Source organism: Arachis hypogaea, chromosome 12, assembly GCF_003086295.3.
Source record: "Arachis hypogaea cultivar Tifrunner chromosome 12, arahy.Tifrunner.gnm2.J5K5, whole genome shotgun sequence".
NCBI lineage: Eukaryota > Viridiplantae > Streptophyta > Magnoliopsida > Fabales > Fabaceae > Arachis > Arachis hypogaea.
Window position 1 is genome coordinate 535,167 of NC_092047.1, and position 72,089 is coordinate 607,255.

General features: G+C 38.1%; 1 protein-coding gene and 1 pseudogene across 1 annotated transcript; one reads left to right on the forward strand and one right to left on the reverse strand.

Moving 5' to 3' along the window:
• The first annotated feature begins 25,941 nt into the window (after positions 1-25,941).
• LOC140177170 (putative lactoylglutathione lyase) lies at positions 25,942-35,726 on the forward strand (annotated as a pseudogene).
• A 195-nt stretch (positions 35,727-35,921) lies between these two features.
• LOC112729025 (VAN3-binding protein-like) lies at positions 35,922-37,528 on the reverse strand. Its single transcript, XM_025779411.2, has 5 exons — positions 37,417-37,528; positions 36,551-36,580; positions 36,388-36,437; positions 36,203-36,260; positions 35,922-36,120 (listed from the first exon to the last, which is right to left on the reverse strand). Exons 1-5 carry the CDS (start codon positions 37,526-37,528, stop codon positions 35,924-35,926), a joined length of 447 nt encoding a protein of 148 aa, XP_025635196.2. The 3' UTR covers positions 35,922-35,923.
• Between the last annotated feature and the right edge of the window lie 34,561 nt (positions 37,529-72,089).

Genomic DNA, 72,089 nt, shown 5'->3' on the forward strand with positions numbered 1-72,089 from the left:
TTCAGAAGAGGCTATTCAGCAAGTGCTTAATGTCCTACCGGTACCAAGGGAAATGGATGGATACCAAGAGGTCTTACGTCAGCGGAGTGCGTTTGGGTTTGATTGGGACTCGATTCTTGGAGTCATCGCTGAGCCAGAGACATTTTGGACCCAAGGATGACTCCGGATGCGACCCACGTGCATCGATGCACGTTACCTTACTGTGGAAGCTAGAGCTTGGGCCCAGATCCTCTCCCACTATGTGCTACCTAGCACCCATAAGTCGTCCTTCATGGCAAATCTTGCCTTGCTTGTTTGGTGTGTTCTCACAGAGAGACCGGTGAACATTCTACTTCTTGTCCAGCAAGCAATGAGTCAAGTCCATGCTCGGGGTAATTTGCCATTTCCAGCATTGGTATCTACTTTAGTCGCTGCAGCGGGTGTTCTTTGGGAAACCATGGACACGAAGGCTATAATTCCGGCCAAGGGCGATGTAGTCCCGAGTGGGAGATACTTACAGCTTCCCTTGACAACCCCAAGCCTTGACATTACCCCGCAACCTATTTTTCCTTCCACATCATCATCACTACCACCACAAAGATCCACCCATCAACGAATTGAAGATCTCCACCGGAAGATTGATAGATATGAGCGGCGCAAGCAACGCCGCTATACTTACATCAAGAAGCTTCCGCGTTGTGTTACCCCCAAACTGAAGGAACCCGAAATATTCACATCCACTTCAAACCCAACTGACGGGAGCTCCGATGAAGAGAATAGTGCTAGTTCCGGTCCCGACCGTCCTTTGCACATTGCTAGTAGCACGGAGGACCGTGCTATATTCTAAGTGTGGGGAGGTCGTTCGACCGATCTCCATGGGTAACCATCTCTTCCTCACCCATGGATGTTCTTGATTAGTCAGTAGATTGCATGTTAGTTAACTTTTGCTTGTGAATACTCGTTGCATGATAGTTAGTTTACACTTGGTCAAAGTAATAACTTCCTTTTCTGAGAAAATGTGTTTTTATGGCACCCTACCAATTAATTGAAAAAAAAATTGTTTTGTGACAAACTTGCTAGAAGAATGTACTTTGGAACATGATTGTTGAGTTAAGAACACAAGCTTGTGGGACTTGAGCCTAATAGCATGGTCACATCTTATGACTACTTATTTTCTTTCTTGTGTGCGAACGTTCTCTTTCCATGAGTGTAATCCTTGCTTTGTCTGACTCTATATGTCTTTTATTTGGTGTATGAATGCATTTACATGATTGAGGCCATCATTTCAATAGTCACTTCCCCAAAATAGCCTTAACCCTTATCTACCGTTGCTAACCAACTTTGAGCCCATAATAATCCCTTTTGTTCTTAATTTTAGCACATCAACACCCCTAAGCGGAAAACAATGAATGTCCCTGGATTTAGATCCTTGATTAGCTTAGGTGAGTGAGGGTGTGTGTTATTCAATTGGGAGGGAATACCTGGGAACTTGGGTAGATGTAAAGGTAGGTTTTTGTAATTGTAATGAAAAAAATGTTGGGAGGTAAGAACATACTTATGTATTGAATGATTTCGCATGCATTGGCACTCTTGTACATAAAATCCCCAAAAAGAAGGGGACAAGCAAAGAGAAACAAAAAGAAAGAAAAGGAAGAATGTAAAAAAAAAAGAATAAAAAGAAAACAGAAAAACAAAAGAGACAAAAACATAGAAAAAGAAACAATGAAAAGGGGACAAATTACCCCAAGGCAAAGTCAATGATCACCAATGCATGCAGATGAAGAACTAAAGAGAAATACATGAGCATGAGGAAAAATGGATAATTGGGTAGCTAGGTTATGTATTAGAATTGCATAGGTTATTTTATGTGTTAGGTGAGGATCTAAGCTAATCAAAGATAAAAATCTTAAGCTCACTTGGCCATACATGCATCCTTACCCTCACCCTAGCCCCATTACAACCGAAAATAAGACCTCATGATAAATGTATGCATGCATTAAAATAATTGTTGATTGTTAGATGAAGGACAAATCTTGGAGAGCATGATTAGAAGGGAATTGAGTGGCGAACCCTATACACTTGAGCGAATAGAGCGGATACACTTCCGGTGAGGGTTCGATACTCAACTTCTTGTTCCCGGCTTTCACAAGCGTACATCTTGCAAGTTATGTTCACCGCATTGTGATACTTTGAATTGGTAGGATTCTTGGACTATCATGTCACCTTAACCCTATGTATTCCTATATATTCTTGGAGGATAGATTCACTATTGACCAAGTAGATAGATGCATTTGCATTAGTTGCATTCCACAACTCTCTTTTCCCTATATCCTTTGGTCTTCTTATCTTTAGCATGAGGACATGCATGGTTTAAGTGTGGGGAGGTTTGATAAACCCTAATTTTGTGGTTTATCTTGTGCTGATTTGAGGGGATTTTGTCAATATTTTTCGCACTTATCCACTTGAATTGCTTGGTTTTGTATCTCCATCCGTGTTTGACCTTGTGATGGTAAACATGCTTATTTGAGCCGGATTTGCTATATTTTGATCTCTTCTATTACCACTCGATGTCGTGACATGTTTGTTCAGTGATTTTAGAGTTTTCAGGGCAGGATTGGTCTAGAAGAGGAGAAGGAAGCATGCACAAGTGAAGAAACATGGAGCTTTGGAGCCTTGGAGTTCAGTCATCGACGCGCATGCGCACCTGGCGCGTACGCGTGGATGCGTACTATTGTGGCCACTCGCGTATAGCTGACGCTCCTGTGCACATTGGAAGAATCGTCATCGGCGCACACGCGTACCGTGCGCGTACGTGTGGATTCAGGAGCTCATCGGCGCGCGCGCGCGCCTGGCGCGCACGCGTCGCGACCAGCACGTGACCTCATTAATGAAATCGTGGCTGGCGATTTCTGAGGCCTGGAGGGGCCCAATTGAAGGCTAGCTCTGCATGGAAATGACCCAGGGATTGTAGGAGCAAGGGGGGATCACACATTAGACACTTAGACACATTTTGAGTTTTTGGGTAGTTTTTGTTCATCTAGAGAGGGAACCCTTCTTCCTCCCTAGATCTAGCTTGATTTTGATCTCCCATTGTGAAATGACTGGATCGGATCTTGTTGTTTGATACTCTTATTTACTCAATTTGAATCCTCTAGTGTTATTTTGTTTAGATCTTATCTTGATTGTGTTGTCTTGTTGCTTTTCAATTTTCTACCCCAATTCATGAACATTGTGGGTGTTGATTTCTATGAACATGTTGATGCTTCTTGTGATTGCTAGTGTTAATTGTGTAGTTTCTATAGATGATTGTTAGTGGGTCCTCATAATTCTCAATTTAATTGTAATTTGAACATGTCTCTAGTTAGTGCATTCTATGTGTTTGATGAAATGTTTGCTTTAATTATGGAGTAGTTTCTTTTACTCTTGGTCTAAGTTATGAGAATTGGGTGATCTTGAGTCATTGGGTCTCATTGGATTGTTGATTGGAGAATCCTTAGTGACCAAATTGACACCCATTAACACCAACCCACTACTAATTAGTAGATTGGTTGGGACTTATGGGTTAAAATTGGTCAAACCACTTGACGTACCTCAACCCTAGGAGTAAATGTTACGTACTTAAGGTTCTTTGAGGTAGACTTAGTGAGTTTGGTTCATCACAATTGGCTAATTATAGTTGAAGACAAGGATAGAGACCCCAATTCCCATGCTTAGTCAAGAGTACCTTAGATTCATATTTGAAAAACCAAAATTCTTAGTTACTAGTTCTTGATTTAGTTAATTGCTTAAATTTAGAGTTTCTTGCATTTTAAGATTTTTTGCATGACAAGCTTGGTAGTTAATTTTCATCACCATGATTCTCAACCCCGTATTTCTGATCAATGCTAAAGCACATGCTTGCCCATTCTTCGTGAGACGACCCGGAGTCTAAATACTCCGGTTACATTCTTATTTGGGGTTAGCACTTGTGACAACCACCCTTTCTTAATTTGGGATTGAGGATTGATTATCGGTTGGGCTATACTAACAACGGAAGTATTTTGTGGAATTCCGAACCGGTATACCTTCCATCAACTCTACCAAACCCTGCTCATGGAACATAGCAAAGTTAAGTTTGACTCATTTAATAAATGAGCTCAAACTTTTAGCTCAAGCTCAGTAGCTCACCAGCTTAAGAGCTTAACTTATAAAGTAACTAACAAATTGAGCTAAAAATAGCTCACATGCTATTAGGAACAAGGTAAACTACCGAAACTGCACCAAAAAACTCATATCGCTATGAAAAATAACCAAATAAGATTTTTATGAATGACAAAGAAGTCTCAAGATTTAAAAACGTGACAAAATTAACAAAAATATCATATTTTTTTACATAAATGATAAAGGAATTTTGTATTTAGCAAACAACTTGTGCATTTTATTTTAAATTCAATCATTCACAAAAAACATTGAAAAAATTCCTTGACAAATCACCAAATTTTATAAATAGCTTAGATTTTAAGTTTTACGGGAGCTTTCCTTTTCTTTTTAGAATTTCTTATTTTGACTTTGGCAGAGAGTTAGTTTTGAGTTTTAGTTTTCATTGCTATAGAGTTTTAGAGTTTCCGGGAAGAAGAATTGAATTCTCTTCCTCTAGGTTTTCTTGTTTTCATTTTCTACATACTTGTTTGAGTCTTGGGTTGGAGAATTGAGGAAGTTCTGTCTCAATCTCACCTTGAGATTTCTTCTTTTGCTTTATTACACATTTGAGAGCTTGGAATTTAAATTTGCTTCTTCTACTGCTTTAATCTTTAATTCCTCTTTAATTGTTTTCTAAGATTTGGATCTAGGAAGGTATTGAGATCTAGAATTGGTTACCTAGTCTCTTGAGTCCTGAGATCTGGAGTTTTCATTTTAAATTTCCCTGTTGAATTGCTTTTCCAAGTTCTTTTACATTTCCCGTTGAGATCCGGTTCATTTGAATTCATCATTTACTCTTTTGTTTGTTGAGATTTATTTTCCTTTGTTTAATTTCTGCAAACCCAATTCCCAATCCCTTTTATAATTCAAGCAATTTGCATTTCTTGCATTTTAAGTTTCAGTCATTTATAATTCTTGCAATCTAAGTTTCTACAATTTATATTTCTTGCACTTTAAGATTCAGCTCTCTTTTCCTTTTGTTCTTTTTAATTTCCTGCGATTCACCCATTCCCCTTTACATTTCATGCAATTTAATTTCTGTTGGATACAAATCACTCAAATCAACTTCTATTTGCTTGACTAAATCAACCACTAAGCTGAAATTGCTCAATCCTTCAATCCCTGTGGGATCGACCTCACTCCCGTGAGTTTTATTACTTGATGCGACCCGGTGCACTTGCCGGTGAGTTTTGTGTCGGACCGTTTTCCGCACATCATTCATCACCAAGAAATCCTGTTCTCCCTACCAACAAAGAAGTAAACTAACAGGTATCAACTACAATCTATGCCAAAATGTATAAGAACTATAATATCTATAGTAAAATCGTTCAAAATTGAAGGAACTCAAACATTTTAAGGGGCACAGAACAATAGTATGTTTCGTAACATACATTTCCATTTTTTTAAATTCAATTTAGCAAACTTTAATTCAGATATGAAATGAGTTAAATCGAAAGAGAAAACTAAACACTACCAGTATTGCTAGAGTATTCAAAACCACCAAACTAAGGAACCGAAAAAGGACATTCCGAAGGAAAAGCAATCGAAAGCCTCTAGAACAGAGAAGCGTGCAAATCTCTTCCTACACCACCACAAGTCGTGGACATTCTGCTCCCTCTCTCTTTCCACTTCACATCAAATTTTCCATTCCCTTCATCTTTCACAATTAAGGGATTCGGTAAGGTTTCTTCGAAGACCTGCAGCATTGGCTTCCGGAGCTGTTCCTCACTGAAACACGACTGAACTAAACGAAGTTCCATCAACAATCGCTCAATCTCAACATCACAAACCACCTTAATTGCACTGATTTGATGCTCCACTTCCACAAACACACAGGTAGAGTTTTAATAAAAATAAATAAATAGTGAAAACTTTATGCTGATCAAGAAATTTGTTATTTGATTTTGCTGTACCTTCGATTTCAAGCTCTTTGAATTGAGGTTACTGTGTTTGGGTTTTAAGTTCCTTCAATTGAATTGATTGTTTGACCATTTTCTTCGCTCTACGCCTTGGAAATTTTACCTTTAATATACTAAAACTAATATAGTAAGAAAAAAGGGATACAAATCTACAATTATAGTTATCAAAATTGAATCGGCAATCCACCCGGTCATATGACCAGGTCACTGGTTCAACCGATGGGTCACTAATTCACCCGGTTGACCCGGTCATAATTTAAAAATATAAAATTATATAAATGAAATTAAAATTACATATTAAACCTTAAAATGCAAGTCTTTACAAACATAATAATAATAATAATAATAATAATAATAATAATAATAATAATAATAATAATAATAATAATAATAATAATAATAATAATAATAATAATAATCAAATGTTAATTTTTAGACAACTAATGATGTAAAAAGAGATAATAAACTAGTTTCTAGTACAAAATACTTTCTTTATTTAAATAAACAAGAGTAAGCAAAAGATAACATAATCGATAATCAAGTCCAAGTGATCTTAAAATCGACATCTATATCTTCATAGAACAAATTTGGAGCTTGATCAACATTTTTCTCACTTTGATTTGCATCTATATCTTCCATAAGAAACACTGCATTATGATGTTATGCAGAACATCTGAAACAGAGAAAGAAGAGTTTGAAGAGAAAGGTACAAGAAACTAGTGAACTGAATTAACTTCATCTTATTATTCCATCAATGAATCAATTCTACACACCTCTTAGAGGGATGCAAGAGCTTTATTTATAACAGAGTTGAAAAAGAGAAAAAGATCAGACATCAGAATAACAAACCCTAACTAACTGTACCAAACTAATTTTGTTATTGACTAACTCTCTTATTTCTTATCCCTTAACATACATCAACAAAAGATTTAGCATTTTTTAAGCAACACAACAAGAAGGTTCAGTAACAAATTCAAATCAAGTCAGTTATCCAGTAACAAATTCTACTTCTAGCAACAACCACATTTATGATAGGTTCAGCATCAAATTCAACTTAACAACAAATTCTACTTCTAGAGTTCTAGCAACAAATTCAGCTATGATAACTATGATAACTTTCAGGCAGCAACAAAAACATAAACTATGATATAACAAATTTCAGCAACACATTCAACTTTCAGCAACAAATTATTTTGGCAACAAAATCAAAGTGCAGTAATGCAGCAACAGAATTGAAACAGAAAGAACAGGGGGAACTCACCAAATCGGGTTGCACGAAGGAATCTCACGGCGAAGGAGAAGCTGATGGCAAGGAAGAAGCTGACGGCAAGGCTCAAAGCAAGAAGACGACAACGAAGACCAGCCCACCGGGATCTGTTGCCTCTGTTACCGGCAATGAAGAGCATGGGGAAGGGAGAGATTGAGACCAGGTGTGAGATAGAGACCGTGAGAAGCAAGAAGATGACCACCACCACCACCCGAGGGACCAAATGCGGTTCCATTTGCTTCTGCCGCCAGTGAAGCGAGTGCAGGGGCATGGGACCGTGACGATGACCAAGGTGAGTGGACGAGGTGAGAGACTGAGAGAGCGACGAGGTGAGGCCGTGAGAGACTGAGAGTGATGACTGTCGAGGTGAGGGGAGAGATGAGAGAGGGACTATTGAGTACTGAGTTCTGACTGCCGAGCTAGAGACGGAGAGAGCACAGAGATTCAAGAGTCTTAGATTTGGCATTTGGGCATAGAGTTTCATCGAAAGGGGAAGGGGAGGAGGGGGTTATGAAACGACGCCGTTTCAGGTATTAAGAAGAAAAAAAAATGACCTGGACCGGGTTAAATTAATCAACTAGGTCATCGGGTTTCACGAAAACCCGTCGGGTCGAACCAGGTCTGTTGCACAATCGGTTCAATGAGTGGCTTGATCTAGTTAGGTGACCGGGTGATCGGATTTTCGGTCGAATCGGCCGAGTCGAGCTGGGTTTGATAACTATGTCTACAATAGACTATAAATAAAGACACAAATATCCTACATAATATAATTTGCAACATTCATATACAGGTCTCCAACATTTATTAAAAGTTTTCACCTATCGTCATTTTAATCTACATTATTATTTAATAGACAAAAAATTACAGTAGATGGATAGCTTTTTGTCATCTCCCAAAGCAATCACTCAATATTTTCTCAGAACATTCTTTATTATTTTTTCTCCATCTTTTGTTATATGTCCATTCCCTTTGTAGCATTTAGTAACATGATACATATATAGAGATATCTTTTAGTCATCACAATATATTTTTAGATGTCCTTTATATCAATGTATATCTCAACTTTCTTTCTTCCTTCTTTCTTTCTCTTTTTATTTCTTTCTCTTTTTTTGCTTAACTCATTTTCTTTCTTGACATCTTTTGATTGTAAACTATTAATTTTTTTTTAATCCAAAATGGGATGAAAGTGATCCCAGAGATTGTGTTTCTTCAACTTCCAACTTTTTCAATGAATAATAATATTCTATGTGATCTGATATATTTTTATTAACAAATTAACATAGACAATAATAAAAGACAGGAATATGGTTAGTTTAACAAGCAGTCATCAATTGTATAGCCATAAAAGAGTCTCATTACATGAATAAAAGACAAATTGAGAATTGTAAACAATCATAAGCAAGACACTTATTACATTGTATTTAATGAAGATGGATTAGTGAACCTAAATGGTAAGCAAAACCGAAGCAAACTAAGGCCTTCATTCTTCCATTTGTCTTTAATTAAATTCAAATGACAAGCAAATTAAGGCCCCAGAATGTTAACTAGTTCATTCTTTTATAAAGCAGCAAGGTTTAATCATACACAAGCAAATTAAGCTTCTATTTGGGAAGAACACATCACAAATATTAAAAAAACTCTCACTGAATTGAATAAAGTTTAATCGCACTGTATTTTCATCTCATAACGAGGCAACCCAGAACTAGTCTAATAAAAAAGATAGATGAACAAAGAAATTTAAAAATTGAACTAATCCATATTCTTAACTGATCAAGTCATCAATATTCAATAATCAATTAATCAAAAATCAAGAGATGCACAGAAAAGTAGAAGAAGAAACACGTCATCAATGTCTATTCCATTAAGCAAATTCTAGTGCCAAAGTTCTATCATTCCAGAAAATGACACAAAACAATCATACAAAATTCAATAGTTTAAAAATAAATAAATTCAATTCACAGAGGAAGAGAAAAAATATTTAGATAAAATAAAACAAGAGACATAAATTTAGGTTCCAAAATGAGAAATGATAAAAATAGAAGATGAAGAAGGAGAACACATACCCAATTTTTGAAGGAAGGAGACGTTCGTTGTAGTGCTGGCAGCATAGTTTGCAGGCAGCGACGGAGGCTGCTAGTGGATAAAACAGCGGCAGTGTGCGTAGAGAAAGCAAAAGGTTAGAGAGAGAGTACAGAGTAGAGAGCACAACAGCAGCAGAGAGAGGAGAGGAGAGCAGATCGGCATCGAGCTCAAAGGTTGCAGCGTCAACAGTAACAACAACGGTGTACAATGAAGAAATTGGAGGGATGCTGGAGAAAGAAGTGGCTGCCGTTCTGGTTTATGACAGAGTGAGAGACTCAGGGACTGTGGAAGAAGAAGATTGGGAATTTGAAAGTAGTGGGTATTGTTGGATAAGCAAAGAGAAAATGGGATGTCTAGTTGTTGGGGTATTTTTTGGGGGGGTTTGTCACTCATGTATTAATTTGAAATTTTTAGATTTTTTATTTTTGTTAATAGTTTATTAGTTTAACAATATTTCTTTATATTTAAAGATAAAACTAAAATTATGATTAAAAATCAAATATTTAAAATTTAAACAATAAAATTTGAGACTAAATTGGAATAATTTAAAATAGCTTAAATATTTTAATAATAAACTATGTCAAAATATGACAAATTAGAGGAGGAGAGATTAAGTGTGACTAACTTACATCCTATATATGTATATTTTATAAAAATATGTTATAGGTGGGTATTAAACCAAGGATCTCTCACTTAGTGCAAAACTCTAGAAATACCCTAGAAAATCCTAAAAAATCCTAAAAAAATCTTAAAAAATCCTAAAAACCCTAAAAAATTATGAAAAATCCTAGAAAACCCTACATAACCCTAAAAAACTTTAGAAAAATACTAGAAAACCCTAGAAAAACCCTAGAAAACAATAGAAAAACCCTAGAAAAATCTAGAAAATCCTAGAAAACCCCTTAAAAATTCTAAAAACCATAAAAAACCCTAGAAAATCCTAAAATCCTAGAAAACACTAGAAAACTTTAGAAAACTCTAGAAAACCCTAGATAAACCAAGAAAACCCTAGAAAACCTTCGAAAATTCTAAAAAACACTAAAAAACCCTAGAAAACCCTAAGAAAATTCTAAAAACCCATAAAAAATTCTAAAAATCCTAGAAAATCCTAGAAAACTCTAAAAAATTCTAAGTACCCTAACAAACCCTAGAAAACCTTAGAAAACCCTAGAAAATCCAAGAAAAATCCTAAAAACCCTAGAAAACCCTAGATAATCCTAGAAAACTCTAGAAAAATCCTAGAAAATCCTAGAAAACCCTAAAAAGTCCTAGAAAAATCCTACAAAACCCTAGAAAACTCTAGATAACTGATGAGCGGATATTTTATACGCTTTTTGGGGGTAATTTCATGTAGTTTTTAATATGTTTTAGTTAGTTTTTAGTATATTTTTATTATTTTTTAGGCAAAATTCATATTTCTGGACTTTACTATGAGTTTGTGTGCTTTTCTGTGATTTAAGGTATTTTCTAGCTGAAATTGAGAGATCTGAGCAAAAATCTGATTCAGGCTGAAAAAGGACTGCTGATGCTGTTGGATTCTGACCTCCCTGCACTCGAAATAGATTTTTTGGAGCTACAGACATCCAATTGACGCACTTCTAATTGCTTTGGAAAGTAGACATCCAGGGCTTTCCAGCAATATATAATAGCCCATACTTTGCTCAAGGATAGACAACGTAAACCGGCGTTGAACGCCAGTTCCATGTTGTAGTTTGGAGTTCAACGCCAGAAACAAGTTACAAGGTGGAGTTGAACGCCCAAAACAAGTTATAACCTGGAGTTCAACTCCAGAAACAGCCCAAGGACGTGGATAGCTCAAAGCTCAGCCCCAGTACACACCAAGTGGGCCCCAGAAGTGGATTTTTGCACTATCTAACTTAGTTTACTCATTCTCTGTAAACCTAGGTTACTAGCTTAGTATTTAAACAACTTTTAGAGGCTTATTCCGCACCTCATGACATTTTATATCTGAACTTTGTGTTTTTCAGCAGCATGAGTCTCTAAACCCCATTGTTGGGGGTGAGGAGCTCTGCAACGTCTCGATGAATTAATGCAATTATTTCTGTTTTCCATTCAAACACGCTTGTTCCTATCCAAGATATTCATTCGCGCCTCATTGTGAAGGAGGTGATGATCCGTGACACTCATCACCTTCCTCAATTCACGAACGTATGCCTGACAAACACCTCCGTTCTACATCAGATTGAATGAGTATCTCTTAGATTCCTTAATTAGAATCTTCGTGGTATAAGCTAGAATTGATGGCGGCATTCATGAGAATCCGGAAAGTCTAAACCTTGTCCGTGGTATTCCGAGTAGGATTCTGGGATTGGATGGCTGTGATGAGCTTCAAACTCGCGAGTGTTGGGCGTGTGACAGACGCAAAAGAATCAACGGATTCTATTCCGACATGATCGAGAACCGACAAATGATTAGCCGTGCTATGACAGAGCATTTGGACCGTTTTCACTGAGAGGATGGGAAGTAGCCATTGACAAAGGTGACGCCCTACATACAGCTTGCCATGGAAAGAGCCCAGCGTGTGTGAAGAGAAAAGCTGAAATAAAGCAGTGGTTCAGAAGACAAAGCATCTCCAAAACTCCAACATATTCTCCATTACTGCAAAACAAGTATTATTTAATTCATGTTTTTTATTTACTGCCAATTAAAATCAAGATTTCTTATTATCTGATATTATATCCTGACTAAGAGTTACAAGGTAACCATAGATTGCTTCAAACCAACAATCTCCGTGGGATTCGACCCTTACTCACGTAAGGTATTACTTGGACGACCCAGTGCACTTGCTAGTAGTTATGCGAAGTTGTGAATAAAAAATAGTAATATTGACATTGACATTGAGATCACAATTTCGTGCACCAAGTTTTTGGCGCCGTTGCCGGGGATTGTTTGAGTTTGAACAACTAACGGTTTATTTTGTTGCTTAGATTAGGAAAAATTTATCTTTTTGGTTTAGAGTCTTTTATTTTTTTTAAAAATATTTTCAAAATTTTTTTTTTATTTTTAATTATCATATTTTTAAAAATCTTTTCAAAAACTAATTTTATAGCTCAGTTGGCTAGAGCGTTGTGGCTACGTTCTTGATAATTGGGTATTATTTTTTTAAAACTTTTTCAAAAATAATTTTTCTTTGATTAAATCTAGTGTCAATTTTTAAGTTTGGTGTTCTCTTGTTAATTTTTCTTAGTTTTCGAAAATTTTATTGTGATTTTCTAAAAATTTTAAGTTTGGTGTTCTATCTTTACATTCTTATTGTTCTTATAAGTCTTCAAGGTGTTATTGAGTCTTCCTTGTGTTTTGATCTTAAAATTTTTAAGTTTGGTGTTCCTTGGTGTTTTCCCTCCAAAATTTTCGAAAATAAGAAGCATTAGATCTAAAAATTTTAAGTTGTGTGTCTTTTGTGTGTTTTTCTCTTTCATCATAAAATTCAAAAATAAAAAATATCTTTTCTAACTATTTTTTAGCATAAATTTCAAAATTTTTCAAAAAAATTCAGATTTCAAATTTTAAATTTTATCTTATCATATCTTAGTTGTCAAGTTTTTAAAAATCATATCTTTTTCAAATATTTTCTATTAATTGTTTTCTTACAAGTGTCTTCAATTTTAAGACATATCTTTTTTTCAAAAACCACTTTCTCTCTCTCTCTCTTCATTTTTTTCGAAAATCCTAACTTTTTTATATATATTTTATTTTATTCTATTTATTTATTTCGGTTTTCAAAAATTAAATAAATAAATAAATATAAAATAAAATAAAAATTTTTATCTACATCATCTCCCTTTCTCCATCATGGACATAAGTGGAAATGAACAGTCCAGAAGGACTCTGGGGTCATATGCTAACCCCACTACTGCTTCATATGGGAATAGCATCTGTATACCCTCCATTGGAGTCAGTAGCTTTGAGTTGAATCCTCAACTCATTATCATGGTGCAGCAAAGTTGCCAGTATTCCGGTCTTCCACAGGAAGAACCTACAGAGTTTTTGGCACAGTTTTTACAACTTGCTGACACAGTACATGATAAGGAAGTAGATCAGGATGTCTACAGATTATTACTGTTTCCATTTGCTGTAAAAGACCAAGCTAAGAGGTGGTTAAATAACCAACCTAAAGCTAGCATAAAGACATGGAAACAGCTGTCAGAAAAATTTCTGAATCACTTCTTCCCTCCTAAGAGGATGACACAGCTAAGGCTGGACATCCAAGGCTTCAAACAAGGAGATAGTGAATCTCTCTATGATGCCTGGGAGATATACAGAGAGATGCTAAGGAAATGCCCCTCTGAAATGTTTTCAGAGTGGGTGCAGTTAGACATCTTCTACTATGGGCTTACAGAAAGAGCTCAAATTTCTCTAGACCACTCAGCTGGTGGATCTATACACATGAGAAAGACAATTGAAGAGGCCCAAGAGCTCATTGATACAGTTGCCAAGAATCAGCATCTTTACTTAAGACATGAGCATTCCATGAAAGAAGAGACTAACACTGCAACTGCTGAACTAAGTCCTGCAGAACAAGTTACTGAATTCAATCAGCAATTAGACTTTCTAACAAGCCAGCTAGCCGAATTCAAGGAGATGTTACAAGACACAAGAATTGCTAATATAAATATGGAAGCACAGCTGAAGCAGACAAAACAGCAGCTATCAAAACAAATAACAGAAGAATGCCAAGCAGTTCAACTAAGAAGTGGGAAAACATTGAATACCTCACTTCCAAACAGCAGGAAACCAAGGAATGCACAAATTGCAACCCAAAATCCCTCTGAGGACAGTAAGAGCCCAGAGAGGAATTCTGGCGTTCAAATGCCAGAAAAGGGTGAAGAACTGGCGTTGAACGCCCAACCCATGCTAAGTTCTGGCGTTCAAACGCCAGAAACAAGCAAGGACTTGGCGTTGAACGCCCAATGGAAGCTCAGTTCTGGCGTTCAAATGCCAGAAACAAGCAAGGAGCTGGCATTCAACGCCAATCCAGCTTCCAACTCTGGCATTCAAACGCCAGTAAGGGATCAGGCACATACAAGTGCTGATAACAATCCCTCTAAAAAGGCTCCCCCAACCACTGCTGTAGGAAATAAATCTGCAGCAACTAAGGTTGAGGAATACAAAGCCAAGATGCCTGATCCTCAGAAACTCCGCCAAGCGGAACAGGATAAGCAATTTGCTCGCTTTGTAGACTATCTCAGGACTCTTGAAATCAAGATCCCGTTTGCAGAAGCACTTGAGCAAATACCCTCTTATGCTAAGTTCATGAAAGAGATCTTAAGTCATAAGAAGGATTGGAGAGAAACAGAAAAAGTTTATCTCACTGAAGAATGCAGTGCAGTCATTCTGAAAAGCTTACCAGAGAAGCTTAAGGATCCTGGAAGCTTTATGATACCGTGCACATTAGAGGGTGCTTGTACCAAGACATCTTTATGTGATCTTGGGGCAAGTATCAATCTAGTGCCTGCATCCACTATCAGAAAGCTTGGGTTGGCTGAAGAAGTCAAATCAACCAGGATCTGTCTTCAACTTGCTGATGGCTCCATTAAATACCCATCAGGCGTGATTGAAGATGTAATTGTCACAGTTGGGCCATTTTCATTTCCCACTGACTTTGTGGTGTTGGAGATGGAGGAGCACAAGAGTGCAACTCTCATCCTAGGAAGACCGTTCCTAGCAACTGGAAGAACCCTCATTGATGTCGAAAAAGGGGAAGTGACCTTGAGAGTCAATGAGGATGAGTTCAAGCTGAATGCTGTTGAAGTAATGAAGCATCCAGACACACCAGATGACTGTATGCGCGTTGATGTTATTGACTCCCTGGTACAGGAGATTAATATGGCTGAGAGTCTCGAGTCAGAGCTGGAGAATATCTTTAAAGATGTTCAGCCTGATTTGGAAGAACCAGAGGGAATAATAGAACCTCTGAAAATTCCTCAAGGAGAGGAGAAACCTCCTAGACCCGAGCTCAAGCCATTACCACCATCCCTGAAATATGCATTTCTGGGAGAGGGTGACACTTTTCCTGTAATCATAAGCTCTGCTTTAAAGCCACATGAAGAGGAAGCACTAATTAAGGTGCTAAGGACACACAAGACAGCTCTTGGGTGGTCCATAAGTGATCTTAAGGGCATTAGCCCAGCCAGATGCATGCACAAGATCCTATTGGAGGATAATGCTAAGCCAGTGGTTCAACCACAAAGGCGGCTAAATCCAGCCATGAAGGAAGTGGTGCAGAAGGAGGTCACTAAGTTACTAGAGGCTGGGATTATTTATCCTATTTCTGATAGCCCCTGGGTAAGCCCTGTCCAAGTCGTCCCTAAGAAGGGAGGCATGACAGTGGTTCATAATGAAAGGAATGAACTGGTTCCTACAAGAACAGTTACAGGGTGGCGCATGTGTATTGACTACAAAAGACTCAATACAGCCACCAGGAAGGATCGTTTTCCTTTACCTTTCATAGACCAGATGCTAGAAAGACTAGCAGGTCATGATTACTATTGCTTTTTGGATGGCTATTCAGGTAACAACCAGATTGCAGTAGATCCCCAGGATCAAGAGAAAACAACATTCACATGTCCATCTGGAGTATTTGCATACAGAAGGATGCCATTTGGTCTGTGTAATGCACCTGCAACTTTTCAAAGATGCATGCTCTCTATTTTCTCTGATATGGTGGAAAAGTTTCTGGAAGTCTTCATGGACGACTTCTCAGTATTCGGAGATTCATTCAGCTCCTGTCTTGACCATCTAGCACTTGTTCTGAAAAGGTGCCAAGAGACTAACCTGGTTTTAAATTGGGAAAAATGTCACTTTATGGTGACTGAAGGAATTGTCCTTGGGCATAAAATTTCGAACAAGGGGATAGAGGTGGATCAAGCTAAGGTAGAGGTAATTGAAAAATTACCACCTCCTACCAATGTTAAAGCAATCAGAAGCTTTCTGGGGCATGCAGAATTTTACAGGAGGTTTATAAAGGATTTTTCAAAAATTGCAAAACCTTTGAGTAATCTGCTAGCTGCTGACACGCCATTTATCTTTGATAAGGAGTGTCTGCAAGCGTTTGAGACTTTGAAAGCTAAGTTGGTCACAGCACCAGTCATCTCTGCACCAGACTGGACATTGCCATTTGAGCTGATGTGTGATGCCAGTGACCATGCCATTGGTGCAGTGTTGGGACAAAGGCATGACAAGCTCCTGCACATCATTTACTATGCCAGCCGTGTTTTAAATGACGCACAGAAGAACAACACAACCACAGAAAAAGAGTTACTTGCAATGGTTTACACCATTGACAAGTTTAGATCTTATTTAGTAGGATCAAAAGTGATTGTGTACACTGATCATGCTGCTCTTAAATATCTACTCACAAAGCAGGATTCAAAACCCAGACTTATAAGATGGGTGTTGCTTCTGCAAGAGTTTGATATAGAAATAAGAGACAGAAAGGGGACAGAGAATCAAGTGGCAGATCACCTGTCCCGGATAGAACCAGTGGAAGGGGCGTCCCTCCCTCTCACTGAGATCTCTGAAAATTTTCCGGATGAGCAACTTTTTGCCATTCAGGAAGCACCATGGTTTGCAGATATAGCAAACTATAAAGCTGTGAGATTCATACCCAAAGAGTACAGTAGGCAGCAATCGAAGAAATTAATTTCGGATGCAAAGTACTACTTGTGGGATGAACCATATCTTTTCAAAATATGTGCAGACGGAATAATCCGTAGATGTGTGCCTAAGGAAGAAGCGCAGAAGATCCTATGGCACTGCCATGGATCACAGTATGGAGGACATTTTGGAAGTGAGCGTACAGCCATAAAAGTCCTCCAATGTGGCTTCTATTGGCCTACTCTCTACAGAGACTCCCGAGAGTTTGTACGTAATTGTGACAGTTGCCAAAGGTCTGGCAATCTGCCTCACGGTTATGCCATGCCTCAACATAGGATCTTGGAGATTGAGTTGTTTGATGTATGGGGTATTGACTTCATAGGGCCTTTCCCACCATCATACTCAAACACTTATATTCTGGTGGCAGTGGATTATGTATCCAAATGGGTGGAGGCCATTGCAACACCCACTAATGATACTAAGACAGTGCTGAAGTTCCTCCAGAAATATATCTTCAGCAGGTTTGGTGTCCCTAGAGTACTAATCAGTGATGGGGGCACTCATTTCTGCAACAAACAGCTTTACTCTGCTATGGTTCGATATGGAATCACCCACAAGGTGGCCACTCCATATCATCCACAGACAAATGGGCAAGCTGAAGTCTCTAACAGAGAACTTAAAAGAATCCTGGAACGGACTGTGATTAACCGTAGAAAGGATTGGGCAAGAAGCTTGGATGATGCTCTGTGGGCATACAAGACAGCATTCAAGACTCCTATAGGGACCTCTCCATACCAGCTTGTGTATGGAAAAGCCTGTCACTTGCCAGTGGAACTGGAACATAAGGCCTACTGGGCAACCAGATTCCTAAACCTTGATGCCAAGTTAGCTGGAGAAAAGAGATTGCTCCAGTTAAATGAGCTAGAGGAATTCAGACTCAATGCTTTCAAAAATGCAAAAATCTACAAAGAGAAAGCAAAAAGATGGCATGACAAGAAATTGTCACCCAGAGTCTTTGAGCCAAGGCAGAAAGTTCTGCTATTCAATTCTAGGCTCAGATTATTCCCCGGGAAATTAAAGTCCCGGTGGAGAGGACCATATGTGATTACAGGTGTGTCACCATATGGATATGTAGAGCTTCATGATAGTGACTCTGACAAGAAGTTCATTGTTAATGGACAAAGGGTCAAGCATTATCTTGAAGGTAATGTTGAGCAAGAATGCTCAAGACTGAGACTTGATTAAAGCTCAGTGTTAGTCCATCTAAAGACAGTAAAGAAGCGCTTGCTGGGAGGCAACCCAGCCACTAACATAGTTTCTTTTGTGCTATTTGGATTATAGAGTAGGAGTTAACATGAAGTATCTTCAAGGTAAAGAATCAATTGCATAAATTCACAGAGTTACAGGAGGATTCAGAGCATAAAATAGCAAAAGGGAGCTCACTGGCAAGAAAATGCCAGTAAATGCTGTTTTGGGCGTTAAACGCCCAAAAAAAGCATCTACTAGGCGTTCAACGCCAGAAATGATAGCCATCTGGGCGTTAAACACTAGAAAGAAGCTCTTTCTGGGCGTTTAACGCCAGATTTGCAGTATCCTGGGCGTTCAGAAAAATGCCCAGTGACAAAGGAGTTTCTGGCGTTCAACGCCAGCTGGAAGCATCAGCTGGGCGTTGAACGCCCAAACCAAGCAGCAACTGGGCGTTAAACGCCCAAAACATGCAGCGTTTGGGCGTTTAATGCCAGGATTATGGAGAGGAGGTATTTTTGTTCCCAACTTGATTTTTTTCAAATTTTCATGTTTCCAACCATATTTTCTTGCATAAACATGTTACAAACCCTCATCTTTTAACTTCAATTTCAAAAATTTTTAATCCTAAACATATTTCTTGATTTTTCTTTAATTTCTTTTCAAATTTTTTCCAAAACTCATCTATCTTTTTTACTTCTTTTCAAATCCTTTAATTTCTTCTCATATCTTTTTTTTTAACTAATCATATCTTTTGAATTTTGAAATTGCCTCTCCCTCTATTCCTCTCTTTTCCTTTCTTTTGCTTGGGGACAAGCAAACCTCTAAGTTTGGTGTAATTTGCCATGATCACTGAGCTAAAACTCATCAAGATCATGGCACCTAAGGGAACAGGAAGAGCAAGGATGTGAACTAAAAGAACTGGAGCGTCAGAAGCTCTCTCTTGAAGGACCAAACACCCCACAGGCTAAAGGAGCATCCACCTCCCAAAGCACAGGTTGTTGAGTTCTAATCTTAGCCTTAACTCTGTGATAATTGTTCTTATTAGGAGTTTACCTTAGAAGTTATACATGAGTAGTAGTAATTAGTATTTTTAGTCTTGATTTTATCTCCAAAGAAGCTATAAATTATTTTTCTCATCATCATTAAACATAAATAAAATAGTAGATTTTTAGAATAAGGAGGCAATATTTTTTTCGAGTTTTTAAGAAGAAAAATTCAAATTATTTATATGTGGTGGCAACACTCTTTGTCTTCTGAATGAATGATTGAACAGTGCATATTTTTTATATTGAATTTTATGAATGTTAAAATTGTTGGCTCTTGAAAGAATGATGAACAAGAGAAATGTTATTGATAATCTGGAAAATCATAAAATTGATTCTTGAAGCAAGAAAAAGCAGTGAATAAAAAGCTTGCAGAAAAAAAAATAGAAAGAAAAAGAAAAAGCAAGCAGAAAAAGCCAATAGCTCTTTAAACCAAGAGGCAAGAGCAAAAAGCCAATAGCCCTTAAAACCAAAAGGCAAGGGTAAAAAGGATCCAAGGCTTTGAGAATCAGTGGATAGGAGGGCCAAAGGAATAAAATCCTGGTCTAAGCGGCTAAATCAAGCTATCCCTAACCATGTGCTTGTGGCATGCAGGTCCAAGTGAAAAGCTTGAGACTGAGTGGTTAAAGTTGTGATCCAAAGAAAAATAAGAGTGTGCTTAAGAACCCTGGACACCTCTAACTGGGGACTCTAGCAAAGCTGAGTCACAATCTGAAAAGGTTCACCCAGTTATGTGTCTGTGGCATTTATGTATCCGGTGGTAATACTGGAAAACAAAGTGCTTAGGGCCACGGCCAAGACTCATAAAAGTAGCTGGGTTCAAGAATCAACATACTTAACTAGGAGAATCAATAACACTATCTGAATTCTAAGTTCCTATAGATGCCAATCATTCTAAAATTCAAAGGATAAAGTGAGATGCCAAAACTGTTCAGAAGCAAAAAGCTACTAGTCCCGCTCATCTAATTTGAATTTAAGCTTCATACATAGACTCTGAGATGATTTTGCCTTTCGATCTTCTTTCTATCCTATTTTATTTATCTAGTTGCTTGAGGACAAGCAACAGTTTAAGTTTGGTGTTGTGATGAGCGGATATTTTATACGCTTTTTGGGGGTAATTTCATGTAGTTTTTAATATATTTTAGTTAGTTTTTAGTATATTTTTATTAGTTTTTAGGCAAAATTCATATTTCTAGACTTTACTATGAGTTTGTGTGCTTTTCTGTGATTTCAGGTATTTTCTGGCTGAAATTGAGGGATCTGAGCAAAAATCTAATTCAGGCTGAAAAAGGACTGCTGATGCTGTTAGATTCTGACCTCCCTGCACTCGAAATAGATTTTTTGGAGCTACAAGAGTCCAATTGACGCGCTTCCAATTGCGTTGGAAAGTCGACATCCAGGGCTTTCCAGCAATATATAATAGTTCATACTTTGCTCAAAGATAGATGACATAAACTGGCGTTGAACGCTAGTTCCATGTTGCAGTTTGGAGTTCAACGCCAGAAACAAGTTACAAGGTGGAGTTGAACGCCCAAAACAAGTTATAACCTGGAGTTCAACTCTAAAAACAGCCCAAGGACGTGGATAGCTCAAAGCTCAGCCCCAGTACACACCAAGTGGGCCCCAGAAGTGGATTTTTGCACTATCTAACTTAGTTTACTCATTCTCTGTAAACCTAGGTTACTAGCTTAGTATTTAAACAACTTTTAGAGGCTTATTCCGCACCTCATGACATTTTAGATCTGAACTTTGTGTTTTTCAGCAGCATGAGTCTCTAAACCCCATTGTTGGGGGTGAGGAGCTCTGCAACGTCTCGATGAATTAATGCAATTATTTCTGTTTTCCATTCAAACACGCTTGTTCCTATCCAAGATATTCATTCGCGCCTCATTGTGAAGGAGGTGATGATCCGTGACACTCATCACCTTCCTCAATTCACGAACGTATGCCTGACAAACACCTCCGTTCTACATCAGATTGAATGAGTATCTCTTAGATTCCTTAATTAGAATCTTCGTGGTATAAGCTAGAATTGATGGCGGCATTCATGAGAATCCGGAAAGTCTAAACCTTGTCCGTGGTATTCCGAGTAGGATTCTGGGATTGGATGGCTGTGATGAGCTTCAAACTCGCGAGTGTTGGGCGTGTGACAGACGCAAAAGAATCAACGGATTCTATTCCGACATGATCGAGAACCGACAAATGATTAGCCGTGCTGTGACAGAGCATTTGGACCGTTTTCACTGAGAGGATGGGAAGTAGCCATTGACAAAGGTGACGCCCTACATACAGCTTGCCATGGAAAGAGCCCAGCGTGTGTGAAGAGAAAAGCTGAAATAAAGCAGTGGTTCAGAAGACAAAGCATCTCCAAAACTCCAACATATTCTCCATTACTGCAAAACAAGTATTATTTAATTCATGCTTTTTATTTACTGCCAATTAAAATCAAGATTTCTTATTATCTGATATTATATCCTGACTAAGAGTTACAAGGTAACCATAGATTGCTTCAAACCAACAATCTCCGTGGGATTCGACCCTTACTCACGTAAGGTATTACTTGGACGACCCAGTGCACTTGCTGGTAGTTGTGCGAAGTTGTGAATAAAAAATAGTAATATTGACATTGACATTGAGATCACAATTTCGTGCACCAATAACCCTAGAAAACTTTAGAAAAATCCTAGCAAATCCTAGAAAACTCTAGAAAAACCCTAGACAACAATAGAAAAATCCTAGAAAATCCTAGAAAAATCTAGAAAATCCTCGAAAAACGCTAAAAAAATCCTAAATACCATAAAAAAAACTCCTAAAAAATCCTAGAAAACCATGAAAAACTCCAGAAAAACCTTGAAAACCTTAGAAAATCCTAGAAAAACCCTAAAAAATCCTAGATAATCCAAGAAAATCCTTGAAAACCCTAGATAACACTAAAAAACCCTAGAAAAACCATAGAAAATCCTAAAATACACTAAAGAACACTAGAAAACTCTAAAAAACCATAGAAAATACTAAAAACCTTAGAAAATCCTAAAAATCTTAGAAAACCCTAAAAACACTAAAAAAACCCTAAAAAAACCTAAGTACCCAAACAAACCCGAAAAAATACCAGAAAACTCAAAAACACCCTAGAAAATCCTAGATAACCCTAGAAAATCTAAGAAAAACCCTAAAAATCCTAGAAAACCCTAGATAACACTAGAAAACCCTAGAAAAACCTTAAAAAACCCCAGAAAAATCCTAGAAAATCCTAAAAAAATCTTAGAAAATTCTAAAAACCCTAGAAAACTCTAGAAGATCCTAGAAAATGCTAGAAGATCCTAGAAAATCCTAGAAAAAGCCTAGGAAACCCTAGGAAACTCTAGAAAATCCTAAAAAACACTAAAAAAACCTAAGAAAACCTTAAAACCCTAAAAAACTCTAGAAAACCCTAGAAAATCATAGATAACCCTAGAAAACCCGAGAAAAGCCCTAGAAAATCCTAGAAAAACCTATAAAACCCTAAAAACCCTAGAAAACCCTAAAACTTCTAGAAAATCTTAGATAACCCTAGAAAACTCTAGAAAAAACTACTAAACCCTAAAAAATCCTAGAAAACCTTAGATAACCCTAAAAAAACCTAAGAAAAACCTAAAAAACCCTAGAAAATCCTAAAAGCCCCTAGAAATTCCTAAAAAACCCTAGAAAATTCTAAAAAACCGTAGAAAACCCTAGATAACCCTAGAAAACTTTAGAAAAACCCTAAAAAATGCTAGAAAATACTAGAAAAATCCTAGAAAATCCTAGAAAACTCTAGAAAAAATAGAAAAACCCTAAAAACGATAAAAATTCCTAGAAAATCCTAAAACCCCTAGAAAACCGTAGAAAAAACCTAGAGAACCCTAGAAAACCCTAGAAAATCCTAAAAAAACCCTAAAAAATCTTAGATAACCCTAGAAAATCATAGAAAACCCTAGATAACCCTAGAAAACCCTAAAAATCCTAGAAAATCCTAAAAAATCCTCGATAATACTAGGAAACCCTAGAAAAACCTAGAAAACCCTAAATAACCTTAGAAAACCTAGAAAATCCTAAAAATCCTAGAAAACCCTAAAAAAACCTAGAAAAACCCTAGAAAACCTAAAAAAAATCTTGGAAAAGATTAGAAAAATCCTAAAAAATACTAGAAAAAACTAGAAAATCCTAGAAAATCTTAAAAACCTTAGAAAACCCTAAAAAAAACCTTGAAAACCCTAGAGAAAACCTAGAAAGCCCTAGAAAATCTTAGAGAACCCTAGAAAACCCTAAATAACCCTAGAAAATCCTAGAAAACTCTAGAAAAATCCTAGAAAACCCTAAAAAATCCTAGAAAACCCTAGAAAATCCTTGATAAACCTAGAAAAGCCTAGAAAAGCCCTAGAAAATCCTAAATAACCCTAGAAAACCCAAGAAAAACCTAGAAAATCTGAAAGAATCTTAAAAACCCTAGAAAACCCTAGAAAATCTTAGAAAACCCTAAAAATCCGTAGAAAAACCATAGATAATCCTAAAAAAGCCTAAAAAATCCAAGAAATCTCTAGAAAACACTAAAAAATCCTAGAAAACCCTAGATAATCCTAGAAAACCCAAGAAAATCCTAAAAAACCCTAGAAAAACTCCTAGAAAACCTTAAAAAATCCTAGAAAATCCTATATAATCCTAGAAAATCCTAGAAAAAACCTAGAAAATTCTAGAAAACCTTGGAAAAACCTTAGAAAATCCTAAAAAAGCCTTAGAAAATCCTTAAAAAATCTTAGAAAATCCTAGAAAACCCTAGATAACCCTAGAAAATCCTTGAAAACCCTAGAAAAACCTATAAAACCCTAGAAAACCCTAAAAAACTCTAGAAAAACCTAATATATCCTAAGAAACTATAGAAAATTCTAAAAATTCTAGAAAACCCTAAAACCCCAAGAAAATCCTAGATAACCCTAGAAAAACCTAGAAAATCCTAGAAAACTCTAAAAAATCCTAGAAAATCTTAGATAACCCTAGAAAACCCTAAAAAATCTTAGAAAATTCTAAAAAATCCTGAAAAACCCTAGAAAATCCTAAAATACCCTAGAAAACCCTAGATAACCCTAGAAAAATTTAGAAAAACCCTAGAAAATCCTAGAAAACACTAAAAAAATCCTAAATAAACACTAGAAAATAATAGAAAAACCCTAGAAAATCCTAGAAAAATCTAGAAAATCCTAGAAAATCCTAAAAATCCTAAAAACTATAAAAAACCATAGAAACCCAAAAAATCTTAAAAAACACTAGAAAACCCTAGAAAAAACCTAGCAAACCCTAGATAACCCTAGGAAAACCCTAAAAACCCTAGAAAACCCTTGATAACCCTAGAAAACCCTTGGATTTCGGTCACCATCAACCACGTTCACGTCAATGCCTAGAAGAATTCCATCGGAGGGTTATTCCCTTCAACAAATAGGGACGATGCCGAGACTTCAGGTTCTGTCCCTTTCAACAAATAACTTTTTAGGTTCGGTCCCTACTTCGTTGTTGTGCGATTCTTTGTCCATTCAAATTGTTAAGCTTGTCTTTAATTTTCTCACGGGAGTTTTCGAGCTGCAAAGTACAAAGAACTACATTAACTTGGGTTGAAGTGAGTCTCTGAATTGGAGCAACTTGGTGGGTTGTTGTTGTTATTCTTGTTCTTGATTATGAAGGTTATAATCTTCTGCCATTTTTATTTTTTTGAATAAGTTTATTGAGATTTTTCGATTTCTTTTCTTTATTCTGTTTAGAAATAAGATTAAGGGGAAGATATGATGATAATAGTGGTGGTAGTGGTAAGGGGTTTGGTGATGGGGTATTTGGAAGAGAGAGAAAATACTAGTTTGGAAATGATGAAAGTGAATATATTTTGAAGGGTAAAATTGAAAAAAAAAATAGTGTTGACAATAGTTTGATCAGAAAATTTGAGAATAAGGATAAAATTGATGCAAATCGAAAAAATTAAAGATAAAATTGAAACAAATTAAAACTTAAGAATATTTTTAAAATTTTTAACAAATTTCAAGAACAAAAAATATACTTTACCTTAAAAATTATACATCTTCAATCCTTGTTTTTAGTCTGTATCTTCAACCTTCTTCCCCCATTTACCCCCAAGTTGCAATGGTAATAAACTAGGCCAATTCTTGCATAAACTTCTTTTGTTATTCTAAAAAGAACCACATCATTGTATTTTACCATGTGGTTTTGTTTTGTACATAGATTGTAGGAGCATGCATTTTACAACTCAAAATTCATGCCAACGATACCCTTTTTTTTTCTAAAAGTTAAAATAATCATCGAATACTAATAAAACTAGTGGTTCAATTTGTCAATATGTTTTTCTTCCTTCTTGAGATTCAACACGTATTGTATACTAACAAAATCACGATGGTAAATAATAAATATGCGCAATTTGGAAATTTAAGACTGAATTTTTATACAAAGGTTTTGCCGAATGAATTGATGAAAGAAAATTAAAACGAGCAGACTCAATGATGTAAATAAAAGCCCAAACTCTATGAAATGCTGTAGTTACAATGGGCTAAAGCCCAATCTAATAAAAGCCCGTTATCAATAATTACTGTCCATGCATGATGCATGGTGGATAGAGCTGTTTGGTTTAGGTAGTCGGGAAGAAGAGAACAAGGCAACCAGCATCATTAGCAATTTGCAGCATTGCCAAATGGCAATGGCAATGGCCATGACCTCATCCTTAATGTTATCAACAACTTGTTCTTTCAGTTTCCCTTCTATCACTATATGCATTTCCTCTTACAACCCTAACCCTTCTAGAAGACTAGCTCTCTTTCACCTTCTTTCTGGTCCTTTTGGTAATTAACCTCCATTCACATCAGCTTTATTATTATTCATTTGATACTTAGAGTTAATTAATTATATTATCACTCTGTTTACATTAACAAAATTGTTATGGCAATTTGTTCAGCTATTCCACAGTTCCAATATCTGTTATTTGGTGTAAAAGGTTCAGAATTATTTAGAGTAGCAGAGGCTAATACAGCAGAGAATCTAATTCAACCAGAGCAAAACTTGTTTGAATGGGTCAAAAATGACAATAGAAGATTCTTACATGTTATGTACCGTGTTGGGGAATTGGATAAGACTATAAAGTATGCTACCTATGATGCTTCAGTTGCCCTAAATTAATGCAATTATTATACTATATTCTTGAATCTTGATTACATTTTTGGAATGTGTATATATATTTAGGTTTTACACTAAGTGCCTTGGCATGAAGCTATTGAGAAAACGTGATATACCTGAAGAAAGATACACAAATCCTTTTCTTAGATATGGCCCTGAAGATTCCAATTTTACAGTTGAGCTTACCTACAGTGAGTTTAGATGTGCAAGATACAAACTTTTGTTTAGCATAAAATAATTTGTGCTTCTCATGTTTCTTGTTTTTATTTCTTGATCATTGCAGATTATGGAGTGGACAAGTATGACATTGGAAATGGTTTGGTCATTTGGGTGTTGTAGTTGAAGATGTAAGCTCCTATTATAGAACAATTAGAAAACAAAGCATGATTGTTGATATTGTAGAACTAAGCAACATCAACTTAAAACTCAAATAGAGTCTCCAATTGAACACATTGGTGCATTAAGAACCAATTTATATTTTTCATGAACATTAGTTACCAGCTTATCTAATATCACCAGCCAATTAATCAATGTGTGTTGTTATCTTCAAACTATGAAATTCTCACAGGAAGTTAAAAACTAAATGGTTTTTTTTAAGAGTGGTTTTTGGTACATTTCCTTTTATTGATGCTCAATTTTCATGTATGCTACATGTCTCTATCAAATTTCTGACTTAAATTATGATGATTATTGTCCTTAGTCCAATTTCTAGGCTGCCAAGGCAGTTGATCTGATAAAAGCAAAAGGTGGAAAGGTTATCAAGGAACCAGGGCCTGTCAAAGGTGGCAGCACAGTAACTTCTTTCATCCAAGATCCTGATGGTTATGAATTTGAGCTCTTGGAAAGAGGACTTACTTCCGAACCCCTATGCTAAGTGTCACTTCGTGTAGGTGATCTTGACCGTGCCATAGTCTTCTATTAGAAAGTGAGTGTTTTCTACTCCTGTTAGGATGAAAATGTGAAAGGTTCTTTCATAAAGTGAATTCCATCTTTCTTTCATGTATTAATATTTTTCCTTGCTTTTATGGATTTCTAAAGGCTATTGGCATGCAACTTCTGCATAGGAAAGACAATCCTGAGCACAAGGTAAACTTATGCTGGTGGTAATTATTAATATCATGCGCAAGTTGGCTTGTTTGGTTTCTGTTTTCATTTTCAGTAACCTTTGCTTATTAGATTTTGTGAAGAAAAAAAGTAAAAACAAAAAATATGATTTTATCGATTTTTAGCTATCAATTGTCATTGATTCTAATTGGTTTACAGAATACAGTTGCCACAATGGGGTATGGTCCTGAAGATAAGAACACTGTTCTAGAACTTACATATATCTACGGAATCACTAATTATGACAAAGGAAATGGCTGTGGACAGGTAGATACTATTTATTATCCATTTTTGAAAGTGGTTTTATTGATTTTTGTGTTGTTCTCCATGTCTATTTTCTATATTTTACTATTAGAATGCAACTCATTTATGTGTTTGCACAGATTGCAATAGGCACAAATAATGTGTATAAGAGTGCAGAAGCAATCAAACTGTGTGGAGGCAAGATTATCTGTGAACCTGGGCCGCTACCAGGTATCAACACCAAGATAGCAGTTTGCTTGGACCCTGATGGTTGGAAATTGGTATGTATAACCTTTCCATCTATTTGATTATATGGGATTTATTATGTGCTTCTTCTAAGACTTCAACCAGGTCAACTATGTTGATGAATTCATGGGTGGTTTGTGTATGATATGTAATTAGAGAGGAATGAATCATATGTGAAATAACGTGAGAAATACTAGGCAAATATATTTTGTTTTAAACACCATGCCGACTCACACTATCCACGGTTGAACGGGGTGAGTCGGATGACTTGCGATGCAAGATATGTACACCTAACATAACTCAAAATACTATTTACACTACTGCTTTTTCTCTATACCTATTGATACGCGAAAAAAAATTAAGAATTCTCACATAATTACTACCGGCAAGTATACCGGGTCGCATCAAGTAATAAAACTCACTTAGAGTGAGGTCGATCCCACGAGGATTAATGGATTAAGCAATCGATAGTTAATTGATTATTCTAGTTAGACAAGCACAATTGGGATGATAAACAACAAGGAATGTAAATGACAGGAAATTAAATAAAAACAATAAAATGCAAGGAAAGTAAATGACAAGAAACTAAAGTGCTGAAAATTAAAGTGCAAGAATGTAAATTGCAAGAAAATAAAATGCTAGAAAGTAAATGACAGAAAGTAAAGATGGAAAACACAAGGGATTGGAGATGTTGATTCCTCATGAATCAATGGGTCTCACTCCTTCTCAATCATGTAAGATAGATCCATGGCAGATTATGAGTAATTAAATCCCAATCTCTTGGTGATTTAATTTCTCTTAACATAATCAATTGCCACTCTCGTGATCTAATTGGTCATGAGAAGAGGTGAAGTTCAATTTCTAATCCAAAAGCCACACAACCCTCAAGACCTCAATTCAAAGTGGTTACATCTCACATACCAACCAAGAATGTATTGATCAAGAGGATTATGAGAGAAGAGCCTCAATCTGAATTCCATGATCCCTTTCTCAAGGCTCACATGTAATTCAAGTAGATCCTATCTCCCTCTCGATAGTAATTGGATCTATGAAGCACAAAGACTCTCTCTTAGATAAACAAACATGATTTCTAATCTCATACTACATAAATCCAAAGACACCAATATTAGAGTGGTTACATGTCACATACCAACTCTAAATCAAGAATCAACTTCATTAAGCCAAGAGAGTTCAAACAGAACCTTATGATCCCTTTCTCGAGGCTAACATTAAGGTTCTAATAGATCCAAGGATCTTTGAAGAACAAAACTCTCTTGCAAGGATTCTAGTAGATATCCAAGTATGAAAATAGAATGAAGAAGAGAAGAAGAGATAAACATTAATTCAATCAAAATTGAAACAGAGCTCCTTTCCCAAATGCAAAGGGAATTAAGTGGTCATTGCTCTCAAATAAAAATCAAATTGCATGAAATTAAAGTGCAAAAAATTAAAGATGAAGATTAAGAATTCAAAACTGAAAATTAAAGAATTCATAAATGAGAATTACAAACTAAGGAAGAAAGAAGAGAAAAGGGAGAAGAGTGTGTGAGGGGAGGGGTCCAAAGACCCACTCCCAATGAAGTGTGCCAATGAAGTGTGTGTGTGTGATCTCCTTCCGTATTCAGCCCTTCAATTCTATGAAACTAAGGCCTTTATATAGGCTTTCCTAATTTACAAATTGAAATGAAATTAAAAGTAAATTACAATCAAATAAAAATTAACTATTCTAGATAATTCTTGTGGCCTTGATTGGTTGAGATTTATGGGCTTTGTTCCTGTTGGATTCATAGCTCCTGAATGGAGTTGCTGGCCTTTGAGGAAAACAGAGAAAACAGAAAGAACAGAGAGCTTGTTCACATCAATTATGGCCCATTGAGCACGTTGTTGGCAAACACGCCTATGCAACAGCAAGTTAGCAACGTGCATGTAGTTTTCCTGGGCTGGGGGTTTGGTGATGGGCGTTGCTGGCCCAAGTTATTGCCAAACATGTGACTCTCTTCTTCTTGAACTCAGCTTTTGATGCTTAAAGTTGCCTATGGTTTGAGCTTCAATTTCATGCTTCACTATAGACTATTATACATCGTTGGAAAGCTCTGAATTTCAGCTTTCCAATGCAACTAGAAGCATCTCAATTGGATCTCTGTAGATTAGGTTATACTTCATTGAAAGTGACAAGGTAAGGCTGCCAGGGTTGCCGGCGTTTTTGACAAACACGCATTCACATTCTCAAGTTGGCAACGTGGGTTACCTTCTAAGGCTGCTAAGCTTCGCAGGCATTGCTAGCAAACACGCCTTCACCTTCCTCAAGTTGGCAACGTGGGTTATGCCTCCCAGAGAGCCAAATTTTAGCAAGGGCGTTGCCAACTTGGATTCCAAGTTGCCAACGTGTTTAGTTTCTGAGGTTCCAAATGAAGCCAGCTTTTGAAGCTTCAAAAGTATATCAAACCCATCCTATGATATATCGTTGGAAAGCTCTGGATGTCTACTTTCTAATGCCATTAAGAGTGCATCATTTTAAGCTCTAGAGTTCAAGATATACTCCATGGAAGATGAAGAGATCAGCTGGCCTTACTACAGGTTGATACCATGTTCATCTATGCACTTTCGGGCCAAGTTTCTCCCTCAAATTTAGTGTCCATCATATAGTGCTATATATGCATAGAAATCTCTCGATTCCTACTTTCCAATGCCACTAGAATCACCTCATTTGGAGTTTTGTAGCTTAAGTTATTCTCATTTAAAGGAAGAAAGGTCATGCTATCAAGAAGCTCAAGTTGTTGTCAAACACTCCTTCATTCCCTCACGTTAGCAACGTGTTCACCCCTATCTCCTTGCACCAAGCTTGCTTGCTTCATCATTGGCCTTCATTGATCAAACAAAATGCATCAAAGTATTGCCATAATCACAAGATAATGCATCATTCATAGCATCAAACAATTCTTTGCATAAATCTCATGAAAATGCACAAAATCAACCATGTTTGATTGAATCAAGACAAGCATGAATTTCTCATCCAAGCACTTACTTATTGCTTAAGAAAATGAATGAAACCAACCTAAAAGCATACAAAAAATGGCTAGTAAAACTAGCCAAGATACCCTGGCATCACAACACCAAACTTAAATCTTGCTTGTCCCTAAGCAAGAAAAGAACTATGCACAAAGAATTCTCTTAATTGGAATGTATTGAAGAATTGCTCATGATGCCTTAGTGGGTGAAGTGAATAAGTGACAGTGGGGTGAACTCTAATTTGTATGCTCATGCAAGGATTTCAGTGCTCATTAGTCCTCACATTTTGGAAGTCTTAGATCTTAGGAATTTTATTCAAATGATATTATGGAAGTCTCTTTAAAGATTATCACCTTTGAAGCAGCACTTATGTTTCTAGCATTTTTCTTTTCTTTTTGGATCTTGGCCTTGACTCTAGGTGTCATGTCTCAAAGCGGCTCTTTAAGATAAGCTTTCAATCAATACTCCCAAACCAGTTGGTTTAAGGTATTAGGTGTTGAAGCACCCCTTAGGATTTACTTGCTCAAGCCTCTCTCTTTGACACAAATCCACCACAAGCATTTAACTAGGACAATAACTCTTTGAGTTCTTGTTTCTTTCTTTTTCTTTCTAGTAATTGATGCTCAGAGGCTTGGGCTTGTTCTTTGTTTTTCTTTTTCTTTTGTTACTGCTTCTTGGATCAATAGATGTTTGAGAAATTCCATAATACTTCTCTAAACTTTATTTCCTATCTATGAGCTCCCATGCAAGTTTTCACAAACATGCAACCTCAATACACAATCATACAATAAGAACCACCACCTCTCTTAATCTTTTGCTTGCCCCAAGATTTACAAAATTCTTCAACATTTTCCTTTCAAAAGAGTGATTTCTTTGTTGCATTCTTATAGATATTGGGTGTAAGTAAAATTCAAGATGATAATCATGACATCATAGCAATATGTTACAAATCCGCAATCAAGCTATGCTTATTCACAACACACATGCATACAAAGAAAATAGAAGACAATCATGCAATTGAATACATAGAACAAATAAGAGAAAAAAGAACTTTACCACATTGTAGTTCATCTTCACTGTTGTTGTCATTTTCCTCCTATTCTTCCCCTTTCCTCAACACCAAACTTAGAATGATTGCTTATCCTTAAGCATAAATAAAACAGTAGTGATGGGTTTATGATGGGTAATGAGTGTCTTAAACAATAAAATGTGAGTAATGCATGTAGTTAAGCAAGCAAAATTAAGAAAAATACAATAAAGGCACAAGAAAGAGAACAGAGACGATATGATTGCATGACTAAGTGGTGTGTATGATACTCTGCATGGAAAATGAGTGGCACACCAAACTTAGTGTGACACGTTCACTTGGAATTGATGCAAGTATCTAGTAAAGATTGGAAACAAGCTTTGTTGCATAGCAACACCAAACTTAGAATGCAATCATATGTCAATTTATTTGAAATAAAACTAAGCAAAGGAAACTGTTGTATGTTAATAACACAATCACCAAGAGAAATAAATTGTCACGAGTAAGAGTTTCTTAGTGAGGAATTAACACAAACAGTTGGGGACAATAAAAGAAAGTATTAAAAGCAAAGAAATGACTAAAACAAAGAGAAAGAAAAAGTGTCTAATCTAGGTAATCAACCACCGGTAGATTGTTAATCACAATTAATCCCCGGCAACGGCACCAAAAACTTGATACAGGAAAAAAAATTAAGAATTCTCACGTAATTACTACCGGCAAGTATACCGGGTCGCATCAAGTAATAAAACTCACTTAGAGTGAGGTCGATCCCACGAGGATTAATGGATTAAGTAATCAATAGTTAATTGATTATTCTAGTTAGACAAGCACAATTGCGATGATAAACAACAAGGAATGTAAATCACAGGAAATTAAATAAAAACAATAAAATACAAGGAAAGTAAATGACAAGAAACTAAAGTGCTGAAAATTAAAGTGCAAGAATGTAAATTGCAAGAAAATAAAATGCTAGAAAGTAAATGACAGAAAGTAAAGATGGAAAACACAAGGGATTGGAGATGTTGATTCCTCATGAATCAATGGGTCTCACTCCTTCTCAATCATGTAAGATAGATCCATGGCAGATTATGAGTAATTAAATCCCAATCTCTTGGTGATTTAATTTCTCTTAACATAATCAATTGCCACTCTCGTGATCTAATTGGTCATGAGAAGAGGTGAAGTTCAATTTCTAATCCAAAAGCCACACAACCCTCAAGACCTCAATTCAAAGTGGTTACATCTCACATACCAACCAAGAATGTATTGATCAAGAGGATTATGAGAGAAGAGCCTCAATCTGAATTCCATGATCCCTTTCTCAAGGCTCACATGTAATTCAAGTAGATCCAATCCCCCTCTCGATAGTAATTGGATCTATGAAGCACAAAGACTCTCTCTTAGATAAACAAACATGATTTCTAATCTCATACTACATAAATCCAAAGACCCCAATATTAGAGTGATTACATGTCACATACCAACTCTAAATCAAGAATCAACTTCATTAAGCCAAGAGAGCTCAAACAGAACCTTATGATCCCTCTCTCGAGGCTCACATTAAGGTTCTAATAGATCCAAGGATCTTTGAAGAACAAAACTCTCTTGCAAGGATTCTAGTAGATATCCAAGTATGAAAATAGAATGAAGAAGAGAAGAAGAGATAAACATTAATTCAATCAAAATTGAAACAGAGCTCCTTTCCCAAATGCAGAGGGAATTAAGTGGTCATTGCTCTCAAATAAAAATCAAATTGCATGAAATTAAAGTGCAAAAAATTAAAGATGAAGATTAAGAATTCAAAACTGAAAATTAAAGAATTCATAAATGAGAATTACAAACTAAGGAAGAAAGAAGAGAAAAGGGAGAAGATTGTGTGAGGGGAGGGGTCCGAAGACCCACTCCCAATGAAGTGTGCCAATGAAGTGTGTGTGAGTGATCTCCTTCCGTATTCAGCCTTTCAATTCTATGAAACTAAGGCCTTTATATAGGCTTTCCTAATTTACAAATTGAAATGAAATTAAAAGTAAATTACAATCAAATGAAAATTAACTATTCTAGATGATTCTTGTGGCCTTGATTGGTTGATATTTCTGGGGTTTGTTCCTGTTGGATTCATAGCTCCTGAATGGAGTTGCTGGCCTTTGAGAAAAATAGAAAAAACAGAGAGAACAAAGAGCTTGTTCACATCAATTCTGGCCCATTGAGCACGTTGCTGGCAAACACGCCTATGCAACAACAAGTTAGCAACATGCATGTAGTTTTCCTGGGCTGGGGGTTTGGTGATGGGCGTTGCTGGCCCAAGTTATTGCCAAACACGTGACTTTCTTCTTCTTGAACTCAGCTTTTGATGCTTAAAGTTGCCTATGGTTTGAGCTTTAATTTCATGCTTCACTATAGACTATTATACATCGTTGAAAAGCTCTGAATTTCAGCTTTCCAACGCAACTAGAAGCACCTCAATTGGATCTTTGTAGCTCAAGTTAAACTTCATTGAAAGTGACAAGGTTAGGCTGCCAGGGTTACCGGCGTTTTTGACAAACACGCCTTCACATTCTCAATTTGGCAACGTGGGTTACCTTCTAAGGCTGCTATGCTTCGCAGGCGTTGCTAGCAAACACGCCTTCACCTTCCCCAGGTTGGCAACATGGGTTATGCCTCCCAGGGAGCCAAATTTTAGCAAGGGCGTTGCCAACTTGGATTCCAAGTTGCCAACGTGTTTAGTTTCTGAAGTTCCAAATGAAGCTAGCTTTTGAAGCTTCAAAAGTATGTCAAACCCATCCTATGATATATCGTTGGAAAGCTCTGAATGTCTATTTTCCAATGCCGTTAAGAGTGCATCATTTAAAGCTCTAGAGTTCAAGATATACTCCATGGAAGATGAAGAGGTCAGCTGGCCTTACTATAGGTTGATACCATGTTCATCTATGCACTTTCGGGCCAAGTTTCTCCCTCAAATTTAGTGTCCACAATGTAGTGCCATATATGCTTGGAAAGCTCTTTATTCCTACTTTCTAATGCCACTAGAATCACCTCATTTGGAGTTTTGTAGCTTATGTTATTTTCATTTAAAGGAAGCAAGGTCATGCTGTCAAGAAGCTCAAGTTGTTGTCAAACACTCCTTCATTCCCTCACGTTAGCAACGTGTTCACCCCTGCCTCCTTGCACCAAGCTTGCTTGCTTCATCATTGGCCTTCATTGATCAAATAAAATACATCAAAGTATTGCCATAATCACAAGATAATGCATCATTCATAGCATCAAACAATTCTTTGTATAAATCTGATGAAAATGCACAAAATCAACCATGTTTGATTGAATCAAGACAAGCATGAATTTCTCATCCAAGCACTTACTTATTGCCTAAGAAAATGCATGAAACCAACCTAAAGCATACAAAAAATGGCTAGTAAAACTAGCCAAGATGCCCTGGCATCACCTATCATCTGAGTTCTCCTTTCATTTATACCCGAGACTTTGGCATAGAATGATACCATCTTATTGTATTTTAAAGTTTGACTTGTGTATTACTTATGCAGGCTTTTGTTGATAATGCTGATTTCCTGAAGGAATTAGAGTGACAATGTAACGGTTCTAGATCCTATGCCTCTTCATTGAAATCATTGTACTCTATCAATGTCCTTGGCGAAATCTTACAGTTATTCTATCAAATGTACATCTTTATAAGCATCTCACAAAGTAAAAGTAAAAGTAAAAGAGAAGTAGAAAAAGCAATCCTATATCAGCCATTTTATTTTTTCTTATTTTCTGTTTATATTTATGCCGCTTTGGCACGACAATTCAACATATACTGAATCCCATCAAGCCAGAACTGTTTGTCTCTTTTACTCTCACATTCAAACTCTATTATCCTTTCTGCAGTTTTAATTCCGAAATATGCCCTCTTTTCTATTAAGTCTTCTTTCTCTCTTCCCGGCCAAGCTTGGACATCTCTGCAGACTCCGGTGACTATACCTGCGATTTTATAGGCCATACCTTAAAGCATTGGTTTTCAGATTGTGGGAAAGAATAGTTATGAATGAAACTTTGAGCTTACATTTCTTCTTTTTGGTGAATGTTCCTACCATGTGCTTGCTCTTCATTTTTACTATAACCTGTTGTAATTTTGTTAGAACATTCCATGTAACTATTTAATTGGAGATATCAACAAAATCAGTGGTTATGATTATCTCCTATGCCTATTATTTTTTGGTGTATTTTTGAGTGTCTTCTAGCAATTACCTGTAAATTTGAATTCATATTGAAAGATACTTGCTTCCAGTGAAGATCTCCTGCATTTGACATTCAGAAAGAAAGGGATACTTTGTGTTATAAATATAAACTTCTATGTGCATTTGCCATTTGTTTTAATTTACTTCAATTGCTATAAATATTTTAAGGATACCTTTTCTTGTACGCTTTAGAAGCTCCCCTCCTTCGAAAACAGAGGGATTTTTAGGATTTTTCTAGGATTTTCTAGATTTTTCTAAGGTTTTCTAGGATTTTTCTATTGTTTTCTAGAGTTTTCAAGTGTTTTTCTAAAGTTTTCTAGGGTTATCTAAAGTTTTCTAGGGATTTGTAGGGTTTTCTAAGGTTTTTCTAGTGTTTTTTAGGATTTTTAGAATTTTCTAGGGTTTTCTAGGATTATCTAGGGTTTTCTAGGATTTTTTAGGATTTTTCTTGGATTTTCTAGGGTTTTCTAGGGTTTGTTAGGTACTTAGGTTTTTTTAGGATCTTCTAGGGTTTTTCTAAAGTTTTCTAGGGTTATCTAGGGTTTTTTAGGGTTTTTTAAAGTTTTCTAGGGTTTTCCAGGATTCTTTAGGGTTTTTTAGGAGTTTTCTAGTATTTTTTAGGATTTTTTAGGGTATTTTTTAGGGTTTTGCACTACGTGAGAGATCCTTGGTTTAATACCCACCTATAACATATCTTTATAACATATACATATATAGGATGTAAGTTAGTTACACTCAATTTCCAATCCTCTAATTTGTCATATTTTGACATAGTTTATTCGTAAGGTATTCAAACTATTTTAATTTATTCCAATTTAGCCTCTTAAATTTTATTGTTTAAATTTGAAATATTTGATTTTTAATCATAATTTTAATTTGATCTTTAAATATAAAGAAATATTGTTAAACTAATAAACTATTAACAAAAATAAAAAATCTAAAGATTTCAAACTAATACATGAGTGACAAACCCCCCCCCCCAAAAAAAATACCCCAACGACTATGACATCCCATTTTCTCTTTGCTTACCCAACAATACCCACTACTTTCAAATCTCCAATATTCTTCTTCCACAACCCCTCAGTCTCCCGCCCTGTCATAGACCAGAACGGCAGCCACTTCTTTCTCCAGCATCCCTCTGATCTCTTCATTGTACACCGTTACTATTGCTGTTGAGGCTGCAACCTTTGAGGTCGATGCCGATCTGCTCACTTCTCCTCTCTTCGCTGCTGTTGTGCTCTCTACTCTGTACTCCCTCTCTAACCTTTTGCTTTCTCTACGCACACCGCCGCTATTCTATCCACTAGCAGCCTCCGCCGCCGCCTGCAAACTCTGCTGCCAGCACTGCAACGAATGTCTCCTTACTTCAGAAAATTAGGTATGCGTTGATGTGCGGAAAACGATCCGACACAAAACTCACCGGCAAGTGTACCGGGTCGCATCAAGTAATAAAACTCACGGGAGTGAGGTCGATCCCACAGGGATTGAAGGATTGAGCAACTTTAGTTTAGTGGTTGAATTAGTCAAGCAAACAAGTGTTGATTGTGTGAAATTGTGTTGACAGGAATTAAATTGCATAGAATGTAAATGGGAGTGGGTGATTTGCAGGAAATTAAAGGGAACAAAAAGAAAAAGAGCTGAATCTTAAAGTGCAAGTAATGTAAATTATAGAAACTTAAAGTGCAAGAAATATAAATGACTTGAAAAATAAAAAGGGGAATGGGAATTGGATCTGCAGGAATTAAACAAGGAAAAGCAAAACTCAACAGAATGAAGAGTAGTTGATGGAATTAGTTGAACCGGATCTCAAAACTAAAAGGAAAATAAGCTTGGTATAGTAATTAAACAAGGAAATTAAAATGGAAACTAATAGATCTCAGGACCCAAGAGACTAGATAACTAAGTCTAGATCTCAATGCCTTCCTAGATCCAGATTTAGAGAGCAAATGCCAAATTAAAGAAGAAAGCAATGTAGAAATGTAAATCCAAGTTCAATTTCCAGAAATTGCAGTAAGGAAAACAGAGAGATCTCAAGGTGAGATTGAGACAGAATTTCCTCAATTCTTCAACACCCAAGACTCAAGACAAGTGTAGATGAAATTGAAAACAAGAAAACTAAGAGGAAGAGAATTCAATTCTCCTTCCCCAAGACTCAGAATCTCCAAATAGCTCAAAATTCAAAAGCTCTCTACTGTGAATACTATGAAAATTCTTAAAGAAAACTCTAAAAAGAAAAGCTCCCCTAAAACTTCAAATCCTAAGCTATTTATACACTTTCTTCAAATGATCATTAAGCCTTGAAGTGGGCCTTTAGTCTTGATGGAATTGGGTTGACAATAGCCTCTGATGATTGCTCTTGGTGTTGGGAAGAAATCCATTTGTGAACCGGGCCATGAACCATTCACGTTTGAGTCAACGTTTGAGGCAAACGTTGACTCAACGTCCCTTGTGTAAAATTATGCAGCTAGGCCAAGATGCTGTCATCCACGTTTGGCTCAACGTTTGAGGTCAAACGTGAGCTCAAACGTGGACCTCCCCATGCTCCCTTTTTGGCCAACGTTTGGCCCAACGTTTGAGGCAAACGTTGGCGCAAACGTGGCTCATCTAACCCATCAATCAAGGGTGCTCTTCCATGCTCTTTCTTGCCAAAATGTAGCCAACGTTTGACCTCACGTTTGAGGCAAACGTTGGCTCAAACGTTGCTGTGCCCAGGAGTGCCATTTCTCTTCTTTTTGGCGCCAACGTTTGACTTCACGTTTGAGGCAAACGTTGGCACAAACATTGGCTCCTTCCTTTGCTTCTTCTTCAGCCAACGTTTGCCTCAACGTTTGAGGCAAACGTTGGCGCAAACGTTGGCGACATCTAGGGGTGTTCTTCAGCTGCTTCTCACGTTTGAGTTAACGTTTGAGGCAAACGTTAGCTCAAACGTTGATCCCTCTTTTCAAGCCCATTCTTGCAACCTTCTTCCAAGCTTTATTCCACCTATCATCAATCAACAATTGCATCAAAGCTATGCTATAATCTTGAGAGTTCTTCTTCTTCTTGATATATAAGCAATTATTGCACAAAAACTCATGAAAATGCATCAATTCATCCATGGTTGATTGAATCTAAGGAAACATGAAATTCCACCCAAATGGCTTACTTGTGGCTCAAGAAAGTGCATAAAACCAAGTAAAAACTAATGAAAAAGGCTTGTGAAACTAGCCTAAGATGACTTGTCATCACAACACCAAACTTAAATCTTGCTTGTCCCCAAGCAAGTAGTAAAACATAAGAAAAATTACTAGAAGCAGAGAAGTGTATAAGCCCTTTTATTGGAAGACATTGAATACTGGTAAATGGGGTTTTCATGCATGGTATCTTAGGGATTTTTATTCTGTGGCTGAGGCATCAACATTCCTCTGGATCTTTACTTGAATCACACAAAAAATGAGATTTGTTATTGCTTGGTCCTTAGTTTTTTTTTTTTCTTGTTCTCTTTCTTTGCTGAGGCTTAATGTTATGTGGTAAGGCGACTTTTTAGAGTAAGCTTTCAGCCAGCATTCCCGCCCCAGTTGGTTCAAGATGCTAGGTGTTGAAACACCCCTATGGGCTTACTTGCTCAAGCCTCTCCTTAGCACACACACATCACAGGCATTTAGCTTGTTTTGTTCATCTTTGTTTATTCTTTGGAAATTGATGCCCAGCACCTCTTTGGGTTACTAAATGCTTTGTCTCAAAGTAGCTCTTGATGGTGGACTTTCGGTTGGCAATCCCAAGTTAGTTAACCCAAGTTACCGGGTGATGAAGCACCCCTTAGAACCTAGTTATCCAAGCTTATCTTTGTACAAAAAGCATCACAGGCATATATCCAAATATCAAGCTATTGATGCCCAGCCTTGTTTATTTCTTTTTGCTTCTTTTTCTTGCATTTTCTTTCTTTTATTTTGGACCTTTTTCTTTTGTCAAGTCTCATGAAATGTAACTCAAGTTCATATCACAAAGTCATGTCAACATTCAGCTTTATTTATAAATCAACCAATGAACCAGCACATACCACCACATAACCTTATTTTGTCTCATATCATGCTAGACTTTTACTCTTTCTCTATTTCATAGTTATTTCTCTTTTATTCAAGCATGAGGAACAAAGCATATAATTCAAATAGATGAAAATGAATCAAGCACTTAAACTAGCAAGCCAAAACAGCATGAAACAAACAAACAGTAAATAAATCTAATAGAACACTAATCAACAGGGGGACATTTGCACTTTCAAATAGCATAATTGAGCTAAAGTTAGTGAGAGAACAATACAACCTCTTGGAGTCCATTTGTTTTCTCTGTGTCATCATCATTGTTGGATTCCATGTCCTTCCTTTGTCTACGATGATGTATCTTTTCCTCCAAGAGATTGAATGACTTCCTACAAAAGATATTGAAAGTTGCTTGTTCCCCAAGCACTTGAGACACAGTTAGCATGCATGTATGCTTGTGTTTCTCTGATCCTAAGTTGGTGTGGAAACACCAAACTTAGTTCCTCGCCTACTTCTATATGCAGCAGAGTAAATACATGCATGAAACATCAAGTACTTTTATTAAGAAAGTGGACTACGAACTAGAAAATGGCTGTAAACTAGAGAACAAACTATGACAATCATTAAGTAGTTTTTCTGATTGTTTGGAGCCGATACTGGTCATGCTGAGGGTGCAATGTGTTCTTAATAAAATTTTTTGGTGGAACACCAAACTTAGCATCCAACATTCACCCCTAATTATTTTGGTGTGCAACACCAAACTTAGCTCCTTGCAATACAGAGAAATCTACTTAACTTCTTTATTGAAATAACTAAGAAAGAAAAACTACTGACTTATGGTTATGGCTGATGACTTTCTTCCTCTTCTTCCAGTTTGTTAAGAGGAATGACCTCAAGGGAGGAGAAGATTCAGCTAGTGTCCCCTTTCTTGGTTTCCTCTCAGCAAGCTTTCTTTTGTACATGGTTTGATTGGGCTTGCTTGCTAATGGTCCAGGGGTTGGATTGCTTGTGGTTGACCCTTTTTTCTTCATGAATATTGTCCTTGGTAGCTTGGTCACAATCCTCTTCTTGGTGCTTTTGTTAATTGTCTTCACTTCCTTGAATCCAAGTCTTGGTGGTTGTGTGATTGTTGGAGTCTTCTTTTCATCAAGAGGTCCTTGCAATAGTGGTTCAATGAGCTCTTCCTCTGTGTACTTCTCTGCTTCACTTGAGTGTGACTTCTCTTGAGTGTCTTCCTCACTTTCTTGTTCTTCCACTTCCTTTTTTACACTCAACATTTGTTTTAATAGCTCTTTCATGGAGGAAGTTTGTTGATCTTCCCAAGATTTCTTCATCTCCTCTTCATATCTTTCAATCATGGATTCAATTGTTGAGCCGTTTTGTTTCAGGGAAGTTTGAGAGAGTTGTGAGTTTTCATGTTCCCTTGTCATCTCAAGTAGCTTTTGTGAATATGAAGCCACAGGTTCAAACACCTCCACAACCTCCTTTTCCATTGAACTTTCACTTGATACAGAAGTTTCCTCATTTTGTTTTTCCACTTCCTCACCCACAAATTGGTCTTTATCCTCGCTGTTTGATGGTTCTAAGTTCCCCCTTATTTGCTCTAAGGGCCCATTCATCTTCTTGAGGATGATTTCTTTCCAGGATTGGGATTGTGTGTATCTTTCCACGAGTTTTCTGTGTATTTCAATGGCTTGGCATTGGCTTTCTAAGGGTTCTTTGGACCATTGAAGGTAATCCTCATCTACTAGTTCAAGAGATGAAGGTTGAGAGTAATTTTGGTGACATGGATGTGTTATGGTGAAGTTGTGTTGAGGGGTGTGGAATGAGTTGTGTGATTGATGGGATGACTTGTATGGATTTTGGAGGAAACTTTGTGTTGAGGCATAATCAAGTGATGAAGAACTTTCAAATGAGCAATTGGGAAGTGAGGGTGGATGCTCTTTCATTCTTTGGTGATACTCCCATCCACCATGAGGATAATAATATGAATCATTTTGTGGTGGTGGTTGGTATCCCATATGATTCTCTTGCTCATCTTGTGTCTCTGAAGCAAATCTCCATGAGTTGGAGTGCTCAGAATGTGTATTCTCTTGGTGATATTCCCAGCCATCATTAGATATTGGTGATGGTGGATGATATCCCATAAAATTTTGTTTGACCATAAGATGAGTTGAACTCCATTTGTATTTTGTAAACATCAATGAAATTTAAAATTCATGTCACAGAGAAAGAATTTCTTAGTGAGGCAATAACTCAAACACCTTGGTTTCACTTTAAAACAGAGAACAAAAATAAAAAAAAATGCTTAATCTAGACTTCTCACCCACTTAATCATTGTTGATCAAAATCAATCCCCGGCAACGGCGCCAAAAACTTGATGTGCGGAAAACGACCCGACACAAAACTCACCGGCAAGTGTACCGGGTCGCATCAAGTAATAAAACTCACGGGAGTGAGGTCGATCCCACAGGGATTGATGTATATGGACATTCTTCACTGAAAGGACGGATGGTAGCCACTGACAACGGAGATCCACCAACATATAGCTTGCCATGGAAGGAACCTTGCGTGCGTGAAGAAGAAGACAGTAAGAAAGCAGAGATTCAGAAGACAGAGCATCTCCAAAACCCCAACCCATTATCCATTACTACATAACAAGTATTTATTTCATGCTCTTTTATTTTTTGCAATTAAAACCAAAAACCATTATTGATATCCTGACTAAGATTTACAAGATAACCATAGTCTGCTTCAAACCAACAATCTCCGTGGGATCGACCCTTACTCACGTAAGGTATTACTTGGACGACCTAGTGCACTTGCTGGTTAGTTGTGTGGGATTGAAAAGTATGATTGTAATTTTCGTGCACCAAGTTTTTGGCGCCGTTGCCGGGGATTGTTCGAGTTTGGACAACTGACGGTTCATCTTGTTGCTTAGATTAGGAATATTTTATTTTTGTTGCTATAGAGTCATCAAATCTGAGTCCTTTCTTTTCTTTTTAAAAATCTTATTTTTCCTTATTAAATTTTAATTTTTAATTTTTCTTTGAGTCTTTTATTTGAGTTTAGTTTCATATTCTAAGTTTGGTGTCAATTGCATGTTTTTATTCTTCTTCATAATTTTCGAATTGCATACTCCTATTTTTCTTCATATTTTTCATTACTTGTTCTTAATTATTTTTCTTGTTTGATCTTTAGTTTTTCGTATTTTGTGTCTTTCCTTGTTTTTTGTGTGATTTTCGAAAAATTCAAAAAGATTTTTCAAGAAAATACTTTTTCTTTCATAACTCAGTTGGTTAGAGCGTTGGCTTATGTTTTTGGTATCTTCTTTTCAAAAATAATTTTTCTTTGATTAAATCTTGTGTCAAATTTTAAGTTTGGTGTTCTCTTGTTAGTTTTTCTTTAGTTTTCGAAAATTTTATTTTGGTTTTCTAAAAATTTTAAGTTTGGTGTTCTTTCTTTATGTTCTTGAATTCTTTGAGTCTTTGAATTTTGTTCTTCGTGTTCTTGTGAATCTTCAAAGTGTTCTTGAGTCTTGTATGTGTTTTAATCTTAAAATTTTTAAGTTTGGTGTCCCTTGGTGTTTCCCTCCAAAAATTTTCGAAAAACAAGGGTGCCAGATCTAAAAATTTTAAATCTTGTGTCTTTTATGTGTTTTTCTCTTTCATTATAAAATTCAAAAATAAAAAAATATCTTCTTTAACTATTTTTAGGCAAAAATTTCGAAATTGTTGATAAAAATTCAGATTTCAATTTTCAAAATTTTATATTATCATATCTTAGTTGTCAAGTTTTCAAAAAATCATATCTTTTTCAAATCTTTTCTCTTATTTATTTTCTTACAAGTATTAACTTTAAAGTATCTTTAATTTTAAGACATATCTTTTTCAAAACTTCCTAACCACTTTCTCTCTCTCCATTTTTCGAAAATCATATCCAAAATTTTTCAAATCTTTTTAATTAATTAATCATCTTAGTATTCGAATTATATTATCTTTTTCTTTTAGTTTTCGAAACTTATATTCTATTTTCCAATTATTTTATTTTATTTTCTTTCAAATTCGGTTTATCCTTAATTAAATAAAATAAAAACAAAAATATTTTTAATTTCTCTTTTATTTATTTTTCAAAAAAAATTAAAATAAATAAATAATATTTTTATCTCCAATCCATATCATCTCCCTTTCTCCATCATGGACCTAAGTGGAAATGAACAGTCCAGAAGGACTCTGGGGTCATATGCTAACCCCTCTACTGCTTCATATGGGAGTAGTATCTGCATACCCTCCATTGGAGTCAGTAGCTTTGAGTTGAATCCTCAGCTCATTATCATGGTGCAGCAAAGTTGCCAGTATTCTGGTCTTCCACAGGAAGAACCTACAGAGTTTCTGGCACAGTTTCTACAGATTGCTGACACAGTACATGATAAGGAAGTAGATCAGGATGTCTACAGATTATTACTGTTTCCATTTGCTGTGAAAGACCAAGCCAAAAGGTGGTTAAATAACCAACCTAAGGCCAGCATAAGGACATGGAAACAGCTGACAGAAAAATTCCTGAATCAATACTTTCCCCCAAGACGGATGACACAGCTAAGGCTGGACATCCAAGGCTTTAAACAAGGAGATAATGAATCTCTTTATGATGCCTGGGAGAGATACAGAGAGATGCTACGGAAATGCCCCTCTGAAATGTTTTCAGAGTGGGTTCAGTTAGACATCTTCTATTATGGGCTTGCAGAAGGAGCTCAGATGTCTCTAGATTACTCAGCTGGTGGATCTATCCACATGAGAAAGACAATTGAAGAGGCTCAAGAGCTCATTGATACAGTTGCCAGGAATCAGCATCTGTACCTAAGCAGTGACCCTTCCATGAAAGAAGAGGTTAAAACAGTAACTGCTGAACTCAGTCCTGCAAAACAAGCTGCTGAATTCAATCAGCAATTGGACTTTCTAACAAAGCAGCTAGCCGAATTCAAGGATAGACTACAAGAGACAAGAATAGCTAATATAAATATGGAAGAACAATTGAAGCAAACAAAGCAGCAGCTGTCAAAACAAATAACAGATGAATGCCAAGCAGTTCAATTAAGGAGTGGGAAAATATTAAATACCCCACCTCAAGGCAGCAAAAAGCTAAGGAATGAGCAAACCACCCAAAATTCACCTGAGGACAGTAAGAGCCCAGTGAAAAGTAATTCTGGCACTAAAACGCCAGAAATCTGGTGGAAGGCTGGCGCTGAACGCCCAGACCATGCCCAAGACTGGCGTTCAACGCCAGAAACAAGCAAGGACTGGCGTTCAACGCCAGAAACAAGCAAGGATCTGGCGTTGAACGCCCAAAATGGGCAGGATCTGGCGCTGAACGCCCAAAATGGGCACAGTTCTGGCGTTCAGACGCCAGGAACAGACAAGGAGTTGGCGTCTAACGTCACTCCAGCTTCTAACTCTGGCACTCAATTGCCAGTGAGGGATCAGACACACACAAATGCTGATAACAACCCCTCTAAAAAGGCTTCTTCAACCACTTCTGTAGGCAATAACCCTACAGCAACTAAGGTTGAGGAATATAAAGCCAAGATACCTTATCCTCAAAAACTCCGGAAAGAGGAGCAGGATAAGCAATTTGCTCGCTTTGCAGATTATCTCAGGACTCTTGAAATAAAGATTCCATTTGCAGAAGCACTTGAGCAAATACCTTCTTATGCCAAGTTCATGAAAGAGATCTTGAGTCATAAAAAGAATTGGAGAGAAACAGAAAGAGTTCTCCTCACTGAAGAATGCAGTGCAGTCATTCTGAAGAGCTTTCCTAAAAAGCTTCAAGACCCTGGGAGTTTTCTGATACCATGCATATTAGAAGGTAATTGCACCAAGACAGCTTTATGCGATCTTGGGACAAGCATCAACCTAATACCTACATCTACTATCAGAAAGCTTGGCTTAACTGAAGAAGTTAAACCAACCCGGATATGTCTCCAACTTGCTGATGGCTCCACTAAATACCCATCCGGCGTGATTGAAGACATGATTGTCAGAGTTGGGCCATTCGCCTTTCCCACTGACTTTGTAGTGCTGGAAATGGAGGAGCACAAGAGTGCTACTCTCATTCTAGGAAGACCCTTCCTAGCAATTAGACGAACCCTCATTGACGTCCAACAGGGGGAAATAACCCTGAGAGTCAATGATGATGAGTTTAAGTTGAATGCTGTCAAAGCCATGCAGCATCCAGACACATCAAAAGATTGCATGAAAGTTGATCTTATTGACTCTTTGGTAGAAGAGATCAACATGGCTGAGAGTCTCGAATCAGAGTTGGAAGACATCTTTAAAGATGTTCAGCTTGATTTGGAGGATTCAGAGGACATGAAAGAGCCTCTGAAATTTCTTCTGGAAGAGAAAAAACCTCCTAAACCCGAGCTCAAGCCATTACCACCATCCTTGAAATATGCATTTCTGGGAGAAGGTGACACTTTTCCAGTGATCATAAGCTCTGCTTTTAATTCACAGGAAGAGGAAGCACTTATTCAAGTGCTAAGGACACACAAGACAGCTCTTGGGTGGTCCATAGGTGACCTTAAGGGCATAAGCCCAGCTAGATGCATGCACAAAATCTTATTGGAGGATAATGCTAAACCAGTGGTTCAACCACAGAGGCGGCTAAATCCAGCCATGAAAGAAGTGGTGCAGAAAGAGGTCACCAAATTACTAGAGGCTGGGATTATTTATCCTATTTCTGATAGCCCCTGGGTGAGCCCTGTCCAAGTCGTCCCAAAAAAGGGAGGCATGACAGTGATTCATAATGAAAAAAATGAACTGGTTCCTACAAGAACAGTTACAGGGTGGCGCATGTGTATTGACTACAGAAGGCTCAATACAGCCACCAGAAAGGATCATTTTCCTTTCCCATTCATAGACCAGATGCTAGAAAGACTGGCATGTCATGATTATTACTACTTTTTGGATGGCTACTCAGGCTATAACCAGATTGCAGTAGATCCCCAGGATCAAGAGAAAACAGCATTCACATGTCCATCTGGAGTGTTTGCTTATAGAAGGATGCCATTTGGGCTGTGTAATGCGCCTGCAACCTTCTAGAGATGCATGCTCTCTATTTTCTCTGATATGGTGGAAAAATTTCTGGAAGTCTTCATGGATGACTTCTCAGTGTATGGAGACTCATTCAGCTCCTGTCTTGATCACCTGAAACTTGTTCTGAAAAGATGCCAAGAGACCAACCTAGTTTTAAACTGGGAAAAATGTCACTTCATGGTGACTGAAGGGATCGTTCTTGGGCATAAAATCTCAAACAAGGGAATAGAAGTTGATCAAGCAAAAATAGAGGTAATTGAAAAATTACCACCACCTGCCAATGTTAAGGCAATCAGAAGCTTTCTGGGGCATGCAGGATTCTATAGGAGGTTTATAAAGGATTTTTCAAAAATCACAAAACCTCTAAGCAATCTGCTAGCTGCTAACACGCCATTTGTGTTTGACACAGGGTGTCTGCAGGCGTTTGAAATGCTGAAAGCTAAGCTGGTCACAGCACCAGTTATCTCTGCACCAGACTGGACATTACCATTTGAGCTAATGTGTGATGCCAGTGATCACGCTATTGGCGTAGTATTGGGACAGAGGCATGACAAGTTTCTGCGTGTCATTTATTATGCTAGTCGCGTTTTAAATGATGCCCAGAAAAATTACACAACCACAGAAAAAGAATTGCTTGCAGTGGTTTATGCCATTGACAAGTTCAGATCATACTTAGTAGGATCAAAAGTGATTGTGTATACTGACCATGCTGCTCTTAAATATCTACTCACAAAGCAGGATTCAAAACCCAGGCTCATCAGATGGGTGTTGCTTCTGCAAGAGTTTGATATAGAAATAAGAGACAGAAAAGGGACAGAGAACCAAGTGGCTGATCATCTGTCCCGGATAGAGCCAGTAGAAGGGACGCCCATCCCCTCTCTTGAGATCTCTAAGACTTTTCCGGATGAGCATTTATTTGCCATCCAGGAAACACCATGGTTTGCCGATATTGCAAACTATAAAGCTGCAAGGTTCATACCCAAGGAGTACAACAGGCAACAAAAGAAAAAATTAATTACTGATGCAAAGTACTACTTGTGGGATGAACCCTATCTCTTTAAGAGATGTGCAGACGGAATAATCCGTAGGTGTGTGCCTAGAGAAGAAGCACAGAGGATCCTATGGCATTGCCATGGATCACAATATGGAGGCCATTTCGGAGGTGAGCGAACAGCCACCAAGTTCCTCCAATGTGGCTTCTATTGGCCCACACTCTATAGAGATTCCCAAGAGTTTGTACGTAACTGTGACAGTTGCCAAAGAGCTGGTAATCTGCCTCATGGTTACGCCATGCCTCAACAAGGAATCTTGGAGATTGAGCTGTTTGACGTATGGGGAATTGACTTCATGGGCCCTTTCCCACCATCATACTCAAACACTTATATTCTGGTGGCAGTTGACTATGTATCAAAATGGGTTGAGGCCATTGCCACACCCACCAATGATACTAAAATAGTGCTGAAGTTCCTCCAGTAACATATCTTTAGCAGGTTTGGTGTCCCTAGAGTACTAATCAGTGATGGGGGCACTCACTTCTGCAACAAACAGCTTTACTCTGCCATGGTCCGGTATGGGATTCGCCACAAGGTGGCTATTCCATATCATCCACAAACCAATGGGCAAGCTGAAGTCTCTAACAGAGAATTAAAGAGAATCCTGGAACGGACAGTAAGTACCCGTAGAAAGGATTGGGCACGGAGCTTGGCTGATGCTCTGTGGGCTTACAGAACAGCATTCAAGACCCCTATAGGGACCTCTCCATACCAACTTGTGTATGGTAAGGCATGTCACCTGCCCATGGAACTGGAACATAAAGCCTACTGGGCAACCAGATTCCTAAACTTTGATGCCAAATTAGCAGGAGAAAAAAGATTGCTCCAGCTAAATGAGCTAGAGGAATTCAGATTCACTGCTTTCGAAAATGCCAAGCTTTATAAAGAGAAATAAAAAAAAGTGGCATGACAGAAAGCTGTCATCTAGAATCTTTGAACTAGGACAAAAGGTTCTGCTGTTTAACTCTAGACTCAGGCTATTCCCCGGAAAATTGAAATCCCGGTGGAGGGGACCATACGTGATTACAAGTGTATCACCATATGGTTATGTGGAGCTTCAAGATATTGATTCTGATAAGAAGTTCATTGTCAATGGACAGAGAATCAAGCACTATCTTGAAGGCAACGTTGAGCAAGAGTGCTCAAAGCTGAAGCTAAATTAAAAGCTCAGCAAGGTCCAGCTAAAGACAATAAAGAAGCGCTTGCTGGGAGGCAACCCAGCCATGGGGCATCAATCCTCTAAGCATTTTGCCCTATTTTTAATTTTATCTATTCATTGATACTAAGGTAAAAAATCAATTTTATAAATTCACAGGGTTACAGAAGGAATCTGCACACAAAACAGAGAAAAAGAGCTCACTGGCAAGAAAACGCCAGTGAGAGCCCATTTTGGGCGTTCAGCGCCCAAAAGGGGCATCCAGTGGGCGCTGAACGCCAGTAAGGATAGCTATCTGGCGTTCAACGCCAGAAAAGGGCAACAACTGGGCGTTGAACGCCCAGGAGAGCAGCATTTGGGCGTTGAACGCCCAAAACAGGCAATGTTTGGGCGTTCAAACGCCAGGATGGTGGGGAGGAGGTAAAATCATTTTTCTTCATTTTTTTTCATTCTAATTTTAAAATCCCATGTTTTCAAATCATGATTTCTTGCATAAACATGTTAAGAACCCTGATTTCTAAAATCCCTAATTTCTAAAAACCCTACTTTATGAATATCAAATATATCTTAATCCATAAGCACAAATCCTGTTTTCCAATCCAATCCAACTCTTTTCAAATTTTTTTTCTCTAAAAACAAATCTATCTTTTCACTCTAAAATCTTTTCAACTAATCAATATCTTTTTCAAATCTCCACATTATCTTTTTCAAAAATCTTTCATATCTTTTAAATTTTTAATTATATCCTTTATCTTATCTTTTTCAAATCAATCTTTTTTATCATATCTTTTCCAAATTTTCGAAAACCCACCCCCTCCCTTTAAAAATGGGTTCGGCTTCCCTCCCCTTCCATCAACAATTGCACCTAGCTCTCCTTCTATCCCTCTCCTTTCTTTTCTTTTGCTTGAGGACAAGCAAACCTCTAAGTTTGGTGTGTTTATCCGAGATTACTAAGATCATGGCTCCTAAAGGAAAACAACCCACTCCAAGAGGCAAGAAAGAGAGCGTTCCAAAACCACTTTGGAATCAAGGGAAGTTCTTATCTAAAGAACATTCAGACCATTATTATAAAATAATGGGTTTGAGATCAGTGATCCCGGAAGTTAGATTCGATCTGAAAGAAGACGAATATCCGGAGATCCAGGAGCAAATTCGAATCAGGAGCTGGGAAGTCCTAGCTAATCCTGAAACGAAAGTGGGAAGGAATATGGTCTAGGAGTTCTATGCTAATATGTGGCAAACAGACAAGCAGAAACTATCTGGGACTGCTTTCTATGACTATCGGACTGTGGTCAGAGGAAAGATTGTTCATACCCACCCTGACAAGATCAGGGAGATCTTAAAGTTACCTCAGCTGAAAGATGATCCAAACTCCTTCAACAGGAGAATGATGAGAACAGACAAGGGCCTGGATAAGATTCTAGAGGATATATGTATCCCTGGAGCCAGGTGGACCACCAGCACAAAGGGTGTCCCAAATCAACTCAAAAGAGAAGATCTCACACCAGTCGCCAGAGGATGGCTGGACTTCATTGGACATTCTTTGCTGCCCACTAGCAACCGTTCTGAAGTCACTGTTAAAAGAGCAGTGATGATCCATTGCATCATGATGGGAAAAGAAGTGGAAGTTCATCAACTGATCTCAGCTGAATTCTACAAAATTGCTAACAAAAATTCTAAAGAGGCCAGGTTGGCTTATCCAAGCGTGATTTCTCTGCTCTACAAGGACGCTGGAGTAAGGATGGGAATAACTGAGTATATTTCAGTTGAGAAACCAATCACCAAAGCATCAATGGAAAAACAACAAGCACAGGATGATCCCATCAAGAAGAAAACACAGGAATTTCTCCCAGAAATCCCTCAATCTGAATACTGGGAGTATCTTGAGACGTCCGTTACCAAGATACAAGAAGCTATGGAACAAATAATAAAAGAACAGAAGGAACAAAGTCAAATTCTTTGCTATTTGATTAAAGAACAAGAGGAGCAAGGGTGTGACTTAAGGGAATTGAAGCGCCAGAAGCTATCTCTTGAAGGACCAAGCACCCCACAGATCAGAGGAACATCCACTTCCAAGAACAAAGGTTGTTAAATTCCAATTTCTGCTTTAACTCTGTGATAGTTGTCGTTATAGGAGAGTACCTTAGGAGTCATATAGTAGTAATTAGTATCTATTTTGATTTTATCTCCAATTAAGCTATAATTTAATTCTCTCATCATCATTAAACATGAATAAAATAGTAGATCTTTTGAATAAGAGGCAATAAAATTTCGAGTTTTTAATAAGAGAAATTCTAATTAGTTACATGTGGTGGCAATGCTTTCTGTCTTCTGAATGAATGCTTGAACAGTGCATATGTCTTTTGAATTTGTTGTTTAAGACTGTTAAATATGTTGGCTCTTGAAAGAATGATGAACATGAGACATGTTATTGATAATCTGAAAAATCATAAAAATGATTCTTGAAGCAAGAAAAAGCAGCAAAAAAACAAAGCTTGCAGGAAAAAAAAAAGAGAGAGAGAAAGCAAGCAGAAAAAGCCAAAGCTCTTAAAACCAAAAGGCAAGAGCAAAAAGCCAATAGCCCTTAAAACCAAAAGGCAAGGGTAATAAAAAGGATCCCAAGGCTTTGAGCATCAGTGGATAGGAGGGCCTAAGGGAATAAAATCCTGGCCTAAGCGGCTAAACCAAGCTGTCCCTAACCATGTGCTTGTGGCGTGAAGGTGTCAAGTGAAAACTTGAGACTGAGCGGTTAAAGTCAAGGTCCAAAGCAAAAAGAAGAGTGTGCTTAAGAACTCTGGACACCTCTAATTGGGGACTTTAGCAAAGCTGAGTCACAATCTAAAAGCTTCACCCAATTATGTGTCTGTGGCATTTATGTATCCGGTGGTAATACTGGAAAACAAAGTGCTTAGGGCCACGGCCAAGACTCATAAAATAGCTGTGTTCAAGAATCATCACACTGAAATAGGAGAATCAATAACACTATCTGAATTCTAAGTTCCTATAGATGCCAATCACTCTGAGCTTCAATGGATAAAGTGAGATGCCAAAACTGTTCGGAAGCAAAAAGCTACTAGTCCCGCTCATCTAATTAGAATCTGAGCTTCACTCAAAAACTCTGAGATATTATTGCTTCTCAACCTATTAGTCTTCTATTTTATTTGTCTAGTTGCTTGAGGACAAGCAACAGTTTAAGTTTGGTGTTGTGATGAGCGGATATTTTATACGCTTTTTGGGGTTAATTTCATATAGTTTTTAGTATGTTTTAGTTAGTTTTTAGTTTATTTCCATTAGTTTTTAGGAAAAATTCATATTTCTGGACTTTACTATGAGTTGTGTGTTTTTCTATAATTTCAGGTATTTTTCTGGCTGAAATTGAGGGAGCTGAGCAAAAATCTGATTCAGGCTGAAAAAGGACTGCTGATGCTGTTGGATTCTGACCTCCCTGCACTCAAAGTGGATTTTCTGGAGCCACAGAACTCAAAATGGCGCGCTTCCAAATGCATTGGAAACTCGACATCCAGGGCTTTCCAGCAATATATAATAGTCCATACTTTGCTCAAGGATAGATGATGTAAACTGGCGTTCAACGCCAGTTCTCTGCCCAATTCTGGCGTCTAGCGCCAGAAAAGGATTACAAGTTGGAGTTCAACGCCAGAAATGGATCCAAACCTGGCGTTGAACGCCCAAAACAGCCTTATGCACATGAATTGCTTAAGTCTCAGCCCCAGCACACACCAAGTGGGCCCCAGAAGTGGATTTCCATACCATCTGTTATAGTTTACTCATTTTCTGTAAACCTAGGTTACTAGTTTAGTATTTAAACAACTTTTAGAGACTTATTTTGTATCTCATGACATTTTAGATCTGAACTTTGTACTCTGTGATGGCATGAGTCTCTAAACTCCATTGTTGGGGGTGAGGAGCTCTGCTGTGTCTCGATGAATTAATGCAAGTATTTCTGTTTTCCATTCAAACATGCGTGTTCCTATCTAAGATGTTTATTCGCACTTCAATATGATGGATGGGATGATCCGTGACACTCATCATCATCCTCAACCTATGAACGCGTGCCTGACAACCACCTCCGTTCTACCTTCGATTGAATGAATATCTCTTGGATTCCTTAATCAGAATCTTCGTGGTATAAGCTAGAATCCATTGGCAGCATTCCTGAGAATCCGGAAAGTCTAAACCTTGTCTGTGGTATTCCGAGTAGGATTCAGGGATTGAATGACTGTAACGAACTTCAAACTCGCGAGTGCTGGGCGTAGTGACAGACGCAAAAGGATAGTAAATCCTATTCCGGTACGACTGAGAACCTACAGATGATTAGCCGTGCGGTGACAGCGCACCTGGACCCTTTTCACTGGAAGGATGGATGGTAGCCATTGACAACGGTGATCCACTAACACACAGCTTGCCATAGGAGGACGTGCGTGCGTGAATCAGAAGACAGAGAAAAGCAGAGATTCAGAAGACAAAGCATCTCCAAAACTCCAACATATTCTCCATTACTGCATAACAAGTAACCTTTAATTCATGCTCTCTTGTTCATTCGCAATTCAACTGATAAACGTAATTGACTTCCTGACTAAGATTTACAAGATAATCATAGATTGCTTCAAACCAACAATCTCTGTGGGATTCGACCCTTACTCATGTAAGGTATTACTTGGACGACCCAGTGCACTTGCTGGTTAGTGGTACGAGTTGTGAGAAGTGTGATTCACAATTTCGTGCACCAACAAGCAACAATTTAAGTTTGGTGTTGTGATGAGCGGATAATTTATACGCTTTTTCGCATTGTTTTTACATAGTTTTTAGTATGTTTTATTTAATTTTTATTATATTTTTATTAGTTTTTATGAAAAATTCACATTTCTGGACTTTACTATGAGTTTGTGTGTTTTTCTGTAATTTCAGGTATTTTCTGGCTGAAATTGAGCGACCTGAGCAAAAATCTGATTCAGAGGCTGAAAAAGGACTGCAGATGCTGTTGGATTCTGACCTCCCTGCACTCGAAATGGATTTTTTAGAGCTACAGAAGTCCAATTGGCACGCTCTTAGTTGCGTTGGAAAGTAGACATCCAGGACTTTCCAGTAATATATAATAGTCCATACTTTTCCCGAGTTTTGACGATAAAAACTGGTATTTAACGCCAACTTCCTGTCCTATTCTGGCGTTAAACGCCAGAAACAGGTTACAAACTAGAGTTAAACGCCAGAAACAGGCTGAAACCTGGTGTTTAACTCCAAGAAAAGTCTCTACACATGAAAACTTCAATGCTCAGCCCAAGCACATACCAAGTGGGTCCCAGAAGTGGATTTCTGCACTATCTATCTTAGTTTACTCATTTCCTGTAAACCTAGGTTACTAGTTGAGTATAAAAACTACTTTTAGAGAATTATTTTGAACCTCATGACATTTTCACGTTTTACATTGTATCTCTACGGCATGGGTCTCTAAACTCCATTGTTGGGGGTGAGGAGCTCTGCTGTGTCTCGATAGATTAATACAATTACTACTGTTTTTCATTCAATCACGCTTGTTTCTATTCTAAGATATTCATTTGCACTTCAACATGATGAATGTGATGATCCGTGACACTCATTACCATTCTCAACCTATGAACACGTGCCTGACAACCACTTCCGTTCTACCTTAGATTGAATGTATATCTCTTGGGTTTCTGGTTCACGAAGTTGATTGCCTCTCCTGACAACAGAGCATTCAATTCCGTGAGGCCAGAGTCTTCGTGGTATAAGCTAGAATGAATTGGCAGCATTCCTGAGATCCGGAAAGTCTAAACCTTGTCTGTGGTATTCCGAGTAGGATCTGGGAAGGGATGACTGTGACGAGCTTCAAACTCACGAATGTTGGGCGTAGTGACAGACGCAAAAGGATCACTGGATCCTATTCCAGCACAAATGAGAACCGACAAATGATTAGCCATGTATATGGACATTCTTCACTGAAAGGACGGATGGTAGCCACTGACAACGGAGATCCACCAACATACAGCTTGCCATGGAAGGAACCTTGCGCGCGTAAAGAAGAAGACAGTAGGAAAGCAGAGATTCAGAAGACAGAGCATCTCCAAAACCCCAACCCATTCTCCATTACTACATAACAAGTATTTATTTCATGCTCTTTTATTTTTCGCAATTAAAACCAAAAACCATTATTGATATCCTGACTAAGATTTACAAGATAACCATAGTCTGCTTCAAACCAACAATCTCCGTGGGATCGACCCTTACTCACGTAAGGTATTACTTGGACGACCCAGTGCACTTGCTGGTTAGTTGTGCGGGATTGCAAAGTGTGATTGTAATTTTCGTGCACCAAGTAGACTCGGAGCGAATATCGGCACTTGATAATATGATTCGACAAAAAGAAAGTGTTGCTCAAAGATATAATCATTGAATAAGAGAAAAGTTTTTCAATATAGGTAAGTTGGTTTTAAAAGTTATTTTTCCAATGGAAAAGAAATCGAGATTTCTTGGCAAATGGTCCTATACTTGGGAAGGTCCTTTCCAAGTGATAGGATTATATTCGGGAGATGCATATCGGATCAAAGATATCGAATCGAGAAATATAATTAATTCGATTAACGAAAAGTACTTAAAGCAATATTATTGTTTGCTAAGTTAAAGTCAAAATGCATAAGTTCGAAAGGAAAGAAAACCATTGTAAATACTGAAATCTAAGATGAAGAAATATGAGTCTCCATGAGTTTTGCCAAATCTAAGCGTAGCTTTACCCTTTCGTTGTCCAAAACTGAAAGCGCCTCAGCATGCTTGAATTTTTCGTATTGGGCCTCGTCGAGTGGTTTCTTGCATTCTTCTTGTTTGGCCTCAATAGAAACGATTTCCTGGATAAGTTGGTGTTGCTCTTGCTGGGCAGTGGCTAGAGGTGTAGCTATGTCAGCTCTTCTCTTTCGAATTCTGGCAAGCTTGTCATTTATTTGAGCCAATTCTGCTTCAAGTTTATGCTCTTCCTTGTCGTAGTGGGCTTGAACAGAAATAGCATGAGAGATTCTCAAATCGAATTCTGCACGGAAAGCTTTAATTGGTTGAAGGGCCGCAGTATAGCTCTCTGCCTCAGTTCTGATTTTAGTCTCTTCATTTTTGACATCCTGAAGTTTTTCCTGGACAGCTACGCTTTTATTGGAAATTTGTTTGAATTGACGGACTATGGCGGAATGTGGGGTTGGAGTCAGAAGTTCAAAGGCAGAATTCAAGAGATCGGATAAAAGCTTGTTGAGGGTTGCATCATTAACCCATGCAGTAGGTGGATGGTCCAAGAGTTTCAAAAGTGATCGAAGTTGTTCTCGAGCATTAATATTTAGCTCGAATGAAGGACCAGATGAAGAAGGACCAAGGAGTGAAGGGACAGGAATCAGCACTTCATCTTCTTGGATAGCCTGATTCAGGATGGAAAACAGGTTGGCCAGGGTAGTGCTTGTAGGTTCAGTGGAAGCACCCGAATTTCCAGATCATTGATCAAGGGGAGTTTGAAATTTAGCCTGTTGAGGAGGACTGGAGATTCTTTGAGGAGAAGACAAGGTTTCCAAGACTCGTGATGGAGAATCCGAATCAGGGCCAGTAGTCTCAGCAACTCGAGATGGAGAATCAGAATCAGGGGCCACTTGATATTCGGATGAAGGTGCAGCCTGGATGATTGGAGAGGTATGTCCAGTGCTCAGAGTTCGCGTTGGTGAGTGTTGGGTATGCTCTGTGGTTAAATCAACCACCTGTGTCCCAGTGGAAGGCGGAAAAGCAACTTATAGTGGCTGAACAGACTCTGTGGCTTGGATTGAATCATGAGATGTGGTTTATCCCAGGTCTTGTTGTTGTTGATGATGTGGTTAATCAAATGCCAGGGGTGAAGTGATTGATTGAGCAGCAGTAGTAGGCTGACATGCAAGGTACATAGTTATTAGTTGAGATTTATTTTAACTCAATCGGAATATATGTGAAAATGATAAAAGGTTACCAGAATGGGTCTTGCTCTTCGAACCAACTGAAGACCTAAATCTGAGTCAATTGTATCCTCTGATTGTGAGGAAGCAGCAAGGATGTTCCGAATAGATTGCTCACTTCCATCAGAGCTCTCACTCGATGATGGCAATTATAACTAAATAAAGGTTGGCGTAAGAAGAGTTGTAAGTAAATATGATTGTCAAGGAATTTCAATTGAAGAATAATCATATAAATATAGTTACCTTCCTATAAGTCTTTGAAGGTGTTCTTCGACTCTTCCTTAATGGTTGACGTGAAGAAGCAGCGGGTTCAGCTTTTCTTTTTTGAGTTCTCTTGGGAGAACCTTCAGCAGCAGGGACAGTTTGAATAGCAGAGCTTTTGATCTCCTCTAAGGTATGACTGTACCTAGAGTAATAAGTTATCCACCAATCGAAGCAGGACTTGGTGATGTACGAACTTTGATCGTAAACTAGAAAATTATAGCCCTCTCTGTGTTTTTTATTTTTTAAAAGGCAGATGTCGAGTTTTTTCTGAGAGATCAAAGTGATGTGGCAGAATGGTTCGCTGTTTCAGGGAAGTGGAATCGAGATAGCTTGTGAGAATCCAAGTTGCCTGGCTGTGTAGTGAGGTGCATATAGAGTTACCTTGAAACGTTCTTTTTTGTGTTGAGGTAACCCTGTAGGAGTTACTTGGACAGCCAGTAAATTTGTCCAATTCCTTTTAGCAAGTTCATTTTCTTTAGTGTCATTGGGAAAGAGAAGGCGTTCGAGCCAGACAGGACCATAATTTCGATGCAAAAAAGGGGTGAAATTGAGGTCCTAATTGTGAAAGTCTTTGCAAGAATGGAATAGAGAAAAAATAGTCCAAAATCAGTCCTCGTCCGATTCTGCTCCTGGAAAATTTGGCTTAAAATTGGCCAATCGAAATCCTTCAATGTGTTGTTTGTCTGTAGCACCACCTCCAGGTGTAATCATGTGTTTTTCGAAAATGGCGTTAAGCCATAATTGAAGAAGCCAAATAGGGCCACCTATACTGATCAAATAGTTGTTCCGAAGACAATTAACAAATTGACCAAGTTCTTTGAAGATGTGTCTGAGGAGAAGCTTGGCCAGATTAAGGGTGTGTCCTTCATGAAGTAAAGCAGCAAGAGGAAGGAAAAGCTTTGACATCTGGACACTTCGGAAGCAGAAGATGATTACATTTAGCCAATAGAATTAAAAGGCTACATGTTCATCATCTGTGATAGCAGTGCCTTCTGCACCTATGTGATGAACAATAAAGTCACTGTAAGAAGTTGTGGGGGCAATGTTGTATTGGTGCCTGGGCTGCATGTCAGAGGTAACGTCGGGAGGACTAATCGAGAGTCTAGTAATAGCAGCCACGTCTAACAATGGCATACCAATCATTCCACAAGGAAGGTGGAAATTGTTGATAGTCTTGTTCCAGAAAAAGGTCACAGCTCCGATCATCCAAGGGAGTGTCGAAGGCGAAAAGTGGGAAAGTCTTAAGAGATCCTGAATTCCTAGAGTCCCCCAAGCAGCGCTCTTCGATGGGGCAAGACGTTCATTCCAGGAAGTGAAGTCAATTCCTCGAGGAGTAATTTTAGGGTTGTTTCGAAAGGGTTTTTGATTAGTAAAAAAGGAGATGTCAAGGTTTTGACTGATCAACAAGTCCTATCCTTGGGTGCTGGGGAAGAAAGGGAGTTTCTTGTTTGCCCTTTCTAGACTCTCAATTGGTCCAATGAAACAATGGATATATTCACCCACAGTGAAAGGAATGAGAATTCTAGGGTCGTTGATTTGAAGTTGTGGGTCGTCGATGACCTCATCATTGACTTGATTCAAAATGTGAAGAGTTGGAGGAGCTGGTAGTTGTACTGCAAGGCCTTTGCCTTTGTCTTGTGCAGCGGCGTGAGATGAAGAAGCGGCCATTATAGAGCAAACAGGAATGAAGATTGAAGAATAGAGGTTGTGTGAAGAGATGGATGCAAGGGAAATCGAGAGAATAAGGGTTCGAGAAAGTTTAACAAAGACGGAAGTGTCGAATTTAAAGGGTTTGTCACTGTAGTCGTTATTACAGAGGGAATTCAAAGAGAAAGAGGTATCTTTGCAAAGAAGGCGAAGTGATGGAGAGAGAAAGTGCGAATCGTGGGAGACGTGTCAAACGGGTCAGTATTAATGGGGAAGTTAAATGGTAATTATTACTGATTCAGGAAATTGAAGTTTGAATTTGGATTAAGTGTTTCATCTTTCAAAAAATGATTTCGAAAACAAACACATTAATCCAAGGGGCAATTTGTTAGTCAAAAAATATTTTCGACTAGGTTGAACTAATTCTAAATGTTGGAGAGATGATTGGGATGGAAGTAGATATCGAAAAGGTGCACGTGCAGGCATAAGTCGAGAGTTACTCGACATAGACTCGGTCTTGGACACCTTATTAAATCGAACGGGCCTAGTCGAAAAGGTATTCGAATGAGGATTTGAATTAGTTGTTCGAATAGTGAATCGAACGGTTACATAAGTGGAGAAGTTGAGGGCTTTCATCACGTGGAGAATTTATGGATAACGTTTATTAGCAAAAGAGTGGGAACGGTTACCTGGGAGTGCGCATACAAGACAGCACCGTGTAATTAATAATCGGTTACAGAAGTAGACTATAAATATTAGAAAGTTTTAGGGAATAAAGGTTGGAACTTCGCTTCAGAAATTACTCACGCACACTCACATCCCAGAGACTTTCTGAGTCTGCCTCGAGTCAATTATCTGTAGGGTTCCTTCCACATGTCTTTATTTTCCATTTAAACTTCCTGTAAACCTTATCTTTCAAGCAAATTTATGTTTCAAGCAATGTTTAATTTTCGAGTTCAATCTACATTTCAGTATTTTTAACTTTCATGCCCAAAGTCCTTTGACCCAGTCGAAGGCTCCTTTACTGCTTTCTTTAAATTTTAGTGCAACCTTTTTCGATTTCTGTCAATTTACTTTTCGAAAACTTTATTTTTTACTTATGTTATTCTTTTACAAATTTCAAATTATTTTCCATTTCGATGCTCATCTAATTCGAGACACTTTAATGCACTTATAGAAAATTGATACCTGCAAAAGAGAAGTAGGTTTCGCTTCCAGATCATTAAATATCGAACCACCATCGATTTGCTAAAAATCGACAAAACAATTAGTAATTAATTGAGAACCTTATCACAAATAAGATGAGATAACAATTTTTTTTCTTCCATCCAAAATATGGGAGACATTAAAAGTATGATTATGGTGTAATTGTTAAGAGGTAGTGAATAATTGAGAACCTTATCCAATTGAATTTGTTTGAGAAATGAAAGAACATTAGGTCATAGTTGTTATATATATATATAAAATATATATTAAAATATAAATACATATTGAAAATAAATTAAATCACATATATATTTATATAAAAATATATTAACAATTAATTTTAGTGTATAAATAATATTTTTGTATATATATATATGAGTATAAATCCAACTCACAAGTCACAAGACAAACGAGTCGCATTCTGTCACACTCATTGCAACCAATCAAACCGCCGAGTAAACAACTTAGCCACGCAATGCACAACTATCTTATGTCTTATAGTACTCTCATCTAATAATTTTAATTAGTTAATTAATTAAAACTATTCCACGTTTATTTATTTTCTCGAAATAAGGAAGAAGGAAGGAAATGAATGAATTATTAACAAGTAACAAGAGAGAGAAAAAGGTTTATTTTTGTTTTCACTTTTCACTTATAAAATTAATGATTATTCTTTTTATTGTAAAAAAAATTGAGAAGATCAACTCTCTTATTATTATTAGTTAGATTTTTTTGTTGAATTATTAGGACACTGCTGACTCAGATTATACATTTTCAAACAAAAGGTGGAAGAAAAAGCAATTGCTTTATCGATTTCTTAACAAGAAACACAAGAAAATAAAATAACAAGTCGGCTAATTAATTAATTAATTAATTCAATCAATTCTGCATCATTCACAATTCACAAAAGCGTGTTTCATGTATCTGGAAACTAGCGCAGGTACGTAAGGGCAATAACTCAAAATGGATTCTGTCTTAAATTAAATCGTTCATAATGGATATACGATGAGTTTAAATTGGTGAATTATGATGGAAGACTCTAATAATTAATAAACATTTTTGTATTTTATTAATTTAAAAATAATATAAATAAAGCCGTAAAATTGAAAAAAAAATACAAATTTAATGTTAAAAGAATTTTAGAAATGACAAAAATTAAGTAAAAAGTAAAAATATTTTCGAAAAACGATGCATTTTATTTTTATTTTTTTAAAGAAGGGTAAGAATTTTAAAAAGAAAAATTTTTGGAAATCAGCAACTATTATTTAACCAGTATAAATACTAAATTGTCATTTTACTAATTTATATGTGTAAATTCTGAAAAAATGTAACTGTAAATTGTTTTAATTCATGGGTACACACTGTATTTTTTTTTTTTTACCAAAGATATGAGACTCGAACCCGCAACCTCTTAATTAAGTAAGAAAAAACTATGTCATTTGAGTTATAACTCATTGGTGGGTACACACTGTATTGATTCATATGTAAAAAATTCTATTAAATATATGTGTAATTATATATTTTTTGTGTGCAAAATATCTATAAATATAAATTCAAATTATTACTAACTAAATACTGACAAAAAGTAATAATATTTACTAGTCATATAATATTATTCTTAAAAAAATCAATAAATTTGAAAATAAATTGATATTGGTATCGAAAAAATTTCTTATAACCATTTTTTTTATTTTAGACGTTGAACATGTGATATGACTTATATTAAATACAAGATACATCATTAATAACGTTTTTTCATATAAATTATACTATATATCATATTGACAATATTTAATTTGGAATTCGCATTAACTTGTAATGTGATTTATAAATTAAAATTAAACTTGAGTTGACTTAATTTCATTTAATTTGGTTTGTTTTTTTTGTTTGGAAAAACTACCAAAAGTACCCATGAAATTTATAAATGCTAACAAAAGTACTCATAAACTAAGGAAATTAATGATGTACCCATGGAAGATGAATTTCGTATGACAAAAGTATCCAAATCCTAATTTTTTTATTAATTTTTTAATAAAATTTCTAAACTACCCTCACTCTCAACCTCAACTCACTTTTTCAACCTTCCATAACCCAATTTGTATCTTTAAAACCTTTGTCATGGAGTCCAAAACTACTCCTGTAATAGACCAGACCAAAATCAATAGTGGTGGTGGTGGTGGTAGAGGACTTCGACCGATTCCTAACAAATAAATTTAGTATGGTGAGCTCTTTTCCATTTTTTTCACCAATCCCTTCACACAAGGAAAATCCTCAAATTAAGAAAAAAAGGAAAAAATAAATGAAACGATTAAAAACTGTTCCTTTATGATTCTTTCTCTGATTCTTCATTGGTATTGATTGATTCTTTTGTTAATCTCGGCGCTGCAATCCTCTGTTGCGTTATTATCCAAAATTTACACCATAAAAGGTTCATTTCATCTATTGTAAGAGTAGTTTTGAACTCCATGACAAGTTTTAAAGGTGCATGTTGAGTTATGGAAGATTAAAAAAGTGAGTTGAGGTTGAGGGTGGGGATAGTTTGGGAATTTTATTAAAAAAATCAACAAAAAATTAGGGTTTGGATACTTTTGTCATACGGAACTCATCTTCCATGGATACATTGTTAATTTCCTTAGTTTATGGGTACTTTTGTCATCGTTCGTAAACTTCATGGGTACTTTTGGTAGTTTTTCCAAAGAAATAAATAAGAGTGTGTACATGTAAGTGCTTACCCGTCTAGTTCGGGCAGCTTTTAGATCTTGGCTTGGCACCTCATTAAAAAACCCTTTAGGCAAAAAAGAGTATGCCTTGGCCTTAGATCTTTTCTAGCTATAGTACCTTCTTAAGTTATAGGCATGCCATGATCTTGGTAGCTCCCGCCCTTCGAGGTCGGCCATCCTATAGTAACCTTTTCCTAGCACTTCTGCAACTCGGTATGGTCCTTTCCAATTAGCTGCTAGCTTCCCTTCTCCTGACCGACCTGCTCCGATGTCATTTCGAATTAAGATGAGATCGTTGGTGGAGAAGCTTCGTTGGACCACCTTCCGATTATACCTTACAGCCATTCGACGCTTTAACGCTTCCTCTCTAATCCAGACTCTTTCTCGGACTTCTAGAAGTAGGTCGAGCTCCTCCCTTTGGATTTGGGAGTTGGCATCTTCGTTGAAGAGGATCAGTCTGGGGGATCTTTCTTCTATTTCTACGAGAATCATTGCCTCTATTCCATAAGCAAGTCGGAATGGTGATTCTCCTGTTGTCGAGTGTGGTGTTGTCCGATATGTCCATAGGACTTGTGGGAGCTCCTCAGCCCGAGCTCCCTTTACGTCCTGTAGCTTCCGTTTTAACCCGGCCAATATGACTTTGTTGGCAGCTTCTGCCTGTCTGTTGGCCTGCGGATGTTCTACAGAGGTGAATTGGTGCTTTATTTTCAGATCAACTACCAAGTTTCTAAAACCTATGTCAGTGAATTGAGTTCTATTGTCTGTGATGATGGAGTATGGGACTCCAAACCTTGTGATAATGTTTCTATATAGAAACTTCTGACTTCTCTGAGCAATGGCAGTACCTAATGGCTCTGCTTCAATCCAATTTGTGAAGTAGTTTATGCCTACAATGAGGAACTTGACTTGCCCTGATCCCTGGGGGAAGGATCCGAGGAGGTCAAGCCCTCACTTTGCAAATGGCCAGGGTGATGTAACACAGATGAGCTCTTTGGGTGGAGCTATATGGAAGTTGGTGTGCTTCTGACATGGTGGGCATTTCTTGACGAACTCTGTTGCTTCCTTTTGCAAGGTCAGTCAGTAAAAACCAGCTCGGAGTACCTTTTTGGAAAGAGCTCGTGCCCCCAGGTGGTTGCCGCACACGCCACTGTGAACTTCTTCCAAGACTTCCCTTATAACGGAGGTCGGTACACATTTTAAGAGGGGTGTCGAAATCCCTCTTCTATATAGGATGTCATCCACCATGGTGTAGTACTGTGCTTCTTGTACTAGCCTTTTTGCCTCCTTTTTATCTGTGGGGAGTGTTTTCGACTTGAGGTAGTTGATTATGGGAGTCATCCATCCTTGATCCTGTCCTGATATAGTTAGGATCTTCTCTTCCTTGGAGATTGATGGATTTTGCAGTGTTTCTTGGATGAGGCTTCTATTATTGCCCCCTGGTTTGGTGCTGTCTAGTTTTGAAAGTGCATCGGCTCGGGCGTTTTGTTCCCGAGGTATATGTCGGACTTCACATTCCCTAAATTGTTTGAGCTGTTCTCTGATTTTGTCTAGGTATTTTTTCATTGTGGAGTCCTTAGCTTGATAGCTCCCCCCTATTTGTGAGGTGATTACTTGTGAGTCACTGAAGACGCTAAACTTTTGAACTCCCAGCTCCCTAGCCAGCCTCAAACTAGCCAGTAGTGCCTCGTATTCAGCTTGGTTATTTAAGGCAGGGAACTCGAGCTTTAATGAGAGCTCGATTTGAGTTCCCTGATCACTCTCTATAAGTACGCCGGCGCCACTCCCTGTTTTGTTCGAGGAGCCATCTATGTAGAGATCCCATTCTATGGGGATACCCGGGGTGTCAGTGTATTCTGCGATGAAGTCGGCCAGATATTGTGACTTAATAGCTGTCTGAGCTTCATATTTGAGGTCGAATTTGGATAGCTCGACCGCCCATTGTAGGATTCTTCCGGCTAAATCTGTTTCTGTAAGATACCTTTTATGCGTTGGTTGGTTCGTACTCTGATAGTGTGAGCCTAAAAGTATGGGCGGAGTTGTCGAGAAGTGAGTATGAGGGCGTAGGAGAACTTTTCTATCTTTTGATAGTTTAGTTCAGCCCCTTGTAGAGCCTTACTGATGAAGTAAATGGGTTGTTGCTCACTTTTGTCTTCCCTGACTAGTGCTGAGGCTATTGCTCCATTTCCTACGACGAGGTATAGTATGAGTTCTTCGCCTTCCCATGGTCGGGTAAGGATGGGTGGTTGCCCTAGAAATCTTTTGAAATCCTGGAAGGCTTGTTCACATTCTGGGATCCATTCAAACCTCTTTCCCTTCCTTAACGTTGCATAGAAGGGGAGAGATCTTAAGGCTAATCCAGCTAGAAATCTAGATAGGGCTGCTAGTTTTCCGTTGAGCTGTTGTACCTCCTTAACGCAAGTCGGGCTTTTCATGTTGAGTATGGCCTGACACTTATCTGGGTTTGCTTCAATTCCTCTCTGAGTGAGCATGAAGCCCAAGAATTTGCCGGCCTCTACCACGAAAGTGCACTTTGCGGGGTTAAGTCGCATCCCGTGCTTTCTTATGGTGTCGAATACTTTGGCAAAGCCAGATAACAACGATTTCTCACTCTGTTACCAGCATGTCGTCGACATAAACCTCCATTAACTTCCCAATGTGATCGGCGAAAACCTTGTTCATCAATCTTTGGTATGTAGCCACTACGTTCTTGAGTCCGAAAGGCATGACTATGTAACAGTAGTTTGCTTTTGGAGTTAGGAACGATATTTTTTCTTGGTCGGGCAGATACATTGGGAATTGGTTGTATCCTGAGTAGGCGTCCATGAATGAGAGGTACTTGTACCCTGAAGAGGCATCCACTAGATTGTCTATATTTGGGAGTGGATAGGGATCTTTTGGGCAGGCTTTATTAAGGTCGGTGTAATCAGTACACATCTGCTATTTTCCATTTGACTTTTTTACCAAGACGACGTTGGCTAGCCACAATGGGTATTTAACCTCCCTTATGAACCCTGCCTCCAGTAAGGCCTGTACCTGCTCTTCCATAGCTTGGGACCTTTCTGGGCCAAGCTTTCTGCACTTCTGTTGTACTGGCCGAGATCTGGGATACACTGCCAGCTTATGGCATATCAGCTCGGGATCTATGTCGGGCATGTCAGCGGCCTTCCATGCAAAGAGGTCGGAGTTATTCTTTAGGAACTGTATCAGTAGCTCCTTTAGGTCTCCTTTTAAGGCTGTCCCTATATTTGTTATTTTGTCTTGAGTATCCCCGATCTGGACTTCTTCAGTTTCACCTTCAGGTTGTGGACAAAGTTCTTCGCGAGCTCGGACTCCCCCGAGTTCGATAGTGTTGGTTTCTTTTCCTCTGGGGTTACCCTTAAGGTTCAAACTTTCATTGTAAAATTGTTGCGCGAGTTTTTGGTCTCCCTTTATCGTGGCGATCCTTTTTGGAGTTGGGAACTTCATGCACAAATGTGGAGTAGAGACTTCTGCAGTAAGCTGGTTCAGCGTTGTAAGCGGAGCTCACGTCGACTACGATGTAGTCTATGCTTAGCGTCCTAGACCGGCTTCCTTTTCCAAAGGTTGTGTGCAATGGAATATACCCAAGCGGCTGAATTGGGGTGTCTCCAAGGCCGAATAGGCTATTTGGATATGCTCTGAGCTCTTTTTCTTGTAGGCCGAGTTTGTCGAAGGCAGACTTGAAAAGTATATCTGCAGAGCTCCCTTGGTCAATTAATGTTCGGTGGAGGTTGGCATTGGCGAGTATGACAGTTACAACCACGGGATCATCGTGTCCCGGGATGATGCCTTCGGCGTCCTCTTGAGTAAAAGTGATAGTGGGAAGGTCTGATGACCTATCCCCTTCTCCGAGGTGGTACACTTCCTTGAGGTGTCTTTTACGGGACGACTTGGAGATCCCCCCGCCTGCGAATCCCCGTTGATCATGTGAACATGTGTTTCAGGGGTGTGAGGGGGACGTTCAGCTCGTCTTCCCTCTTCATCCCTTATTCGCTTCCTTGGTTCGTCCCCTGTATTGGCGAGGAACCGTTTTAATCTGCCTTCTCGAGCTAGCTTTTCTATGACATTCTTCAAGTCGTAGCATTCATTGGTAGAGTGCCTATAGATTCGGTGGTACTCGCAGTACTCCGTCCGACTTCCTCCGCTTTTGTGTTTAATCGGACGAGGGGGCGGGATCTTTTCTGTGTTGCATATTTCTCGGTAGACATCCACAAGGGACACCCAAAGTGGGGGTGTAGTTGTGGTACTTTCTAGGTTTTTCCGTAGGTTAATCCTCTCTTTTCCTGGAATCTTTATCCTTGTCCCAAGATGGGTAGGAGAATCCATGCTTTGAGATTTCTCCTAATCGGGAGTTCTCCTCCATATTAATGTACTTTTCTGCCCATTCTTGTACCTCGTTCAAAGATGTTGGGTGCTTTTTGGATATGGAGTGGCAAAAGGGTCCTTCGCGCAAACCGTTGATGAGTCCCATGATAGCTGCTTCTGTCGGAAGATTTTGTATGTCAAGGCATGCTTTATTAAATCTTTCCATGTAGCTGCAGAGGCTTGTTTAATTCCTAACAAACATGGAGCGTGCTTGGCTTTATCCTTCTGGATGGAGAACCTGGCGAGGAACTTTTTAGCAAGGTCGTCAAAACTTGTGATTGATCTTAGAGGCAAACTGTTGAACCACTTTATTGCTGTTTTAGTTAGGGTGGTCGCGAAGGCTTTACAGCGAGTTACGTCGGAGGCGTCCGTGAGGTACATCTGGATTCTAAAGTTACTGAGATGATGGCTCGGGTCGGACGTGCCATCGTCTGGAGTCATGTCAAGAGCTTTAAAGTCTTTTGGGACTTTGGCTTTCATGATTTTCTTTGTAAACGGATCTTGATCCTTGTGGGGGCAGTCTTCGCAGTCGAATCGAGTAGTCTTAGATTTGAGATCGGCTTCGAGCTTGAGGAGCTTGTCTTCCAGCTCTAATCGCCGTCTTGTTTCTCTCCGGAGGTCCCGCTCGGCTTCGCGCTAGTGTTCGGCTTCTTGTTCGAGCTGTTTAAGGCGATCCTGTTGTTCACCGATGGCATCTAGGATTTCAGAATTTTGAGGTTGTTTGCCTCCCTTAGGTTGGTGTGTATCCTTTGGGGAGGTTGGTGTGGCACCCATGTTCTCTAGAGGCGTTCCTTCTTCCAATCCAGAGTTATGGTCGTTGACTGGGTTGCTTTCCATGTTGAGGGGATGACTTCCAGGGTCCCCGGCAACGGCGCCAATGTTCTGAGGGTTACCTGAAACTGGAGGTCAATCTCGGATGAGATCTTGTGTCCTGGGTGATGCTGCCGTGTCCAACTTGTTGAGGTTAGAGGGGCTGTTGATCCTTGGTCACCGGAGGGTGGTGGTACCTGCAAGGCTGCAAGAGACTCCGATGCTTAAGTCAGCACGTGCTTTAGGCAGATTTTTTGTAGAATCAGAGTATGAGTTATACCTAGGTGCTCCAGTGTATTTATAATAGTAGAGAGTGACCTTTTATGAGATAAGTTAGTTATCTTATCTTTATCTTAAGCGAGGTCACCTATCTTTTTGGCTAGCCACCTTTAGAGGGGCCGTTATCTCCTGTTTTGGGCCGGTGTGGGTCTATATATTAATTTGGCCGAGCTCTTTGGGAAGAGGTCGGTGATAACCCATCTTGCAAGAGGTCAGTCGCTTTGGTTTCGTCCAACCCGGATCGTGTAGCTCGGTCCCGGGTATGAACACCCTTCTTCATATTTTCGAAAATTTTAAAATTACAATTTTAAATCTTTATCTTATCTTTATTTAATTTCAAATTTTAAGTTTGGTGTGTCTTTTAGTTTGTTTTCTTTTTAAATTTCAAAAATTTTTAAAATCACTTTTTGTTTAAATTTTAAAATTTCAAAAAAAAAATTCAAATCTTGCATCTTTATTTTCAATTTTAAATTTTAAAAAAGTTTGGTGCTTCTTGTTAGTAAATTTCAAATTTTAAAATCTTATCTTACTTATCTTCCTAGATTCTTGATTCTTATCTTACTTCAATGACATGGATTCACGAGAAATGCGTGGTCTTCGGATATGCCGTTTCTATGGTAGACAGGGTCATAGTCGGAGTCGATGTCCTCAGCATGTTGAACCGAGTGGAGTTGTTGATGATGCTGGACACTAGATCTTTGTTAGTCATTGTGTTGTATGTTTAGGGTTAATTTTATCAATTAATATTTTTGAGGTTTGTCGTGTTCGTATTTTAAAGTTAATTTTCTCAGTTAATGTCTGTGTGTGTCGTCGTGTTTGTATTATTAAGTTACATGTTAACTTCTGTGAGTTATTACAGCTGACGATTTCTGAGAGGATAATTTCAGATTTCATACAATAGTCTTACAAAAGGTTAATTAAAAATTACATTAATTTAATTCTGAAACCATGATTTAAAGTTCGATAAGGTAAACTTACAAAACATTAATTAAAAATTAAACTTAATTATTAAACCCCTGCTTACTTCTTTCGAATCATCCAATCAAGTCCCTTGCCCATCATGCCCTGACCAAAACGCGACAGAGTAAATCTATTAGGTGGATTCCTTTTTGTCCGTAGGTTATACGAATGACCTTAAACTGACTCACTGACATTCGGAGTGGCTGACCCACCAGCCTCTGTCAGAAGAGATGCACCGGGGTTGTACTCCTCAACAGCCTCATGCTCAAAAGTGCTTGGCCCAATATCTGGTAGATTGAGACGAGCAGAGTTGAAAATCATATATAGAGTGATGAAACCACTCTGTCAGGAATCACACGACACCCGCCCTGAAGTGCGACCAGAAGTAGACCCCTGTCGACCAGACTCTGCTGGTGTAGGGATAGTGCTGAAATCTGCAAAATGACCAACACCAGTGTCAACCCACTACTGTATATGATGATCCCCATCCCCATCAACGGGAATCTGCAATGGGATATGCGAAAAGCCAACCCATTGTTGTCTGGGCGAAATGTGCTGTATGGGCTGGATGTGGTGGCTGGACTGACTCTGATGGCTGTGATGGCTAGGCTTGCCGTGGTTGTTGGACCGGCTGTGCTGACTATGTCGGCTGCGACAGCTGTGGTCACTGGACTAGCCAACGTGACTATGCTAACTATGCTGATTGTGTTGACTGCGACGGCTGGGCTCGGCATGGTCGCTGGACTGGCTGTGCTGACTGTGCTGATTGTGTTTACCATGGTTTAGTTGCTGTGGGAGATAATAGAGAAACAATTCAAATACTGCATACTGTGGTGGTCCCTGAGGTGCTGGTGGCTGAGGAATTTGCTCCGACAATCTCAGCAAATGCCCATACAACCCCACATACCAATCATGGTACTCAGCCGACGGTCTAAAGTCCCAAGTCAAAAGGGGGTGCCCATCCCGCAACCGAGTGTTATGATGGATGCCCCCATTCTACTATCCACCTTGCATGTAAAACTCTCTAGTCATGAAGCTACACTTCGCGAAGAGTCATCCAACGTTCTTCCGGTAGAATAACTCTTGCTACCTCTAGGACGGGTTGTGCATATCCGAACTGATGTATCACTCGGTTCACAAGGTGCCATCCGACACACTCGAACGACAATAACGGAGTAATGGTGTCACACACCTCAAGGTGTCCATGTAGCTCGTCGGGTATGATCACTCCTTCGTACGACTGCCACACAAAGTGCAACATATTATTAGAAAATTAGAATCCTAATATTAATGTTGGATATTTACACACACAAAGCAAAAACATTTACCTCTTCCATGTAGTCTATTTCCTTCCTAAATGTCGTCGTGGTCTTCAATAACCACGTTGCGGTTCGTTCAGAATAACTCCACCTAAAACACGTATCATTGAAAAAATTAAAAATGTGTCATCAATAGAATACATAACCGAAATAGGAACTATTACCTCCGAGCAACCGGTACGTCAACCACTGGAAGGTACTATCTCAGTACAAGCGCAATACATGTGCTCCCATGCCCAAACAAACAAAAGATTAAGAGGGCCATCCATCTCTTTAGGATCATACCGTGATGCATAGTACAATGCCCTGTAAAGATGCGCGAGACATGCTGACCCCCAACTGTAAGTGTGGATCTGGTCAAAATCGCGTAGCAACGGTTGATACTACGCATGAGCATATGTCATCGACTTATCCGCAAATAGGGTCTGGTGCGTGCGTACGTAAAACCCCCCATACCTTTCCGTACGACAAGCAATACCAGCAAGTGCACTGGGTCGTCCAAGTAATACCTGAGCGAGTCAGGGTCGATCCCACGAGGATTGTGGCTTGAAGTAAGCTTATGGTTGTCTTGCAGGTCTTAGTCAGGCAGAATCAGAAGGTTTATGTTGGATAAACTTTGAATACTTTATATGTCATAAATGATTGGATGCAATAATGGGAATAAGGTTGAGAGTTTGAGTTGCTTTGTCTTCTGAAGTAACTCTGGTACTACTGTCTTCTTTGCTTGTGAGTGATTTCTTCAATGGCAGGCTGTATGTGATTGACATTGGTTTGAGTAGCTGCCAATACTCCTCCGGATCTAAACCCCCAGTTTAAGG

Bases quoted from the DNA above. Each gene is read 5' to 3' on its own strand.
- LOC112729025 (XM_025779411.2), bottom strand. From the start codon at position 37,528: ATGAAGAGATCAGAGGGATGCTGGAGAAAGAAGTGGCTGCCGTTCTGG. The intron at 36,581-37,416 runs GTATTGTTGGGT...CTGTTTTCGAAG, and splicing joins TGGAGATTTGAAAGTAGTGG to GAGGGGAGCTTCTAAAGCGT. The intron at 36,261-36,387 runs GTAATTGCTAGA...AAATTACAACAG, and splicing joins ATATGAATTCAAATTTACAG to GTTATAGTAAAAATGAAGAG.